General features: G+C 45.9%; 2 protein-coding genes across 2 annotated transcripts; both read right to left on the bottom strand.

The window, feature by feature from the left end:
- Nucleotides 1–2212: 2212 nt before the first annotated feature.
- ARL4A (ARF like GTPase 4A) lies at nt 2213–3969 on the bottom strand. The gene has a single exon (XM_009947822.2). The coding sequence runs from the start codon at nt 3901–3903 to the stop codon at nt 3301–3303; it is 603 nt and encodes a 200-aa protein (XP_009946124.1). The 5' UTR covers nt 3904–3969; the 3' UTR covers nt 2213–3300.
- An 18959-nt stretch (nt 3970–22928) lies between these two features.
- SCIN (scinderin) lies at nt 22929–69409 on the bottom strand. The gene is made up of 16 exons (XM_086467603.1): nt 69211–69409; nt 65008–65162; nt 63300–63461; nt 50945–51094; nt 36877–36969; nt 34257–34389; nt 32366–32454; nt 31955–32170; nt 30713–30834; nt 30436–30526; nt 27868–28038; nt 27194–27371; nt 26558–26679; nt 24758–24835; nt 23970–24030; nt 22929–23062 (listed from the first exon to the last, which is right to left on the bottom strand). The coding sequence occupies exons 1-16, from the start codon at nt 69407–69409 to the stop codon at nt 22929–22931; spliced, it is 2154 nt and encodes a 717-aa protein (XP_086323729.1).
- Between the last annotated feature and the right edge of the window lie 2011 nt (nt 69410–71420).

The raw sequence follows: 71420 nt of genomic DNA, 5'->3' as shown, positions 1-71420 counted from the left end.
GTATTTGGGGCAGAAGTGTCAATTCCTCGTACAGAAGAGAGCGATCCCAGGCTGGCAGAGCTGCGCCAGCAGAAACTCACAAACACTCTGCTGCCATCGCCACGTTGTTCCTAGTTGAAGGCTTTGTCACAGTAACACAAGACGCAGCTACGTTTGTCTATTTTCCTCAGAACGGCTACTGTAATATTCCAGCAGAACAGTTCTAGTACAGATAAAGGTGCAGCTTGAACGTTAAGACTCATCCCCCACTCAAAGTTTTCTACTTCCAAGTCAGGATTAAGGACCACACAGTAACAACCACGACATTCTGAGAACACTACTCTCCAGCTTCCTTCGCTTCATCCTCCAGGGTGCTCGAGTAACAATCAGTCACGTCTTTGTATTTAAAATCATTCACTGAAGCCTTTATACATGGCAGGGTTTAGGGAGGCTGCCACCAGGTAAACACCAGTAAGTTTGACACGCAGAACACCACACCGCTGACTGAAGCGGGATGCCTTACTCCCCATAGAAGCCTAACGGACACCCAAAACGAAGCAATTACTATTTGGTGTTTGTTTACTGGGCACAACGAGCCAGCCTGTCACCTCACCTTCCTCAGCCCAGCAGTACTATGCACCCGACAGGAAGGAAAATATTAGCCAGATTATACCAATTACACCCCAAATTCACAGGGCTCAGCATCACTACTACAGCTTTTCCCCCAAGACCAACTGTCAGTAACCTACACCGTGATGTGCCATCAGTTACATAAACAGAAATGAAAATACCAGGTTTTTGCAAGATAAGTTTGGATATCCCCGTTCAAACTTAGCAGCTCTGATTTGCAGGCTAAATAAAAGTTTGTCTTGTCCACGTTCAGGTCCTGAAACTAATTAAAACCTTCCCTATCTCTTGCCACGTCCTACTCGCTGCTGCAAAATCTGAGGAGGATATTCACCCAAGGCTTAAGCCCACGTGAATCCCTCAGCCAGCTTCAGATACCTGAGCCTGAAGATACTAAATTCAGTTCCACCTGTGAGTACATGTGATAAACGCTCGACATCGCCTATTAAACGTGGCACATGACACAAAATTGGTTCAGCTACACAGAAGATTTTTCACATGATGCAAGATCCATCACTCGAGAGCCACTGCATTGATGTTTCTCCTGTGATTACACAGACGTGCCGCTGATTTAAAGTTTTTAATGAGATCCCTGCCATTCGTGGCATTTCTGAGCCTCACCGCCTTCACCAGACTCTGGTTTCCAACAGCAAGAGTTCTGCTGGTACCGGAATCCCTACGTGCCCGGAGGTCGATGAGAACGCACCGCTGCAGTCCTAGAAGTCAGACACCTTCTCTCTGCAGGCTTGTTTTGAATTGTTTATTGAGGTTTAAGAAGTCATCCACATTTCTATAAATATAGACATTACTTGAGTAAGTGACTTACAATGTCACCAGTGCAGGTACATATATAACCAACATACAAAAGCTCCACTGGAAGCTACTTCAGTTTATTCAAAAAGGACCAAGATGTCATTAAAAAAAAACCACAGCTGTCACTTTCAGTTATTGAAGACACTAAAGTGCATTTTTGGTTACCTCCTGGACAAACAGCTGCTGGTTAAAAAGTTCAATTTTTGTTTGTTTGTTTCTTTTTTTAAACATATCTAAGTTACATTGATCGACATTCAGGTTTGTAGCTGTCATCCTCCCAGTACATGGCAGCAGGTAAGAAAAATTTATTACTTTGCCAGCTGAGTAAGAGGAGGAAATAGATTTTGCCTTTTTTTTTTTAATATTTTTTTTTTTTGCTTTAATGCGGTATTTCCAACAAAAGTTTAAAGAGAATCTACCATTCTGATGAATTTACAGCACCACTAAAGTTAGTCTTAAAAATCCAGGCTCTGGTTTAGCCCCCTAAACGGCTAGCCAAGTATCTAAAGAGTCACTTGAAGCTCTGTACCAGTAAGAAAAACGACCCTCCCTTTTCCGTCCAGCACTATCCTGCCCAGTTAACACTGTTTGCACACTCTGTAAACAAGAACAGCTTAAAGCATAATTAAAGCAGAACACAGGCCCATCTTGAAAACCTTCTTCTCTCACTCGGCCCCCCCCTCCCCGCCCGCCCGCCCCCATAGTGTCAAATGTTTGAGTGTATAAAGCATTTTTACATTCCTAACCACAACATACTTGAAGAGCCACGATAAAAAAAAGCATACGTTGAAAGTGACATAGCAATACCACTTTAATAAAACGGGGTGTTTTGGGGAGATACAAGATGTGCTCTGCTCATTTTAACTCCATCTTTACTTCATTATCATTTTGTTTTATTGCCAGAAGAGTCACCAGTAGAGCAAATGCTGCTGCGCTGGTTAGAACCACGACAGCCAGAGTTGTTCGTTACAGCTCCTTTACTGCAGTTAATTTACTTTTAACTTGATAGGAGGAGGACATAATACTCATCATCCAGAAATAAATTACTAATTTTGAGTAACAGTTTAAACCTGATTAGCACTGCATAATGATGAATGGCTACTCCTAAAAAATAAAAACCTTACATACCAAAAACATGCTATATGTTGGGAAACCACTTTTTCATGCTCCAGCTTGTTGTTTACATTTGTTACTTATCAAAAAGTCTTTCTTTGATCAGTTGAAGAATCCACAGCACTTAAATTTCAAGTATCTGAACGGAACATCATTCAATTTCAAAAAGTGCCAAATTAAAAAGAAAAAAAAAAACAAAACCCCTACACATGTAGCCAAGCTTTCATAGAAATCCCCAAACAAGGTAAAAAACAGCCTCTGGAAATAATGGGTTACTAGCTTCATACATGTTTTTAAAGCTCTATAATGTTCACCTAAACACTCCACTTACGAGCATCAGAAGTTTAAAAACACAGAACACCTTCAATGCAAGTCGCTTGCAGAGGGCACCCTCCAACATACGAATACGACACTAAGCAGAAAACCCTCGCTTCATTTGGCTATTGAGACATCCATGTCACATATACCCACCCATCCATTTCCTGATAGTATTACATCATCTATTCGGGCTTCTGAAATAATGCAGAGCCATAAAACTCAGAAGAGACTCGTTAAAAAACAAAAACAAAAACAAAAACAAAACAAACCAAAAAAACCCAAAAAAGTTCCACAACTGCACAGCCTTCCACGCGGTGAGGTTGTGCAACTGATTGTTCAACGTTACTAAGCTTTAACAGCATCCAAACAAGCAGGCCTGGGTTTGGAAGCTGTCTCGTGTCAAATTTTGACCATGTTAACTACTCTAAAAGAGAAAGGTCAAGATAGAACTCATCTCTTCTTTTTCTGCTGCCTCAACATTTTCCTTCGCTTAATTATCATATCATGTAGTTTCTCCAGTCCCTCTTTGAGTCCGTCTCCAATGATTGCACAGGTAGGCTGCAAATGCCAGGGAGTCGAAGAACTCAGCTCGCTCATTGCCAACATCTTCTCGATTTCAGAAAGGGAGAGAGAGTTCCTCAAGTCCTGCTTGTTAGCGATGATAAGGACAGGCACTCCTTGATTTTCAGATATCCTAGTAATCTTATGAAGTTCTGTTTTGGCCTCCTCCATTCTCTCGACGTCGACGGAGTCCACCACAAACACAATGCCATCGGTGCACCTCGTGTACGACTTCCACAGCGGCCTCAGCTTCTCCTGGCCGCCCACATCCCAGAAGTGGAAAGTGACCGTTTTCGAGTTGCCCAACGTCACTTTGATTTTCTCCGTATTAAATCCTTTCGTGGGGACGGTGTTGACGAACTCATTGAACTGCAGTCTGTACAGCACGGTGGTCTTGCCGGCGCAGTCCAGCCCCAAGATGACAATGTGGAAGCTCTGGAAGGACGGCAGGCTGGAGAGGATCGGCGTCTGGTCCGAGAGTCCATTCCCCATTGCCGGAGGGAAGGGGACAGCAGGCTGCCACGACCAGAGGCCGGTTCCCGCGGCTACGCTGGGCTCGGATCCTGCCAACGACACCGCCGCCGTTAGCCCACGGCTCACCCCCGCCTCAACGCGCCGCCGCCCCGCTTGCGGAGGCGGCCGCAAGGCAGAGCGCGACGCGGAACGCCACACGGTGTGATCCCCCCCTCACCGCCACCGCCGCCCCGCCGGGCCCAGCGGGCTCTGCCGCCCCGCGTCGCGACACTGCGGCTCGCCGGGCACCGCCGCCCCCTCACCCGCCGCCCCTCGCCTACCGCTGGGCCCCGCCGGCGGGCACGTCCCTCAGCGCGGGGAGGCGAGCGCAGCCCGTGACCCCATGGCGCACTCGCTGCTGCTGCTGCTACCGCCGCCGCCGCCGCTGCTGCTGCCGCTGCTGCTGCCGCCGTCGCCGCCGCGACTCCCCCGCATCTGGCAGGCGGGCGCCTCCCCAGCCCGCGCCTAGCCCCGCTCGCCCCGCCCCGCGGCTCCCATTGGCTCCGCCGCTCAGCGGAGGCGGGGAGGAGGGCGCGCTCCGCCTCGCTTATTGGCCGTCAGCACCGGCCACTCATCGGAGAACTCGGGTTTTACCGTCCTCTACCGAACGAGCGCGGTCGCGGAAAGGGCCGCGGCCTCCGCAGCGGCGGGGGGCGCACCGCTCTCCGCCTCAGCGGCCCCGCTCTTCCCTCCGCGGCGCGGAGTCGCTGCCTTTACACGGCCCCCTCGGGGAAGCTGCCGCGCCCTCCGCCCACGGCGCTGGGGGGGGAGGGGGTGGGGGCCGTGCCCCAACGGGCGGGCGGTGCCAGCGGCCCCTCACCCGCTGCGGCGAGCGGGCGGGCCGCAGCGCCCCGCCCTTTCGCCGGAGGAGCGTGCGCTCATTGGATGTGGCGGTGCTGTCACTCTAGCCCCGCCCCCTACCGGCCTTGGGAAACGGCTCGGCGGCGCCTCACAGCGCCGGTGCCGCTGCCGCGCTGCCCACCCTCCTCCCCGGCGCAGCGGCGGCGGCAACGCCCTTCTCCCGCCGAAAGCCCCCGGTGAAAGCTCCCGGCGCGGGGCCGAAGCCGCGGGCCCGCGGCGGCAACGGGCAGACGCGGCTGAAGCCGCTCCGTCTCGCCCGGCCCTTGCGTCATCCCTCCCCTCCCACCGGCCGCTCCCGCCGGCGCCGCGCGCCCTCCCCGTCGCCTAGCAACGGGCTTCAAAGCCCTGCCCACGTGACCCGCCCCGCGGCGCTGAGGCGGTGCCGCCATGTCGGGGCGGTTGGTCCCTTTGGCGGTTCACCCCCCGCCGTCCCCGGAGCGGTTCTAGGGAGGGCCCGGGGGAAGAGCACAGCGCCCGGTTCTCCGGTCGGAGCCTCAAGGAATCGCCTTGCGGTTGCTGAGCCCACGGCGTGGCGCAGCGGGGGTGCCCGGCGCTAGGCCGCCGTGGTGCCTCAGCGGCGGTGGAGGAGCCCCTCGGCTTCGCTTCCACCACCGGCGTCTGGGCAGACAGGGATGTGGGCGAAGTTAGAGGCGGGGGGCAGGGGGAGGTGCTGTGCGCGGGATTTCGTGCTGTTGTTGCATACAGGTGAGTGGTCTGTAATAAAGAATGGCTAACTAGCTTTTAGAAAACTGGCTTTTAGAAAAGTGCTGCCTTTAGAGGTAGGGAGGAAGGCCGATTTGTACAAACCCTTAGGCATAGATCCATTGCTGACTAACAAACGCTTTAAAGATAAGAATGAAGCAGCATCCGCCAAGCGAAGGACACCGGGTGGGATCCTCCAGTCAGACTGTGGGGCTCAAGGAACACAAAGGACTGAGCAGGAGAGACAGGGAGGGCAGCGAGCAAGAGCTGGTCCTGTGAACTGGAAAAGCCCCGGGATGGTACAGGGCACGGCCACAGGACAAGTTCAACAGTTCAACCCTGAGGAGGACTCAGACCTTCATCCCCAACGACCACCAAGGACCCCCGACGGGGGCGTAACTTGGGCGGACTGAGGCGGGACTATGGGAGGAACTTATGTTAATGAATTCCTGGAAATAATTAGAATAACCCAACCTTTTCTTAGAAATGTAATGAATAAACAGGAAAGCTGTAAATATAAGGCAAGAATCCCAACGCTTGGGCACGCACGTGTGGAAGGAGCCATCCCCCGTGCTGCCCGGCGCCGCAATAAAGAATTCCTGCTGGATAACACTGAGTTGTATTGAGTTTTCTCAGATTCAGGTCTAAGATGCTGGGCCCGGCTGTGTGCTCTTAGCGTGCTCTTCACGCCTTTCGCTTGTCCCCACGAAATGAGAGACAAACATCCCGGGAGGAGCTGGGAATAAATGAGTGGGTGAAATCGTCCTGTTGGACACCTGGAGATGGCAGCAGTGAGGAATGAACACCGATTCTCAGCAGTACAGGAGCGGCTGAGGGAACGGGGGTTGTTCAGCCTGGGGAAGAGGAGGCTGAGGGGAGACCTTATCGCTCCCTACAGCTGCCTGAAAGGGAGGGTGTGGTGAGGTGGGGATCGGTCTCTTGTAACAAGTGATAGGATGAGAGAAAACCACCTCAGGGGGGGTTAGATTGGACGTTTGGAAAAATTTCTTCACCAAAAGGGTTGTCAAGCGTTGGAACAGGCTGCCCGGGGGAGTGGCGGAGTCACTGTCCCTGGAGGTGTTTAAAAGACGTGCAGATGTGGGGCTCAGGGCCATGGTTTAGTGCTGGGTTAACGGTTGGACTCGATCATCTTGAAGGTCTTTTCCAACCTAAACGATGCTGTGGTTCTAAACATCCCCTAGCTGAGTTACAAGAAAGGGCTCCCCCAGCACAAGGCTGTGCTCAACAATTCCTCATTTTAATATCTAAGCCTGATTTGAGCAGTGAAATCTTTCAAAGTCAGAACTAATTACTAGTGTCTAATAAGACATTTTCACACGTTAACCGCTTCCAGAGCATACAGGTTTTAGAGGAGGCCTGGAGGAGTATTTTACCTCCTATATTCTTGCTGTCTGCCCGTCGTTCTGCTCCTTCCCACAGCTCCTTCGCTTACTGCGCGTGCCGCGCTAGTTTTTAGACAGCTGTGGCAACGCGGACAGTTACTTCTGCCTGTGTTGGATGGACACCAGCTCAGTGTGAAATACCAGCAGCACGCAGAAGGATCAGATATGCTGACTCCAGAGCAGAGCAGACTAGAAAAGTCTTCATCTATAACCCTCAGGTAGATAAAAATTAAGTCAATCTTTTCGATAAAAGCATATGTTGAACTGCTAACTAAAGCTATTGTGCTGCTGAAGCCTTGCTGTTCCAAGTGTACATCTTCTTTTATTTGGTACCACAGTCATCCCAGTCTTTGACCAGCTGGGCTCTAGTAAAGGAGAAAAGGTGGCGTTTTCAATATTAACCCTGTATTCTTTCTACAGGACTTTCCAATTTCTTGATGTGACTGCTGAAAAGCGATGAATTTTTAAGAATATTCTGGCAATATTTTTTTTTTTTTCCCTCTGAAAGCACTGTACTTTATATTTACATCCCAAAGAATTGTGATGTATAAAAGAGAAGTAAATTAATAGTAAAAGGACATTGTATAGCAACAAAAATTCCACAGTGTGCTGTAGGCAAGGTTTCATGTTATTAAAGTGTGAAGATACGCATTATAATCCTACGAAAAATAGCAAAATTCTCATTTTCTTACATCTGAGAGTGCTGTTTCAGTGCTTTTATCTTTGTTAGCTATTTACCTAGTCCTGACCTTGTGCAGGTGACTGCCTTTGCAGGAAGCGGCCTGTTTGTATAGGAAAGTGATTTTATATCTACGGAAAAGTAGGGGTAAGTTCCTGCCCCCGAGGCCAACTTTGGCAGTATTTTACACTACTTTTGCATAGCATAAAGAACTGCACAGCATACGATGAAGTAGAAACCATTTATAGTGGCAGTAAAAGTGGGCCTTAAGTATTTCATAGATGGTTTTCAGTATTTGGAAATTGGTGGAAACCAGAGAGAAATCCCTTGTTAAGGAATATTACTAGAGATAATAGATTTACTCATAAAACTTGACAAGCTGAAATAAATCAAACTGACCTTTATCTCCACCTACAAAATTACGTACTCCCGCTTTTTAACGGGAAAATAAGCCTATTAGATATTAGAGTCTTCTAAACCTTGACGTCTGATTGTTAGCCAGATCCGTTCACAGTTTAACACGGCTTTGTAATAACATACTTGAGACGTAATTCCACAAGGAGGGATGTGGGCCAGCTCCTACTTTTATTGGAGGTATTTTCATTTTAAACCTAAAACGTGGAAGGATTGCCTTTACCTCTTGCTCTGCTGAAAAGCCGTCAATGCCTAGTAACGGATTTCAGTGCCCTTGAAAAGGGAGGGATACAGAATTGATTTTCTGGAGTGCAGCATATCCAGCATTCTAGGTGGGGAAGGGACTTCATAGACCGTGTGTTTCTTTGGAAGAAGAGTTTTATGACATCAGGGAGATCATTTTAAGATTAGAGAGGAATGAACAGCAAAATGAGCATACCTGTATTTGTAAATATAGACAGGAAAATGATCCGCTCTGTCCAGAAAGTGCTCGGAGCAGTGGGTTGTTCTACTTCTCTTTCCCTCCCTGCAGTTAATTTATCTCATCCACCCGCTGTGACTTGCTGTAAAGCGAATGATGAACTCTCTGGGGCAGGGACTATTTTTCATGGTAAGTCCTCTTAGTGTTTAGCACCTTGATCTTAATTAACGCCTGTAGGCGCTTCTGCAAAACAGCTATTAAATAACAATCCAAGTTGATGGCGCGCTACTTCAGCAGTCCAACGTGCAGGCTGGGCAGGTGTTCCAGGCGCTGGGGAGGGAGTCACGGCATCTAAATGAGCGGGAGGGTGAGCGCTGACACGTTCAGCCCCTGGTCATTGAAGGTAAGGGTGAAGCAAGGCTTTGATGACCCTGTGGGCGTCTTGAATGAAGGAGGCGTGCAGCAAGGAGCGCACTTAGTTTCCTTTCCAGTGTGTAGCTGGGTTGTTAGTCGACAGTAGGTGAAAATAACTGCAAGATGCGGAAACAATGGGAAAAGGCCGGAGCCACGTGCAGGCTTTGTCAGGTGAGGTCGGGAGGTGTCTGGGTTTTGCGTTGGGGTCATTCCACATACCCATACTTTTCCTATCTGAGCCCTTCCCGGCTCGGCATTCCTTAGCTGGTAAAAACAACTGCAACTTCGGCTTCTCTGGGCTAAAAACCTTCTCCCCTTTCTTTGGTACCAGTTTACCGGGGTAAATGGCAGTATGTTATTTTCTGCGTGCAGTCCACGTACGTTTTCCACGCAGAAAAGGGAGCCTGGGACAAACCTTTGTGTTTCAAGAAAAGGCAGCAGCACCTGCATAATGTGCAGCTTCTTCACTGTGGTAAAATGGGGTTATTTTTGTAATTCCTAAATGGTCCGGGGATAATTTTGATTCAGGGCGGGTTCAGGAGGGCCAGGCCTCCGTTGCTGCAGCTGTTAACTGCCTCTGTGAAACTCAGGGAGTCCTTCCGAGGGACATGGACCACGACAGCGGTTGAAACGTTGCCAAGAAAGAATTGGCACCGAGTGGAAAGAGAAGACTCTTGGGAATACTATTACCCAGCAGAGACTTAGGTTGCCTTTTAATCCACGTCACCTCTTGCGCTGCAGGAGCTTCTCAGCGCCCAGGTAACAACAAAACTGCACAGGATGGTCAGACGTCCACTTGACAAGGCTGCACGTGGACTTCATGAGAAACCGTCTTTCATACGGAAATAGCAATTAATGGAAATTAAAAACGAGCAGTTCCTGAGGGGTTCGCTGTAGCAAGACATTAAATCAGAGCTTTCACTTGGTGCCGCTCATTTGAAAGGTGGATCCCATTCGAGTAGCCATGGCTGTTATTAGGTGGCCACAGCTAGTGACACAGCAGGTGAGAAATTCCTTCCCAAGCGAAGCCAGTGGGTTTGAATTTCTTTTGGTTTGGCTAAATATTCCTTTTGTTTTGGCTAAGTACCATCATTCTGTAGAGCAGGCCGATGACATTTACTACCCAGTTCAATAGCTGATCACCTTAGTGGTTATTTTTTAATAACACCATGTGTTGTGAGTGGCAAGTGAAAAGTGAAGCAGGAGACAAATGACTCAAACCCCATCTACGGCAGAGGCAAAGGGATACGCCGGAGCTATGGAACAGTAAAGGCCAGAAGCAAATATGAGCAAATGCAGAAGGAGGGAGAGGAAGAAACCAGCTGCATCATGGAGCTGAATGAGTTGTAAACCACAACGGAATGAAGTCATAAGGAGAAGAGAATTATTGCAAGGACAACGCACTGCCAGCTACACGTAGCTGCCATACGGTGATGGGATCCCGACGCCGCTGTCTTCGTGAAAGAGACTTGTTAGCAACCTCACACCGCCAATTCTTGCTGCTCCGGGCGGAAACCGAGCAGGTTTCTCAATATCTATGAAAGAGAAAACCAGCTGCATTTCAGCACAGTGACACGGCAGACCTAAGGCTAGGGTGACGTCTGTTAATATACGTGTAATAACAGTGTTCGGTATTATTACAGTAACCAACTGTAGCTTGGTTGTACGTTCAAAAATTGAAGTTAATCCTCTTCAACTATACCCTAGATCTAAGATTAGAGCTAAACAAGTGTGGCTTTTAGATGACTATTGAGTTCCTACGCAACATACTACAGCCATTTCGCCACGGGTTTTGAGAACCCCCTTGAAAACAAGCAGTAACAATGAAATCGCTGCCAAATCGTAACACGTGAAGTTTTGGTCTTAAGACCGTCTCTTCAATTGACATCCGGAGTGTTTTCCACCAAGAAGCCTTTTATCGCCTTCTGCTGAATTCTTTTATGATTAACTTACATCTTGCATGAATTATTTTGCTTTGATTAATAAACAGTCCTCAGTGGTAGAAAATCTAATTTATTTCCTCGCAGTAAATAACAAAGCTTGGAGCAGTAGGAGACGGAGTCGCTGTGTGTTACGATTTAAGTTACCACCCTGATGAGACCAGTTAATTAAACCTGTTCTCATTTCGTACGTACCTTCGCGTGAAGTCTAATGTTTACAAGTCACTGCTTTCATTTTCATGAATAAACGGCCGCCACGTAGCAGGCTCACAGACAGCGAGCTGTGTTCTTGGGCGCTGACAGTCACGCCGAGCTGCGGCTTCAGTGCTGCTTAGGTGAGCTGCTGAAGCAAAGTGGTACCAGCTCATAAACGTTCTGGGTTGTACCGAGCAAGTGGTGTCTGGGGGTGACTAAAATGATCATCTCCTCCCTCCAAGTGCTGTGAATTTCGGTTGCTTCGTCCGCTGACGGGGTGGCTTGTAACGGCAGCGACTCGAGGTTTGCAGCGGCTCTCTGCCCTACTGGTTGGTCATTTAACAGCAGCACGTCATTAAGGTTAAGCATAGATCACTCTTCATATCATACAAAGTTTATAGTCACAAAATCCAAACCCAGACGTACAAGTAGTTATAGGGCAGTTTTAAAGAGCAGAAAAAAGCATTACTGCGGCAGCTACCCCTGGTTTCCAGTCTCCTTACCCCTACTGCACGAAGAAGTTAAAAAAAAACACTAAAAGATGTTTCTAAAAACCACAGCAAAGATGTTTCTTTAGCAAATGGAAAAATACCTCCTGCCTTAATCCCTCAGCAGTGAGGTAAGACTGCTGCACCATGAGAAATTCAAGTGTTCAATGTCTGGTACTACACAGGGGCTTTACAGCCTTGGTGTGCGTATTTCCTCCAATGGTTTTATACTGATCAAAGACATCCCTACTTATAGTCACCACAGCAACAGTTCCCCCCCCCCCCCGCCCCGAGTTTGTGACATCATTTTTCATTATTTTTTAGAACTACTGACTTGAGGAAAACACTCTTTTTGCTGAGAATGCTGGGCTACTCGGTGCTGTTATGCAAAGCTGTTGCCAGTTACAGGACTGGTTCCAAGAGCTTCAGTTTTTCCTCCAGAAAAGCCACGGCCACTTCAGAGCTTTTTTTTTTTTTTTTTTTTTTTTTTGTATGCCAGAGTTATTCTAAATAGTTTTAAAATCCTGTCAAGCTGAGATTTCAGTATCAGCTACCATTTCCTCACAAGGCTGCCTTTGAAGAGGGTTGCACAATTTTTAAGTCTATCACTTTAACGCAATGGAAGCGGTTTGCAAGCAGATTAAAGGTACTACGATTTCAAATACAAGAGCAGCCTCTGGTTTACTTTGTCCCTGCGTAGCTAGATTTAATATCTGAAGGTCTTTTCCCCCACTACAGAATAATAATAATGGAAATGGTATGTCAGATACCGCTGTTTGCTTTGCCATATTGCTAGCATGGAGTAACAACAGAAAAAGAGAAACCCACAAATTTTTGCTTTTCTAAAAGAACTTTCTAAATATTGTATAAAAGTATTCAACGTGTATAAGGGTGCTGAGATTTGCTGGAATTACAAAAGGTCAGATGAACAAGCGGATGGTGAACTTCGGAACTAAGCGGCCTTATTTTTTGATGAATTGGTATCTCAGTTGATTGTAGTGGAAAAAAAAGATGCGAGTTCTGATGCCGAGACTTCTGGCTGAGCGTTTGTGGGATGAAATGTTCATTTAAGCCAGTTATTTCCTAATAAATCCATCCGCCTCCAGGAGTGACTTACTTAAAAGCTACGCCTTGTCCATCAGGCGCCGCCTAAGGAGGTGGGAGGCCAGGCAGAAGCGCAGGGCACTTAGTTCGCCGAGTGGGACTTAGCACAGGGTTAATGAAATGCTTAAATGACAAGCGCAGTGGAGCGAAACCTGCTGTGAGAGTGTAGCAGAAATCACCAGGTTTAGGATTTTAGGATACTGCTTAGAAACCCCCTTACGTTTCCCACCTTGATTTGAATATCAAGAATTCTAATCAGTGGATATTAGTAGGAGAGACTAATGATTATATTGGGAAAATAAGTCTCAAATGGAATAAGTGATCAAATATAAAGTAAGATCTGTATTGCCAATGCTGCTAAGACACCCCTGTAAAATTCCAGACCCAAGGTATTCATTCACCAATGATCTGTTAGAGGTTAGAAACAGGGACAGTCTGTTGTAGTCCAGGATGTCTGCAAGGCAGGATTTATTGTGGTGCCCATTGTGTACAATCTTTGAACCATGACCGAAGCAGGTACGAGCCAAGAGCCTACGAGCCCAGGACATGTTCCTTGACCAAACATGGTCAATCGAGGAGCGGTCGAGACCTCCGACTCACGGACCACCTACCCAAATTATACCCCCTACTCACAAGGGAACAATAGAAAACTATGACAGAGGCTGCGCGTTAATTTGCATCAGAAGGGAGAGAAGAAGAACCAATCATCGAGAGGATGATAATGAATATGCATTGTATAGACTGAATATGTACGAATTTAATCTATAAATATTTGTTGATTGCAACGTGCAGGCAGACATCTTTGGGAAGGATCCCACGTCCCCGGGGCGCATCGTTAATGAAGGACGTCTCTACTGATCTAACTGTGTGTAGATGAGTTTTCCTTACCGCTGCAGGTTTGCAACAAGAGCATTCTGAAGACGGTGACAAAAGACAAAGCGCTGAAGCTCCCCTAATTTGTGTGGGCCGGCCTGTCCCCGCGGCCGGCAGGGAGCATGTGCCCGGTGCTTGGACGTGTCCTGACCCCTTTGGCCACGGCTGAGCGAAGGTGCCCGGCTGATACGCAGGCTCCGCTGTAAAAACGAGCTCGTTGGTCCAGAATAGCGTTGTGTAAATCAAGTGAAGCGCACACTTTGAAGAGGAGATTCAGGGGCTCCTCAAAAAGGCACGGCAGCAATAGAAAAAGATTTCACAGAGATTACAGCGTACGGAAATAAAATCTTATGGGAGATAGGCCTGAGCTCCCAGGAGGGCTGTGAGAAATCAACAGCCTCTGCTTCGGGGTTGGATGTTGTAGGCGGTACAGTGATCACGTCCCAGCGCCTTGGGCTTGGCGTTCAGGGGCAACGACCAGCATAGAACCCTACTGAGACAACGACATAGAGCACAAACAGCGTGTCTGGTCTTCTCCAACCCCTGGTCTGGGATTTACCAGTGCTCCTAATAATAGGAGTTACGAGTGCTCCGTGTAACTCCTGGTCACCTACGGGACAAGTAAGTCTGGAATACAGCTACTCGCTGGCTCTCTGAAAGTGTCTCTTTCTTAGGCGAGTAAAAAGTCTTTATTTTTTAAAGAAGGCCACACTTTATTATGAATTTTAGCCAGATAACTGAGTTCAAGTGTAGTTGTAATTAATGAGGTAATTAATCAGTTAACAATGTTGCTGAAGATAATCAGCACAATCTGTGCTTTAACAGATATATTAACTCAGTGTTTCGTAAGCCTTAGAAAACCAATAAAGTCCACTGAGCATCTGTGCAGTCCACGACTCTCACCCTCTGTGGGGCTTCCTTCCCTTCCTACCAGGAGTCTTTCCCAGACTCTTCCTTTTAGCACTCCAGTTGTGAGGCATTTGTGAGGAGTTTTCAAACCCTCTGTCACTGGACAGACCCTTCAGTCCATCGTTTAGTCAGCAGGCGTCTGAAGCGCCCAGAGGAAAACACTTAATCTGGCCCAGCAAAATAAAAACATAAATTTGCACTCAAAATGACGTGTGGCCCAATTAATTGCTTGCAAGGAAGGACAGACTTCTGACTGGCTTTTCATTTTGCGGATTTACTGGGGACTAGGAGTTCTGAGCGAAGGCTTACTGGCATTTTCCCCTTTTCCAAGCCAACCGCGCTCCAAGGTGTAGCGCGCACACGCTATGCTGTGGCAGTAGCTTTTCCAGCAGTAATTTTAGGCTCATTGCTCAGCTACAGTCTGGAATTTGTAAGTCTTATCAGCTCACCGTGTCTTCTTCTTAAGTTAACAGTAAATCTCAAAATTGCTTCAATGAACGCAAGATTGGGCCTACTGTTTCCTAACGTTTAAATGCTAAGTCAATTGAAAATTGATTTGAAAGCCGATGACGAGCGCGCTAGGCAGAAAGCTTGCTCTCACACTCCTGGGTTTCAATTCTTGGGTGGAAAGAAGGGTAAACTCGCTTTGAAGACCTTATAAAAGCTGCCTCTGCAAAATCATTTTTGCTTTCATCTCACAGAGAGTAGGACTCAAACAGACCACGTTATACGTTCCCGTTCCATAATACTGAAAAAGAGTAGAAGTCTTTCAGAGAATCTGGCACCTAACAGCTGGTGCCACTAGAGTTGTAAACTCTACTTATGTAAAAACCTGGCAAAATATTAATTTTTAAATGTGCACATTTTTAAGCCTTATGTTAACATCACAGCTTTTTATCAGGATATAGGTTTCCCCTGTTCTGGCTCTCATGGCCACGCCACGCTACTTAGCAGGCTTTAAACAAAGTAAGGAAGGCAGATAAACAACTCGGGGAGGAAGGGATTGTTTATCTGAGATTTTAATCACGTCACTTAACTCCAGCGAATGGAGACAATGCTGCAAGAGCCAGTAGTTCCCAGTTCCGCCTGGGTAAGCTCTGCAGTTTTTGTCTCTGAAGGCCTTCCTCTACACCTCCCCCAGGACAGGACCCAGAAAGAAGATTAAGGGAGAGTCCAGGCAGGACTCTAGGAAGCAGAAGCAGCAGCGGGATACTATAAACATAACCGTTTTATTTTTTTCCAATTTACTTATTCCATTCAAGGCCTCTCTACTGCTGGGGTGTAAAAGGAAAATAAAACAAATAATACCTCTTTATGTAAGGAAAAAATAAGCATGGACATACTGTAAGCAGAAAGGGACTATTTAGGGAAATCTTCATGCTTTGAAGCCTTTGGATTTCAGAGAGCAAGTGCTACGATACGAGGCATACAGCTCATGAGGACATGCAACCCCAGCCTGAACCCTCAAAGGAGGCATCAGAAAGCTTGAAAGAGGACAAACGGTTGCATCCCTTCCTCTTAGGGACAGAAGGACTCCGACACCGCAGGCTGTTCTGCAGAAGCCTGTTCTTAAGTGACAGAGATCCCGCCTGCCGAGTCTCCCTTCAGAGCCCAGCCCTTGCGTTTGGGGACACCGACATCTGCGCGGTCTGTCGGCTCCGCACGTCCCCAGGCGGAGGGGTTGTTTAGCTGAGCGCTGCTGCGCTCCCTGCAGCTCAGCGGTCTGTGAGCCCTTGCTGAGGACTGACCGGAGGCCCAGCAGCCTGGCACATAGGGCGCGTGCCTCTTTCCGTGCTTTTCAGCCCTGTGATGATTCCGAGTTGAGGTGAAACGGTAGCCATTAGCAGTCGCCACGCAGTCCCCAACGCCAGGCTTTCACTGTTACAGAGCTATGACGTTCTCCCTTTTACGTGAAGCCCAACAGCAGCAGCCAGCAGATGTTTCAAGAGTGGAGATACCGTTAAAATGCAAAACCAAAGCCTCAAAATGCAGAAGATATTTGGCAGTTACCTTCACCCTTCCATCTGAGGTCAGCAGGCGCTTGTTGGTCCTCTCGGTTCACGGACTTCACCGTGGACAGGATGCCTTCACGCTCAGCCTCTGGACTGAAGCCGTGCCAGCGAATGCCTGTTCCTCGGTGTGATTCAGTAGTGAGAGAAGAAAGATCCAATAAATTATCCACAGCCCAAGTCCTTGAGTCCCCCAGAAAACACCCCTTGCCAGAAGCAGAACGAGCTGTACTGCAGAGAGGCTTTGAGTCTTTCACAACAGCAGCGGAGTGACTCAAGGACACGGGAGGTCAGGCAGGTTGACATACCTTTAAAAGCAAATGTTCTCACTCTCCAGGTCAAAGGAAAGAGACACCTGAGGATTTTGCTCTTCCTTTGTAAACCCAGCGGAGCCTTGTCTGCCCCTCACAGTTACCATCCCCAGAGCAGCTGCTCCTGATCTGGAGAGGAATTTGTGTGGACTTGAAGTGATGCACCTGGAGTGCTCCGACAAAGCAACCCCGCTCGGCACCGCTGCGAGAGGGTTATTTCTGCTCATATCGTGTTAATTTGTGAAAGCTTTACTTCTCAGCTTGTGGCAAACCTGCAGCGGTAAGGAAAACTTCTCTACACCAAGTTAGATCAGTAGAGACGTCCTTCATTAACGATGCGCCCCGGGGACGTGGGATCCTTCCCAAAGATGTCCGCCTGCACGTTGCAATCAACAAATATTTATAGATTAAATTCATACATATTCAGTCTATACAATGCATATTCATTATCATTCTCTCGATGATTGGTTCTTCTCCCTTCTGATGCAAATTAGCGCGCAGCCTCTGTCGTAGTCTTCTATTGTTATCTTTTGAGTAGGGGGTATAATTTGGGTAGGTGGTCCGTGAGTCGGAGGTCTCGACCACTCCTCGAATTGACCATGTTTGGTCAAGGAACATGTCCTGGGCTCGTAGGCTCTTGGCTCGTACCTGCTTCGGTCATGATTCAAAGATTGTACACAATGGGCACCATAATAAATCCCGTCTTGCAGACATCTTGGACTATAACATATTATCCTTGTTTCTAACGACTAACGGGTTATTGATTAATGAACACCTTGGGTCTGGAATTTTACAGGGGTACGCCAGCAGCATTGGCAATACAGATTTTACTTTATATTTGATCACTTATTCCATTTGAGACTTATTTTCCCAATATAATCATTAGTCTTTCCTACTAATATCCACTGATTAGAATTCTTGATATTCAAATCAAGATGGGAAAAGTAAGAGGATTTCTAAGCAGTATCCTAAAATCCTAAATCTGGTGATTTCTGCAACAAGCTGAGCTGGCTCCAGCCCCTTCCCTGCCGCCCCAATGCCACCGTTGGTGGAGCTGCACCCATGCTGCAGCGAGACATCGCCCTTGTCGTCCGATCTTGCTCGGAGCGAGTCCGTGCAGCTTGGCACTCGTAGCCCTGGCAGCTGTCGGGATCATGAGCATTCCTGCAAGATGACAGTTTGCTGCTTTAAATACGGGACAAATTCCCATCCCCTTTCCTCGCTCAATCTTAAAACGATCACTTGGAGCTTCGGGAATTCCCACGTGGGACACGCAGCGGGTGCTGGAGCGCATCTGCCAAGGCTAGGATGGGGCAGAGGCTGGCAACAGCAAGTGTGCGAGATACCTACTGTTGTCTGGGACTACCTAGCAAGAGAGTAGAGGATTGTTAGAGTGGGCTTCTTACCTGTCGTCCTGCTGTTAAGACATTCCCTGCCACTCCTGTCTCTTCTCCCTGCTAAAACAGCCCACTCCTCGCCCAAGTCCAGTAGGAGAGCAGCTGGTTAGTGGTGGGAAGGACAGCAATCGTTGGCATCAACCTACAGCCCCGCTCAGCTGGTGAAATGGGGACTCGGCTGGGCTTCCGTGCCTGTTACAGGAAACCTGTGACCTTTCTGAGCCACCTCGGTAAAAATCTAAGCCCGGAGGGAAATTTATTTGAGGTTCCTCCTAGCAATGGTCTGTTTTAATGAGGATGGTTGCTGCAGCTGGTTCTTCTGTAGGAAGGGCATCAGACAAGGCACAGCACGGTGAACCGTCAGGTAGATGATGTTAAAATCACCTGACTGCATTCAGCCTTGATGTTAATGTTGCCGACCGCCGTCCAGTCGCCCCGAGTCACCTCTGTGACATCTGTTAAAGAGCAGCTGGGAGAGCTCTGCTCTTCTAGCGCTGGCCAAGAGGCTTTGTTAGAATAATCAAAGCATTGTTGCTGTCTAGAGACGTGCCCGTCTCTAGGCCTAGGACACCGCGCAGGTGGCCCCAGCCTCGCTGCTTGCTTTGCTGACACGTTCCCAGAGAGCCGTTGCATGTCCCTTCGCTGGCCCTACTTGCCCCTGTCCAGGTGGTTCTCTGAGCGAACGGTCTGTAGTCTACCGAACAATGAAAATTGATGTTTTCACTGGATGCTTTGATTTCATGTGCGTGGAGGTGTGCGTTTCACTGCTGACTCACGAGACGTGGTGGTACAAGGTCCAGTCTTGTGGAGCTCAGTACGCTCCTAGCATCCTTTTGGGGAGAGAGCACTTGCAGGATGGAAGTGTGGATGTGTTTAGGAAGGAGCTTGGTAGAGGCTGATTCCCCTTCTATCTGCTCCCCTGGAATACCTCAGTTTGCTATTATTTAGAAGAAAAATGAAAATCAGCTTATGTGCTCTGTAGGGACAGATTCTGTTGTTTTGGTTTTTTTTCTCCTGTACTGCAAACATGCTTTACTGTCAAGAGGAAAATGACAGGGAGAAGGGCCAGAGCAGTTACGGACTGATGGCATGGTGGGCCTCCCAGTTCCCGTTGGTCTGCCCTTCTGCCTCTTCCACTGTGGGAAGTTTAATTGAAGTGAGTGTTGTTTATTGATTTTTAGCATAAGGTAACGTGTTAATAGTCAGAGAAGGTCAAAGTAACTTTAGGCCAGTCTAGGGAGGACGTCATGAGGCATTAAGGATGTGCAGTGGATTAAAGATCTGATTTTTCAATGAAATCAGAACTTCCTTTGATTTTAGCAGCAACAGTCCCAGCCGTAAGAAGGGAAAAGTGTACTTTACAGACAAAATTAGTGCCTTTAAAAAGGAAAAAGCAAGGATTTGGAAAGTCAGCACTATATTAAAGTATTACCTAACTCTGGTTTTAGGAGATAATAGTGTTTTCATCTTAAATACTTCCATTTGGCTCCATCAAGACATAAAGGCACAACTTCAGCGGGATGCTGAGCAAACAACTGCATTCTAAAGGCAAGTTTGAAGGTTTCTTTCAAACTTTCCTGTAGAGAAGTGGACTCTGACGAGCAACTTCAGTCCAGGGAAAATAATAGGCTTGTTTGAGCTTTTTTTTTTTTTAGCCTTTTTAGATCCACTGAAAATGAAGCCCACAAGAAGATCAGAAAGGTTATAACAAGAAGTGTTCCTGTAGCCTGTAGAGATGTCTGAGAGCACCTTGTGCTCTAGTCCAGTGAGCAAAGTGTTTTCTGCATGATTCCATAGTTCTCCCGTGAGGGACAGGACCACAATCTCATTTTCTGGTCGTTGCAGGTGAAGCCCGTGTGAGGCTGAACTGGCAAGAGACCAAACTGCTCAGCTGGATTTAGCTACATTTAAGGTCGTTTACGGCAGACCTGGTGCAGCGCTACGTGCTCCGGTCAGAGTGGACGTTTAGAGCGGGGATTCCAGAGGCTGGCTCAGCTCCTCTCCTAGTTACACTTGAAGGTTATGCTGTTTTACACGAACTACCAATGCTCTGCAGCAGTGTGATGTCCTGTGGCTGTAAGGATTCCTAACAGCTTTCTGCTGCAATGAAATTCTGTAAAACAGAGGTGAAAAACGACGCTGTGTTTGCAACCAGTAGAACACAGGACAGCTTGCCCTTTGGTAGCACGATGAAACTGCCAACTCAGGGTCTCGTTTTGCCGCTACAGAGTGAACATCCTACTACTGTGTGCTGATAATGCAAGATATAGATTCTTCGTGACTGAACTGGCTTCTATGTATCTGCCCGATTTTTCTATTTATTCTGAAAACAAGGCAGACAGGTTTCCTATGTGATGTCATAAAGTGCTGAAGTATTTTCTTGAAAACTGCTTAACTGTTAATATTTCCAAGCGCTCGCAGTCCATCCTGTCTGTCCTCCCTCCCTCTCTCTTCTTCAGAGAGAGAAAGAAATGCATCTTTGTGCACGTATATGCATGAAAGACAAACTTCCTCGCTGGCGAGTAAACCCCGGCGCAATGTTGCCGGCAGCTGTTGTCCTTAGAGCCCAGCTGAGAACACTGCTCTGTTATGAGCTCTCAGTGCTCTTCCCAACATCAGTCATCAATGTGCCAGGACAATGGATTGTAAAACCCGGGCCACAAAAGCTCCTCTGTCTTGGTCAAGGGAACTGAAAAGAAGCTTTCACAGCGAGCAGAACACGCTGGCAGACTGTGCCAGTTCAGAGCCCCCAGTGTTCCCGAAGTTGTTTCTGTACAAGGAGGGCAAATCTTGTGCAATCCTTGGTTCAGAAGCTACTATAACTGTTATTTTTTAAAAAAATGAGAAGAATCTTATGTATGTGTTGAAGACAACCATCAGGGAACTACAGGCATCTCCGTGGCTGCCTGAAGCGCAGTAGCTGAGGCGCTGAGAAGGCCTTTGCGCTCCTTCCAGCCGGAGCAGGACAGCTCCTCACCGACTCTCACAAATAAAAGGCAAGGCCTAGCCTTTCAAAACAAACATACACCTCTTTTTTTAGACAACAGCCATTCCTACAGGCAATCCTTTTTGCCAGCAGAAAGTTACGAAGCCAAAGAGTTTGACAACAACAATGGTGGTTTTTCTTAAAGATGGAATCGGAAGCTCATGAGCAACCAGGTCATTGGATTCCGCTGGGGTTTGCAACTTGTTGACCCTCCATGGGGTAAAATGGCACCAAAGGAGAAACAACTTCTCACTGCATCGTCCCTCTACAAAGGAAGGGTTTTTAGGGAGTTTTGCTGGACGTCAGTGGAAGCACTGAGCAACAACACGTCAGAGAGAGGAAGATCAGCTTGGCACAGAGAACACTGGTTTTTTTGGTAATTTTATTTTAAATGGAATTGCATTCAGATACAGCCCAGTTACATTAGCAGAGACTTAAACAAGTGTTTCAAGCTAACAGCCTCCTACAGTCAATCTCTTAGCGTCACAGGTCTTTTGTCAGTGATACTGATTACGAGCTCAGACTAAATTCATTCTGTGGCATCACCCAGATCCAAAATCACAATCATGTTAAAAAAAAAAAAGTACAAAAATGCCTAAAATCTCACTTTCCAACCTAACTGATAAGAATAATAAACCCGTTGAAATGCCGTCATTAAAAAGCCACCTCGACATGATTTACAGCTGTACAAGCTGTTGTTTAAAACAGGCACCGTAGGGTAAGGGATCAAAGCAGTGCTAAACATTTGAAGCAGAATTTTTCCCACTGCCCTTACCTAGATTTTTCTGGCTAAATGACAAGTAAAAAACACTTTGAAAATGTACGCTTAAATTCACCAGAATAAAAAAAGCCCAAATAACGGTGAGAAAAGAGGAGGCCATACTCTATGGTGCGTACTCACACGCCAAATTCCCAGGATGTGACATGCTGCTGAAACAAGGGCTTTCCTTGAGCTTGATGTACTTGATATTTGGCTAAGACTTGCATAGAAAAGGAGTAGAAACACGTCCTGCACCTGACAAGGGGAGCAGTCTGCCCGCTGGAAAAGAAACGAGTAGTGCTGAGTAAGGCAACCGAGACAAAGTATGGCTTAAGTGCAATCTGGTTAAGGCAGAGTGCGTGTTTTTGAAGCCGTTACTTCTTCTGCTTCCACTTAAAAGCACTAGTGCGCTGGAATGCGCGCGAGAGCTTTGGTTAAAAAGACCTGGTGGAGCTGGAGGTGGTTCACAGAGATAAATCTGAAGAAATTCATCACCGTGAGCTAGACAGTCCTGCAAAAAAAAACTTTGTCGACTTCTTATTCTGACAGCCGTTCTGTCGGAAGCTCCAGGGATCCGTACTAACAAGGCAAACAAAGATGTTAGGCACAGAGCTTTCAAAATACCTGCCCCTTATTTGCCCATTCTGGATCAGGCAAAGATCTGAAATTTTACATGAGTGAGTGTGAGAATATTTTGGCCTAGTAACTAAATCACGTCCAGTCCTACTGTAGTATCAGTCTTTTATCAGGCCAGATTCTCCACAAGACTGTGCTGCCCTGAATCTAAAGGAATTTCTGTGGCATTAGTTTGGATTTTTAAGCGAAGGCAGAATTTGGCCCGTTTTAGCACGTTCAAATAAACCGATCCACAGCTTCTGGTTGATTAAATAAAGTATTGGTAGCACTTTCCATATTCTTGACCTGAAAAGCCCCACTCACCCCATTTGACCAGTTTACAATTATCATTCATCCTTTCCATCGCTAAGAATCTCTAGGTTATTCACAGAAATCTGTCAAAGCTCAGGAAAGTGTAACAGAAGATGCATCACATTGTTGCACAAGCTTATCCTTAACAATACTAGCCAGTAGCTGGGCTCTGATCATTCTTTGGCTTGAAGCTGGAGCTGCCTTGGATAGATCAGTTCTTCCATTTGTTGGGGTCCCAAGCCAGGAACCAGCCTGTGAACGTTGGGGGTTCGTGCCCCTGCTTCACGATGACGATGGGGGTCCCCTTGTCTCTGCCAGAAGGATCCGTTTCAATATAGCGTTTGGCTGAAAACAGAGAGGAAATCAAACATGGCATGTGTTAGTTCATTCCTTTGTTATAAAAAATACATGAAAAGCCCTAACAGAAGAAGCCAGGGCTGCTCTAATACCGTGTGCAATTACATTATTTCAAAGGCAATGAAATGATCAGGTAATTGCCGGCTTCTCCCGGCTGCCAGCGAAGGAATTTTCCCTCAAACAGAGCGATCCTTGCTCTGCTCAGTTCCTGGCCACACAGCTGGGGTTTGGCTCAGGAGGAGGAGGAGGAATTTGCTGGTGCTGTGCAGATGCACAAGCTTCATTCCCGTTTTTCCTCTGTAAAAGCCAGCGTGCTTTCCCCTGACATCACAGCGCCTGTCGCAAACACGGCCAGGGGAGCCTCGCCGCTCCCGGGAAACGGCTGCGAGCGTATCGAGCGGCTCAGCTACGTGAAGTCACACCAAAGATGACACGGGACTCTTTCAGGGAGGTGCAGTCCACGTGAGTTGTCTTGATTTGTTTCCTCCTCCAGATTGAACTCGGTGAAGGGCGGCGGTGTGAGGACTTGCGGGTTTGTGGGCGTTCCTTTGACTACATAGATGAGCGGAGGGTGCAGCTCAGTAGGTGTCTCCTTTTAAATTCCTTCCCTTTCCAGTGCAATGTCTGTTCATGGAGCTCTCTTTGAAAAGCTCTGCAGCCCAGAAATGCTGTCTTGGTTAATTTTACCCTTCATAAACTCACAGACAAGAAAGATACAACGAGTTTTTAAAGCACATTTAAAGGAGAAAATAATCTTCTCCAGGATTAAATCCTAATAAGCTCAGTAGCCCTTTTAAACACTGTAAACTAGATTTCTTCTACATCGTCTTTTTCACTTCTTTAAGTAATACCGATGCTTCTTCACCCAGAATTCTGCCAAATGGATTTGACGTACCAGATTTAACGGATTCCTGTCGCTCAGTTTCATTCGCATCCTTCCCAATCCAGACAAAAACCTGCGAACAGAGGAGAGACAGAGATAGCTCCCGTGTCGGTAGAAGGATGTTCTGTACAGCAGGTAACGTACAAACCAGCTGATTCCACCAGGAGAAATTATATCTGCTCTGAGAGGACTGCCGAGATACGCAGCTCCCACACACCACAACTGACGTTTTTTTCCCCTTGCGAGAGGCTGTAGCTCCATCCCCCAAAATCTCATCGCCCTGTTGACACTGGGAGGCCGGACCTTTACATACTCAAGGAAAGGAACTCTAATTACCTTTTCCATGGATCTCTTTTACGATCTGCCAAGGAAACGGCTCTTTAGGTGCAGGTGAAAACACTGAACAGGAGCCGTCCCTGGTTCGAGCAGGGTCTCGTGTTTGTCCGCTTCTCTAGAAAGACTTGGTGTAGGTGCTGCCTGCTGCTACATGGACTTGGTGGCTTTTGAATACCCTTTAAGCAATAACTTTCTTTTGTAAAATTAACAAATTTTAGTGATAAAAGTCAAGAGCAATTACTGAGGGTTTTAATGGGAATTGCCTGCCGTGGTCTCACATTAGGCTTGGAAATTGAACTGTGTATGTTCACACTAGCACATCATATAGCTCAAAAAATATAGCTCCCTCTGGTATACTGTAAAGGAACCAAAACCTCTTCCATTCCTCCCATCTTACGATCTAAGTGGTTAAGAATAAATTGTCCTTGTTACCACAAAACGCAGTGGTCAAGTGCCCAGCTTACCTGCTCCCAAGCATCCAGCAACATGACATCATCTTCAGCCAAATCCTCCTGAGTGAATTCTCCTGGGACCTCCTCAATCTAAAAAGGACATTATGTTTATTGTTTTTTTTTTTTTTTAACGATTTATCAAGGTATTTTGATTTTGCACAGACCAAAGATCATTTTTACAGGAGAAGTCCAGAAGCTGGTGTGCAGTTCCTTTTGCTCCTAAAGGGTCAAGCCCTAAACTGATCTGAGGAACGTGTCAAGGGAGTTTCACTGCAAGGAAACAGATCACCTAATTGCAGGTCCTATTAAATCAGCTCTCGGTTTGTCAGCAGTGCCAGGAGATCCTCAGGAGAGGCAGAGGTTTACACTGCGATTGTGACTAGTGTTAAGTCGGGACCGAGGTCTGCCAGGAGAAGACGGGGAAGTTTCTACAGAGCACCTTGTACCACGTCAGCTGATGCCAGCTGAGCTATTCCTGTCACTCACATTCAGTCCTAAGGAAAAGCAACTGCTTTGGCTTGCAGTGGGTGAGCTCGGTGATGAGGTACACACCCAAGCCAGCTTCCCAGTCCCTTGACAGGGGGGACATTACAGCTTGACTAGAGGATCAGTCCCCGAAGGAAAGGCAGAGTGCTTGCTTCTTCCAAGGGTGTGCAGGCAGACAGGAAGGCAGGTCAGTGTTATTCTCTATGAAGGAGAGAGAATTACGCAGCTCGTGGTCAGCCCTCTGCTTTGCAACGCCAAGGGTTTGGCTGCGCTTGGTCAGGCAGGAGCGCTAAAGGGACGGTAAGCAGATGGGGGGAAAGACATTCCTTTTCCCTGCCCTGTGTTCTGGTGGCCAGAAGGTCAGAGTGGTCTGACCTACCTCTGCTGGTGAGCTCTAACGGGGGGGGGGGGGACACGCTGTTCGTAGCGAAATGCTGGAGAAAGAGGGGATCTCACAGAATTTGGAGGGAATTTAAAATGAAAACCAAACAAGTGCATAGCTCCCAGCAGACTACGATAGAGGCTGGTTCCCATTACGGTATTTCACAGGAGTGTTTTAGAAGCTTGCTAGAGGAATAATACACTTTACTACTCTCATAAGGTTTTAAAGCCCTTATTAAAGGATCTGATTTGTTTTATCCCTCTCCAGATGAACGGGCCGTGCCTTAAGGAGGCTGCAGAGATAGCAGCCAGCTACGTCCCCTGCCTAAAACTCAGGGCACCCCTGCCAGACAGTGACACAGCGTTGCCCTCCCAGAACACGGTAAGTAATGAAGCCTGAATCACAGGCTTCATTACCGAGCGCACCGCTCTGGCTATTTCTGCCAAGGAAGTCAGTTTTCCTGCCTCCTTGAGCCCAGCCCAATACCTTAGAGGCATAATTACATGTCTTAAATCTCTGTGGAAAATTTCAGGCTGCTAGGGATTCTTGGCAAGGGCTCGGGACATTTCTTTTCCTCACCACCACCATCAAACACGTCAGGGGCAAGGCACTGACCTGCACTTTCTCGGCGAAATGAGAACAGTCTGGCCATGCTCTGCAAGAACACAATTGCTTTGGACTGGGCAAACGCCTTATCTTTTTGCAGCTGCAAGCCTCTAGTCCCAGGCTGGAGCAGGCTCTGCGTGCAAACCTCTGCACTATTCATTTTTCTGTCCGTCCTTTGCGTTTGGATTGATTTAAACCACCAAGCCTTAGGTCTCCAGTTCTTGCCAAGTACGACTAACTAAGCCAAATCTCCAAATTCACGTCATGTCTGCTGATTCCCAAGGCAAAATATACCAGAAAATATGTAATTAAACAGAAAGTATCCCTCATATACTCACAATAAATCTGCCAGTCTTATTAGAACAACCATACAGGCGAGGGGGATGATCTTCAGCCTTTGTCAAGAGTTGTGATGAAGTCTGATATTTTTTTTTACCTCCAAGTGCCTTCCAGAACTCCTCTGAAATACACAATACATAATTCATTCAGCAGCGGATTTAACATTTGAAGTTTTAGCTTGTTAGATACTGTTTCGAGAATCCCCAAACAATATCTTCTTTTCTGTCTCAAAGATGGGTGCATTTTCTGACAGCTCTTCCTGCGGTTTGTCAAAATACCAACAAAGAAATCACTGGCAGACCTAGAAGGAGCAATGCACCGTGTCTTCCTCCCCTCCTACATACTCTGGGTGAGAAAGGACCGCATTCCTCTGCAGCCCCTGCTACTGTCCTACAGACTTCCAGGGCATCGCACTGCTTGTGCATCAGCCAGTCCTCGACAGATCTCCACGGTAAAATGTCAGGTTGGATTTTCAAAGGGAGAGAGTGAGGAGACTCCTCTGCCTCTAAAATACTCATGATCACAATCATGTGATCACAAAACGTGACCACAACACCCAGTTAAGGCTGTGTTTCCCCCCAGTTAGGCTTTGTATTCTCAGTTGCCTGTCAGCTGCCACGTGGCCTGATGCTAACCAGGTTCGTGGCCTTCATCAACCTTAGCAGCCTGGCACTGGAGAACGCTGGCAAGGTATTGAGCCCCTTGTTCCTCTTCTTTGTTTGCTCCTTTTCCTACCCAGGTGTAGCCAGAGTTGTTTGGCAGTTTCAGAACAAAGACATCGTTGGAGTTCAGTGACGTCGCGTCAACGTCAACCTAGAACGAGAAAGAAGTTGGTTTAGTCTTGGTGTTTTCAAATAAGGTGGTCGCTATTTTGCACGTTTATATAAAAGGTGTAGGTAGAGACTGATCAGCTATGCTTTTCAGTTCTTCAATTTTCCCCTAGATTTATTCTGATATAAATTAAAGAAGAACTTGAGACAGGGAACTGACTTGAAGGGCAAAACTTAGGACTGTTTGGCAGTAGGAAAGACTGCCTCCTACGGGGTGCTGATTTCTTGTCTATTCCTTGTCAGCTGACTGTTTGCTACGCTTTTTCTTACAGTTTCCACTGAAAGATGCAGACTGGTTGCATCTTTCAGATGGAAAGTTCTTTTTGATGGATTAGATGGGCTGCTCACAGAGAGCAGTGGAGTTGGAGTTCGGCCTTCCTACCAGACGTGACTACCCAACAAGATCAGTCGGGGGAGGCTCGTGGCAGCTGCACCGTTGTCCGCGGGGAACAGTTGCTTTACTTCGCAGGGGACCTCACCTCCGCAATCCTGGTAATGGCTGCCAGGTTCCTGCGGATTTGGAAGAGCCGCGTGGGTGGAGCAGGTTTCTGACCTTCCCTCTTGGATGTCCCATCCTTGTAGACAATCAGGGGTTTGTTTTTGAAGAGGCTCAGTAAATGTGCAGGCTCTTTGCCTTGGCTAACTCGGATCTGGATGTACGTAAAGAAAGGCAGTAAAAGAAACAAAAGGAAACAGGTAGTTATTTTTGGTCTTTGTTGTACAGCACAGGGGACGTTAGCCAAGAATGAGAAGTGGCAAGCTGAGAAGATCGAAAAATATAGTTCCAGACACATTGAAGTGAGAGCATTTGTGAGGTTTTTTTTGTCAATCATGCTGACACAAAGACAAGATTCAAACTTCTAACATAATGTGTAGCTGATTAAAATGGCTGCTATCTACTGTAATAAGAAAATGACTCTTTTTCAAAAGAACTGTCATTTTATAGTTTTATAGGTGACTAAATTCCCCTGAAAACCTCTCTTGGAAGTTTAGGTGCCCTGTATTTAAGCAGAAGAGAATGATTACTCATCCTGTTCGTTATTTCTATGTGTATTTTACCTGCAAGAGGATGAAAAAGATGAGCATAAATCTATCTTGCAGAGGGTGACATGGATGACAAAGATGAACTTCCGTTACAGATGCAAAAGACGTTATTGCAGCCTCAAGAAAGCACTGAGCTACGAAGAACAACTATTTTTAGGCTAATGCGTGATAAAAGTTACTTGTATACACCCGCTTGTTCCTCCTTTATAACAGCACCACCCGCCAAGGTGGAGGGCTGCGACTCCCCGCCTTTCACTCCCCGGAAAGAAAGGGGGGAAAAGGGAACGAGGCAGGTGCGAAGCCAGCGGAGGAGGAGGAGGAGCGGAGTGCCCCAGCCCTTCAGCCCTGCCCGGGGAGGCTCGGGGCAGCTGGGGCAGCGGTGGTGGTGCTGGGCAGCAGGGGCTTTTGCTTATCTCACCGCTGGATACACTGGTACAGCTCCCTGACAAGGATGCCCTGGGACACGTGTACTTGTTGTGCCAAACCGCGGCAGGATTTTACAAATGCTAAAAAAAAAAACCCCTAAACACAGAAAAAAAACCCCAAACAACTGCTGAGGGAAACCTAGTCCTGCAAAACAAATAGGGGAACGGCTTTTGAATAGTCATTTGTACTGCGGTGCCATCTAGTGACCACAAAATAGTACAGTTAAACCTTTCAAACCATGCTAGCACAGACGGTAAGCACGGGTAATACGTTCTAGGTAGCCATGTGCATCCATATATGCATATATGCGTATGGGTGTGTATATATACACACGCACATACACACACATGCATGTATTCCTAAATTCATTGCAGGCTAAAAGCACTTTTAAGTGTCATGTCCGTTGCAGTGAGATGGATCTGCTTCAGCTTTAATAAAAAGGCTTTTTTAAGCACATTATTCTTGCAGCTGTTAGTAGCGATATTATTATTGCTTAGTGTTAGTGTGGGCCTTAGGTATGAGGCAGGACCATACTGTGCTGAGCTCTGTCCAAATATAGAACATGTGTTAGAAATATTTCAAGGAGAAATTACCCAGAAGCATTCTAATCCTTCCTTAATATAATTTCAATCATAACTCATGACTGATTAACACCTAAAAGTATGGTCTTGCCATCTAAATTAACGGTGGGTGGGGGAAGCCCTCTACTTTAGTAATTAAGAAATGGGAAGCACAGAATTATCTCCTGCTGCTTAGAAAACCTCTGCCTGTCCCTAGTCACCTTCCAGCTCTGGCCTTTCTGTGAAAAGTGGAGACCTCTCACCTCTCCCCCACCCACCCACCACCCCTCACTAGTGATGAAAGGAGAGCACACGCCCTAGTCACGCCAGGACTAGCTTATCTCCTCACGGCTTTTGGCTGCCAGGGCCCTGCGCCTCGCCTTGCACACCCCGTTCCTGCAAGTGAGGGTGTGTATCCTGCCTCCACGGAAGCGCTACGGGTCGGGAAGACCCAAGCTCTGCTCCTCACTAAGGGCAGGGACGAGCCAGACGCCGTGGCACAGTTCTGGCAGGCTCTTCTCTTCTGCCTGTCGCGTGGCTTTCAGGTCTCCCAGTTCTGGCCCTCTAGAAGGCAGGTGTCTTGTCTGGGCTAAACATTGCGGCTTCCTACACAATCGAAAGGAGACGGGGGAGGTCACACAGGGCTGTCGCCCTGTCACACGCCTGCTTCGGAGGGAGCTGCCCTGGGAGGATCTTCCCATCGGGTCTCTGCTGACCACGGACAGTCTGTAAGGCTAGGCAGGGCTGAAACCTGATTTTGAGGCGGTGAAAGTCAAAGGAAAGAAAAGGCCGTCTGAGGTTGTGTTACACCCGTGTTGTTTCGGACATCCACATTCAGAAGGGATGATTCAGGTGGGAAACCTCCAGTGACTGTAAAAGGAGCCCATGGTGCTTGGGTCGATACAGACCACGAGCAGCTGATATTCCCAGGCTTCAAACGCTACCTCTGCCTTCCAGTTCTCATTGAAACTTGCGTATGTTGCATTCTCTGTTGAATTTTAGCTGAAAGACACCAACCTGCACAGCCTGACCGTTCAATAACTGATCCAGCTGAACAGTCAGAAACGCAGACGCAGTCAGTTCATCTTTTGTCGTACGGGCTCCTTGCCTGAACGAAAAACAAGGAGAAAGCCAATAGTAAAGTCCAGTCTCAAAACAACCCAGAGTTTACATCGCACAACAAAGGCAGAGTAAACAACCTGGCATTTACACGTGGTTCTACTCAAAAGGACGTAAAGTCAGCACAAAATAATATCCACATGCTGGAGGTCTGGGCAAAGCCGACCAGACGTACCACGTGTAGATGATCTGCCCTTTAGGGTAAGTGTAGAGGATAATGTAGCAGTCACCACCGTAGAACTGTCCGTACGTCTCGGGTCCCACAGGAACTCTGCCACTGCTTTCCACACGCCAGATCTGGGGAAACAGAGAAATCACTGGAGAGTGCTGAACTCCATCCTGAGACTCTTCAAGCAGCAGTTTATTGTGTCATCCCTTGAGTGACGTTTGCTTCTGTTCCCAAGTGTTACGGAACAGAACCAGGAAGGATTCTTCATCAAAGTAGACAGACATGCCCACTGAACGAGTGAATAATGACCATCGACAAGCCACTGCACTGCACTTTTCTTTGTCTTGATGCTCGCCTCATAGCCCTACGTTGACCTTACTTGCTTAACATCTGAAGACGATGGTATGACACGAATGGCACAACGTTATGATTCATCACAGAACTATCGTTTCATTTGGGCGAGGCACGCCGTGGTTAGATAACAGCCAGGCAGATGTTTTCCTATTGGATTCACTACAGCCCCGTTCAGTTAACAACTGCTCTCCAAAACCAAACTGCTCCAATTATACAGCAAAAAATGCTTCCGATCTGAGCTGCTTCGGCTCGAGCCTACGGACCGTGCCGAGCATGAGGTTAGAAACCTAGAAAATCTACCGATGAGACTGGAGGTATTTATCTCTTCTTTTTCTTCCAGAATGCCAACGTGCAGACCTGCATTCAACAGGCTGTGTTGGTACAATCCCACACCAGCCCTGTGTGTCCAAAGATATTCCTGCAGTGGGATGTGGATCTAGAAAGGCTGTACAGTCGTCTTTTTTCTCTCCAAATCCAGGCTGAGAGACACACTAGGGACAAAGAAGGTTCCTCTAGAAAGCAGACTGGATACCTACCTTGAAGGAATTTCTGACTCCAAGGGCAAGTTTTTCCTATTCCAGATTTCAAGCTGATGTGAGCTAAAAGCTTTTTCTTTAGGCTAAGAATCATCTTTAAAAGGGATTGTGTAGAAGGGGAAATTATTCCTGCCGTTTGATTTCTATGGATGACTGGTACAGCATCTTTCATAAGCACCAAAGAAACAGGACCCAGCTGACGAAGAGGTTCACTCTCTACTGCAAAGTACCTTCTCTGATGGTAGAAGTTAACACCGCCACTACTGTAGTTACTCTACACAACAGTTTAAACGGCAAAACACAAGTAACAGAGTACAGCAGGTCGCTGGGATGCAATTGAATACACCACAAAAATTACCTCTACTTTTCCTGAACCGTCATCTACCATGTTATGCTGGGCAGCCATTTGTGGAGACTCGTGTAACTTGGTAGCATCAAATTCAATCTGCTCAATTTTAGCCACTCTCTCGGTGACATACACTTTGCCAAAGCCATCACTTTGGTCTTTATCTTTCCAGTCTTTGAAAAACTGTTTGAAAATTGGCGTTTCACCTCCTTCGGGAAGGACTTGAATCTGAAATGAAGCAAGACACATGAAATGGAAGGAAACCAAAACTGACACAGTTACTTGAACAGAAGCTTTTCTGAATTATCTGTTAGCGAAATATTGCCCTTATTGACTTGTAAGTCCTTAAAAATATTTTTTTTGCTGATTTAAACCCAGTCTTTAACAGAGCTCTCGTGGTGTCATCTCAGAAACAGATCGCACCTGTGTGTTGGCAGGATAATTCATCTGCTGGACGAACTGCTCAGCATTCTTCATGGCAGCCTTTCTCTCTTGCGGGTTAGCATCTTTGCCTGGTTAAAACAGAAGGATAACGATGCATGGGCAAGGGCAATGAGCTCACAGGTCCTGCAAAAACAAGACATCCTTGAGCCACGTTCTCTTTGACGTCGCTCTTGCCTCCGCCTCGAACAAACAGAAATGCTGAACGTAACAGGAGCAATTCACACAAAATTGAATGGGCAAAACAGCACCTCAGTGGCTTTGAAAACTGTTAAAATAAAAAAAAAAAAAGAAGAAGGGAGGGGGGGCATTTTGTTTTTTGCTTAGTGTGTGTGTTTCTTTCAAAAAAAATGCTCTTCGTAATACCTGCTTGGTTCAAGGTACGAGAACACTGTGGCTCTTTTCTCTGAATCCCCCCCTTGCTGCAACGTGGTAAACAAAGCTGCTGTCCAGAACTGCCCTCCCTTCCTTCAGGCACCACCACGGTCCCAGTAAAAGAAGCTCCCGTTCCATCTGTGCGGTTCACCACCACCCTTCCCCACCCACCGCTCCTTGTTCAGCCCTGCTCAGTGTCAGACACCTCTGAAAGCGGGAGGACACCGTGTGCCAGGCGCGGGTCCCAGCTGGCTGTCACTGACTATACTCCAAAGACCTCTTAGTCTAATAAGATGCTCTGATAAGCAATTTTATTGTATTCCATTTCGAATGAGGCTCTTAGCATTCACACTCCTCAGCTTGGTGGCTTGATTTCCAGCGGAGATGGTAACTGCAGCCTCCCAGTGCAGGGGTGAGACTCACAGACTAACGGGGGTTTTCCACACATTATTGTGACCCACAGCAGCAAAGGGAGGACACGGAGAGGAGCACGTAGGGCCACATTCACAGCACTTAAATTATATATTAATGCCTGATCCTATTGGCTCAGTTCTTCTAGGAGCGGGCAAGTGGAGAGGGAAAATGAGGAATCAGGGGGCAGGTAGAGCTCAGGCCACCTGAGCGCAGCGCTCCCCAAACGCCCTCTTTGAAGGGACGCTTCCCTAACTGCAAATGAAATATTCCAGCAAACAGTTTACAGTGACTGACTTCAGCAGTCTGGCTACTGCATCAATTCATTATTTGGTACTGCTCACGGTGGGGAAAAAAAAATGCAAATGCCACAGAATAGGTAACACGCTGCCTCGGGCAAAAAAAAAAAAAAGGAGATACTCAGCACTGGATGGGATGGCAGCACCACGACAATCCAGCGACAGGGTGCCCAGCCCGAATTCCCCAGTAGCAGTATTCTCCTGGGAAATGTTCAGCCAAAGCAACTGCAGACACTCTTACAAGCACTGATGATGCTATGGAGAAATATTCACAAGAAAAAAAAAGAAGCATCAAAGTATTTGCAAGCTCATGTTTTTAGTTGGTGCCTGGGACACTCATCTCTCAGTTTCACACCTCTGTGGAGTAATGTATGGAAATACTGTATGGATTATATCATGGATATTGTATCTACTCATTATCAAACCATCAGCATCCAGATTTTGTCCCAGAAGACAGGGATTTGATGGCAATATGCAAAACCTGTAGGATTCTTTATGTTTGCTCCATAATTGCAATTAATTTAAAAAATTTAAATTTTGCTTAAATTGCATTTAAGCACCCAAAGCTGACAGATGCCTCAAAACCAGCCAGGATCCATACACAGGACTTGGTCTTGAGGCCCTTACTCACGTGAGCAATTCTTGTCCTTTGCCCGCCCCAAGAAGAACAGTGTGCAGGGCACCGTGCCCAGCCAGTATGAAATTCTTGCTGGTGCCCCAAGGGTGTGCGTCGACTCCTTCGACGTGTCTGGGCAGCTTCTGCATTCGCGACAGAAGCGACCTCTTACCTTTCCACACAAAAATCTTCCTTGCGGCACCGTTGTCCAAAATGAAGCACTCCTCAGAGAGAAGCATAGCCATGGAGAAGGGGTTTTCCTCTGCTACCACGGACACCTTCATGGATCCACTCGCATCTGACACCTAAGAAAGCAATCGCTTCAAATTTAGCTCGACTCTGGCTTTTATAACCAAATCTATTTGTGCTCCCAAAATTACTGTAACAATCAGTCGCCATTCCTATGTCAATGGCTGTATGGAATTTGTGTGCTGCTGGAAAGCGAGGCAGGCTAATGATTCGTGTTGTTTAATTTTACATCCTGTGCTGGTTTTGGCTGGGGTAGAGTTAATTTTCTTCGTAGTCGCTAGTATGGGGCTGTGTTTTGGCTTAAACCACGGCAAACCAACAGAGGGAGATGTAGTGTTAATTTTAGTGAGTCTGTTGGATCCCTGCCTCACAAGTTCTTAAAATAAATCCGTTCCTCTTCCGCTTTCAATTCAACTGCTCATCCAGTGAACACCTCACAGTTAAAAATCCCTATTTTCTTCAGCCCAGCAGCTGGACTGGTGCAGTCCCTAGATGTCACCTTCTGCCACCAAACGACCCGCACTGAAGCCAAAGGTACGCGTACGTGCTGAACAAGAGCATTTGAAATCGTAACACAATAGTCCTACACTGATATTAGCAAGTGAAATACCTACATTTATCACCTTCAATTGGGAACTGCCATGTAAAACACGTTGCAGAATCTGCTTTGTAATCTCTACCACCACTGCAAGTTCATTTAGACCTTTGCAACCGTTTCAAATTCACTCCTGCATGGCTGAGAAGACCAAAGAAGTTATTACTGTTGTGGCTTCCAATTTTCTAGCAGTCTTTATTTCCTTTTATAATTAGAAATTAATTATAAATACTGTTATATTGTATATTATGGAAGCACAAGATGGAAATTGCCACTGCAAACAACAAGTAAAAATCAGCTCTTAGACCTACTGTGAGGGCTCACTGTGGACCCATCTCCTGCCTTTGACACTCACTGCTATATTGCAGCACGTTCAAATGTAGCTAACAGACCTCCACTAGCAGGACCCGGGTACTCAGAGGAATTTATTAGATATCCACAGAGTTTTCTGAGCGTTCTTAGCATTCCAAAATTCACTGCAAGCCCTTTTCTCTTCTCTACAGCAATGGTCCTGATCATACACGCAGGCCTTTTTTTTCTTCTTTTTTTTTTTTTTTCCTAAAACCCTGCTATAAAGTTAAGTACGTGCCAGAATTTTTGGCAAGGACGGAGTGATGGATGGGAACCAAGCACAGCACATAGACAACAAGGAGTGCAAGTGGCCTTGTAACCACCGATCACCCCATACAGGCTCCTCGTAAGCCCCAGCCACGCCTGGGGCAGGGGAAGGATCCTGTCAGGGGGAGAGGTGGCTCCATCCTGCTGTGGTCTGTGGGATGGAGGAGCTGCAGAGGGAGAGGCTCATCCTCTCTCACACTTCACAGCAGCTTGAAAGCCACTGTAGATGGCACCGAAAAGGTCACACACGCGGGGACCCAGCAGCACTTAGTGCTGCCGGAGCGTTGCCGCTCGTTGAGCAAACCCTGCTTGTCAGTGACTACGGGGAAGGGAAGGGAGTGCCTGGTGTGCCCGTGAAAGAAGCTTTTCTGTCGCAGGAGGCCACCTCATTGCATGAGCCAGAGCACAAAGTGCTGAAGAGAAAGGTCCAGCTCACCATGCTAGTGAGAGCTTGTGAATAAAAACACTCTTTTAAATAATCTTTTTTTTTTATTGGGAGGGGGGAGGATGCAGTCTTTTCTAGATTTCATTAAAAACATCCCCCTTTTCCAAATACTTTCTCACTTCTTTTCTCAAGTGGGAGAAGACAAAAGAAAGAGGAGCTGGAGGGAGGAAAGGAAGAGAGAAAATACTTTGGTTTGTTACAGAAGAAGGAATAGTTGTGTAGCCTTGTAAACAGGCAAGGTGCTCTTAGTGTGAAGGGTGAGTTCCCTGCCTAGTCTAAGAAAGAGCGGTTTGCCCAGCACTACGTGAGGAAAAACCATAAGTTCACCGAAGGTAATCATAAAACTCCTGCTGATAAAAATGGAGTAAATATTTATTCCATTTTGTTATAGGTAATTCTTCTGGCAGCGGCACTGTCCCAGTCAGCATTAAGCCATTGCAGGTGAGGAAGGAGGAAAAGGGCATTGCAAAAGAAAGGAGTTTTGCCTTCAGATTCCTTGGATTTATCTACAAAATATAACTGTGCACCTCTCAAACTCTGCTAAGAATAACGAAATCCTCTATGACTACTAAAACTCTGACTGTTATAATCAAAAAGACAGAAAATACAGTTTGATTTAAGACCAGTTAAATCTTCTTTGACCTGCACTGAGTGGTTCATAGGCCATGCTCACCTTGTTCCCTCAGCAAACAGGACTGTAATCCGTTTTTTCCCTCAAATTACCTGGGCTGCCTTGATTCACATCCTTCAAGAAACTTGTCCATGGGCTGCAAACCAACTAACACAACTGCAGTTCTGTAACTGAAGCCAGAACTCCATGTATGAGGGCAGTACGTGCATGAACACCGTGCAGCGTACCCAACTAACAAAAATAACCCAACTCACCATATAGAGTTTAGCGCTTCTCCTGTTCGTAATATCGGCCAGTTCGTCATCATCAGCACCGCACTCGGGAAGCGCTGGCTTGCTCCCTAAAACCTGCACCGCAAGAGAAGAGCAAAGTCAATGCAGAGAGAGCAGGTTCTGCAGCACAAACCCCTGAACGTTGTAATGTGTTGTCCCAGCAAGCGCTTGATCGGGATCATCTTTACCCGTAACCCAGCCTGAACCCAAACTCCTGGGTGACTCGTGCACAAACGTACGGGTAGGTTTAAATAACTGTGTGACATCTCCAGCAGCTTGAGATCCACACGGCTGTCTTCCCTGGAAGCCAACTGGCTGGTCATCTATAGACTAGGGTAGGAAATGGTATGGAGGAAAAAGGATACGTACACACACACAGGACGGAGAGGTTTACGTGCTCCTGCTCCGTGTGTGTGTTTCTACGTCTGTCTGCCTTTCTTCCTCCCAGTAACTCCCAAACTGTCGGCAAAAAAGTCTTACACTTAAGACTTTAAGACTTACAGTCTTAAAATGTCTGACAATACTAAAATTAAAGCAAGTTATCTTTGAAAATATTTCAACTGACAATATAAAAATAGCAGATTACGGGTTCAAAAATCTCCAAAGTCGCAGATCCTTAATCTCATTTTAAGAACGAAAAATTAGCTAAGGTCTGGAAAAAAACAGTTTCTGGGGTGAGAAAAACATTTTCTTGCTCTACCATCAGAATGTCAGTTTTAACACTGTGGTAGTTTTACAGCAGAGTGCTTTCACACCATGGGTAGTCCGATAACAACTGTCACTACAAGAAAACCACGGAGGTTCACCAAGAATATGTTATGGTCAGCTAGTCATTATTAAATCCTAGTTACTCGTTCTTAATGGTCTTTCCTTATTGACTCATAGATGACCAGGTCTAAATGTTACATACAGAATTTTAGGGATTTCTATGAATTTATGTCCCAGAGTGAAGGCAGTAGTGATTGATACATCTGAGTGACGAAATATTAACACCAAGTACAAGGGCAGTGCCTTCCTATTGACACAGTGTATTTGCATATAACATGGAGTCACGGGTGAAAACACGGTAAATATTTGATAACAGGGAAGCCTGACAAAGCATACAGCTGCGATTTGGAAAAAACCACAATATATCCTAAATATTTCATATAAATCTGCCATCTGGGGAGTTTCCTGACCTGGTAAAGCCAGTAAAATGCTTGGCCCTTGGTAAGTGTGATCGCTCCAGTTTAATCTCAAATATTTTACTTGTTGAAGAAGAAAAAGTAATGTCCTGATGTTTACGGAAGGAGTTACCGATCGCTTTTCAGCAGCTAGCAGGCAGCGTTTCCTCAGTTTACACGACGTGACTGCAGATTTACTGATGTAAAGGCCAAGCAGGGCTATATTTTCACATTTCCGGCAAAAATTACCCAAAAAAATACACACAAATTGTAGTTCCTGACACAGTTAAAGCCAGCGTTTTCCCTCGCTGTGCATATAGAAGACCTGTGGCACCACAATTATTTTGCAGCTCTGTTGCAAGTCATGTAAAGGGCTATAAAATAAACTGCTCTTAAAATTTTCTGCTTGCTCAGGGATCTTTGAAAACTATGTAAGTGCCACTCTGAATATTTTAAAATGAGGCTAAATAGTTCCTGATGGTGTTTGTGAAAGCATCTTGACAGAAGCAGCCTCTATTCACAGCACAGTCTAGGTGCTGCGCTCTGTAGCAAGTAAACTAAGCAGCCTCTATAATTTAAAAATTGGGCTTTAAAATTAGTCCCAGCTCAGTTCAGATCGCTGGCCTGACCTGTTGGTGTCTTAAAACTGCATTTAGAAATGTTTGTCTGAACTAGACAGGGAATTATTGTCAGACTCCCTAAGTCTTATCTGAGGAAATCTCAGTTCATCGGCGCTGGCACAGCGAGGGGGGTCAAAACCCGCCTCGTGCAGGTGCAGTTTCAGGTGTGAGGAGCTGCCCTGGAAAGGGTGGAGACGTTCTGGTTTTGGGGAAATCCCTCCCCAATCCACTAAACAGCAGCTTGCACCGTAGCTTCTCCGGCCCAAGCTAGCTCTGTGCTTCAGCATCAGCGAGGAGAAAAGGACCATTACTCATTTTTCTAATTCTTCTGCGGTTTCTCAGAGGAGCCCAGAAATAAATGGAGAAGGGCCCTGAGGGTGCCCCCTTCTGCTGCATTTGAAGTCACAGTTGCTTGTAGATCCTGGCGTTTCGGTGACCCTTGTTAAGAAGGGACAAGGCGTGCTTCTCCCCCACCAGGTAAGAAAAGCCAGGACTCGAGCTCAGTCTCTAACGGGTATACGTACCTCTGTGTGTTGGTATCAAAACCAAAAGATGACACAAGGCCAAAATGACTTAAGGCAAGTGAAGGCACCGTCCATGGTGTGAAGCAATGCAGGGTGCACTGTGTATACTCTACTCAGTATGAAATACATAGAGTCACTACACTTTGGTATGGCTAGGAACAACTTATATCATTCCCAGCATGCATAAATTTCAGCCAGACAGTTTGTCTTATACGCCGGAGGATGAGACCAATTACAGAAGGAAAAATTCCATGCTTAAACAGAAAGCCATTGATGCTGAAAAAAATCTTCTGTCCCGAAGTCACTTCTTCCCAGAGAAAACTGTCTTTCCTCTTTCTAAGGCAAAGTCCCGTGCTACGGCTGAGTCCCCACGTACGCCGGGATGTTATGGGAACTGATAATTTCATCGATAAGATTACAAAGTGTGCATTGAACCACAGCGTTGTATCATTACATTAAACCTTCGTGTTGATGCTCTTTGGTTAGTGTGAGAATATCGTAGTGGAAACCAGCAGAACATCAGCTCCCCTACAAAACCAGCCCAAGTTCACTCTTATCTTGTGGTGAATGCAGCGTAGCTTATCCTGCCTGCAAAACCGAAACCCCCTTTCATTTTCGCACGTGCACGAGCTCTTCTCTATAAATATCTGAACCCCCTTAGAGAAGTGCAAAATACAGAGCCAAAGCTTTTACTGACAAGTGAAATTCCACACCGCTGCCCTTAAAAAGAACAGAAGAAATCCCAGCCAAAAGGTTTCTCATCTGTAGGAAAGCGACAAGGTAAGTCATTTAAAATAAACCCATCAAAGGAAGACATTTAGCAAACATTGTCTTCATAACTGGAGAAGCCAGCTCTGCCTCATAAACCAGCTGATATTGACTCAATGGGAGCGAGAAGTTTAAGGAGTTCAGTGAGGCTGAAAATCCAACTAGGAAAACAATGCTTGAAGAACGTCAGGTGAAGGTTAATTAAGAGAGAAAACCAGTTTCATACAGTTTAACTTGTGTACACTAGCACTGTGTTTGTGTTTCTTCTTACTATACACAGTTTGGGTTAGGTTTCTGGCTCTGAAACTGAACTAGTTGTTGTGGCTGTGACCCCACGTGTCAGATCTCAAAACCCCCTCAAATTCCCCTCTTCACATGCTAAGAGCAACGGAAAGAAAAGCAAGAGATTGACATAGCTTAAAGCTGGCTTGGGGGCCTTACATTTTATTACTTAATACTTTTGGAAGACAATCAGGATTAGTAGCTCATCATTTACTTTCTTGCACGCTCTGACATAAGCAAGTATATCCTGCTCCCCCAAGCTGAAGGTACACGTGTAGGCTGTGACAGAGAGTAAATCCTCTGTGCAGGACAATAGGTCTGAGTTACAGGCACAGCATGAACTCACTGGCAGATAAAGGCTTAGATTTTTATTAACCTTCAAAGCAGAGAAGAGTATTACAAGGAATGTCTCTCTGAAACAAATACTGCCTCAAATACCTACTCCAGCAGCCTGTAAAAGGAAAAAAAAAAAAAATCAGCAGAAGGAGGAAAGGATGAACAGGCCAGTAACCACCTGGCTGACCCTGGGTACCAGCGCTGACAGACACCCTGAGGCTCTTCGGGCAAAGGTGGCTTTAGGGCTTCGCTCCTTCAATCTCTGGCTGCAGTTTCATTTCTAACCATTTGGGCTGACTGGTTCTCCTGCCAGAACACAGCCACTGCAGAGGATATTCTGGTCCAGACAAAAAAGAAGAGCTGAATATGCTGTTTCACTGGTTATTGTAACTTGGAGCTCTTCCCAGCCATCTGAGCGAACAGTCCTAGTCTTACAAACAATTGCACTCCCATCAGGGAAAAAAAAAAAAAACCACCTTTCACTGAACTGCTCCTTGGGAGCTAGCAGGATTCCTGCCTGAAGTTGCCTCTCACTAGCAATTCCAGCAACAGCAGATGTCATCACATGCTCACCCTGAGCAGAAGACCTCCCTCCTGCCTGAACAGAGACTGAAAATAAGATGGAAACAGCCATAATGGACTGAGAAGCAGACACGAGGATGTTTTATGCTAACAAGCAGTTCTGGTACATTGTTTTATTATATTTTTTTCTTGGTTTTACCATGGAATTTATCAAAAGGACTTGCTGGTCTAAACCAGATCTGTACGCATTTGGCTTGCTATAAAATAGCAAACCATCAGTTGCTCGTGGCACTTTTGATACCTAAATTGTGGCCTACATTTTCAGCCAGTTTCTGTTGTCTCAGTAATTTCAAGTGCAAATCATGATTTTATTCATAGCTCTGTGCTTAACTTCCTAAAAATAGGGCGTTAGGCTTTGGCAGCTTTTCATACAGTATTTGCAACTTCGCATATCTCTCCGGGATAATTTGAATATAAAGCCTTTACTGGCAGGATAACGATATTCTAACATTAATTTTCCACCCTGTGAAACAGGCCACAGAGAACACGTTCACAACAGAACTATCTAGATCAGTCTCGAGAGTACAAATTCAACGTTTTCCAATAGTTTGCCTCCAAGGTAAACCAAGTTACCTTCTGTCCTGCTGGGACTGCACAGCTGGCAGGATCTGAGCTAGATATTTACGCTGAGATTGGAACGAGCTGAGGAAATCCCCAGCCCATCTTATCTTCAAACATCTGTCTTTTAAGATGCCTCCAAGACGAACAGCGATCCCCCACTAAAGAAACGGGGAGGGTGAATGGCAGTAACTATGCAAACACAGCAGCCTGTGACCATTACTGCTGCTGAACACGGAGAATTAGGCTGTTGAGCCACCAGCCTACCTGCTATGTAATTAAAAATGCAGTAAGTAATCACTCCTACATCTTTTTTACATTTATACTAATGGTTTCTACCTCATTTTTTTAATCTCGGTCCTCCCTCTGACACCAGCAGAAGTATTAGAAATGAGACCCAAATCCTGCAGAGGCTTGCACATGTGCTTGAGGTGCCTGGTTTTATTGGGACATAAAGTTAGGCACGCACCACAGTCTCTGTAGACCACAGTTTGAAAGCCTTGTGGATAAAAAAAACCCAAACCACTTATGTGCTTCATGACAGTGCATGCTTAAGTGTTGGAAAATAACAGAAATAAACCAGTAACTAACGCCAACAGAATATTTATCTGGTAAAATCCATAAAACTCCCAGCTTTTTGTTCCTTAAGTGCCTCCACTTTTGCAGCAGGGCATTTGCAGTGCCACCACGCAGGCTGGACCATATCAATATTGGGGTCAAAAGAGGAATATGGCAAATACTCTGCGGAGTCTGAAGGAGCAGGGAGCGAGCTGGAGGCAGCAGCAGGCGATCAGCAATCACAACCCTGCCAGAAAAACCAGCATTCCCAGGAGACGTGTGGAGGCTGGAGGGAGAAGCAGGCAGCCAAAATACATAGCAGCAGCAGGGTGAGCAGAGGGAGCTGTAGCGAGGTGTTTTCCACGAGATGGGAAGGGGGAAAAAAACTACCCAGAGCACTGAAATATCGTCCCAGTGCACCACTGGCTGTATGCACAAGCTCAGCACTTCCAGTCCCCTACAGCCCAATAGATCAGCTACGCCAGGGGATCCTCTCTGGTACAACACCCAAGCTCTTGCATCCAAGACAGAGCCCAGATTTGGCCCTTCATGTTTAAAAAAGTAAACCAGAGAGTATGTTGATAGATTTTCTCTAACGCCTCCCGATGAAGCTTGAAATAAATTAAGTATTTATTAGGACAGAAAAAGAGAAAGCAAGAATGTTTCTTCCACGTGGTTGCACAGGAGATATATCCTGCTTAGCTCTTTGAAAATCATTTCCCCCTGCTAGTTTAGGTGCCCTCCACTAACTGATTTCTGTTTTTAAACTCCTACACCTCCTCAAAACGTGTTTGAAGGAGACAATATGTTCAGATGCACAGCTCTTCAAAGGTGCACCACTGATCACTCCAATATTTCAGTCTATCTTACACAACTTTATCTACCTCTTATTTTTACAGGCAAAGCCACGTCGTATCGAGGTCATAGGCAGTTATGTAAGCAAAATACCTGCTTTGCAGTAAATACAACAATTATATTTACATATTTCTTCAGCATTACACGCTTGGTGGAGGTGGAAATACTGAACTGATCCCACGGCACATGGAATACTTTCTTCTATACAGCTGTTCTCCACCCGTGCCCAGATGGGAGAGGACTTTTGCTCCAGTGTTACATGGCCTGGATAGAGAACAGCAATCGGTGCAAACGGAGGCTCCTCTGAAAAAATAACATACAGAGTTTTCCTCCCTGAGCCCTTCCTGCATTGCAGAGTGTTCACTTAAAACTCAAAGGCAACCTTGAGCAGAGACCCCTTGAGAGCTGCTCTGCGCGGGGGCTGGGAAGTGGCAGACCTGCAGGAACAAAAAAGGAAAAAAAAGAAAAATCCTTTCAAGGTGCATTTGTCCCAGGGAGATGCGGGATGCCAGGGACAGCACGTCTCTGAGCTTTTTATACGGCAAGGAAACGCTGCCCTTCCAGTTGTTCTCCATGAAATCCTCCCATTGCTAGAAAGTCCATGGAAGTAACTGCCAACAACTCCACGTGGAGATTAACTGCTAACAACTCTTTTCTTTGGCCTTGTCTTCTTAATTATGCTCCTTTAATAACTGAAAATGATAGTGGTTTTTCATCAATAGATTTCTTGATAGTCTAGCCCAGAAAGGAAAAAAGCCATTACAAACTCCATTAGTATTCTAACATGTAATTATAAGATTATAATTGACTAACGTGGTAACCCTGCAAGCACTACAGCTGCTGAAGAAGGAAACGTAACGAAGCTGAGTGGTTTCCTCACCCACAAGAACGCAAACAAGGCACGTTATAATTTAATTGCAAGCACGTCCAAAAATTCATTATGATTTTAGAAATTCACTAAAATACCTAGTATGGAAGCATCTTCCCTGGCACAAGAGATCAGCTTTTCAACCATCTATTACTTGAGCATAAACCATTTTGCTCATGCCATGCAGCACGATCCGCCTGAACATGTTTTGAAGCAAAATTTCTAACGCTGGCACTGAAATTTCTGTTTGGAGACTTAATGCAAAGCCAGACTTTTGGATGTACTTGCCACCTGCAGCTCCTATTCCGTTCTCTGTCATTGTAAGTACGTGGCTTCAGGCAGCCAGGTTTGACAACCGCAGCTTGAAGAACATGATGGGTAACTGATAACGTGGATGAAGAGTCCTCCTCACCAGCCTCTGCTGTTCTTGGGCAAAACCCGTGTGGATTTTCTGCTTGGGCCTGAGGAAAACCCCAGGCCAAATGCTCAGCTGGTGCAAAGCAGCTAAGCTGTACTGAAATCCAGGCCACACGTGTTTTTTCTGAGGACAGTTTGCATAATTGAGTTCTTTAAATGGAAATTTCATCAAGAAAAAGGGCTGTCCCTAAGGAAGGGGATACGCTCAGGAAGGAGAAAGCAAGCAGGACGCCTGGTTTGGACGGCTTGATACCAGCTCCCCGCGGGGCAAGGGGTTTGTACTTTGCACCCACATTCATAGCCCATCATAAATTTTAATTAAACAGTTTAATGATTAAGACATTGCCGCTGCTCAGACTGGGCAGATGTTGCTGCGAAAAGCGCACAAGCACGTGTAGTATTTCCCCCCCTGGACTACTTGGAGTTTGTATCGTAGGAACTCTCCCTGCTCAAAAGGGCGAGACCCAAACTGTGCTCTTGCAGACACCTGCACAGACCCAAAACCATTCTGGTATTCACCTTCCATTACCTGAGGGGTAAATTTGACCCATAGTTTCAAAGCAGCCTGAGAAGAAAGTTGTCGGTTCATTTGAGCAGCCAGTGTGACTACAGCTAGTAGCTATAGCTAGTAGTTCTGCTATTTTCCGCCCTTCAGCTTTCTTAAGTCTTTGCCTTCTCATGAAAACGTAGTTAACTTCTCTGTGTGTGTCTGACTGCGTAGCTGAGTCTTTGCATTGGGGCCTGGTACCACATCCATCTCTCAATGCATTCATTTTCCTTTCTACGTGACTGTTCAATACCGCCTCTGCCCTGGGACTGACATTCATTTCTACTATTTATTTCACAAAATTCCATGGAAGCTTGTCAGTTTTTTTCCAACTGTCTCAGTTTAGATAATAGGAGAGATTACTTTGGCTTACATATTCCCAAATCCATGGATAATTTGGCCTAATCTGCCTTCATTAAGGTATTTTTCCTTGCTAGGGAACAGATCAGGCTGGACCATAAGAGTTACACGTGATTCATTGCTTATGAACTCGTTGCATTTGAGTAGATCCGTGTTACAAGCTACATGGTTAAACAATTGTTTAATCCCTAACAAATGCCTGGAGTTTGTATCCTGCAAAAGGAGATATTCTTCCTCCTCTTGCATCACCCTCACTCCCACTGTCCCTCACACCTCTGTATACAAACCAACCCAACCTCTCCTGAGCACGACTGGACCTCGTAGTACAACCGAAAGCAAAGCAATGAGCAGAAATGCCAATGTTAGAGAGCAGCAACGGCTGGTTTTGCTCTTTCAGAGTTGTGAAGGCAGATCCTCCTCCAGCTGGCTCCGGGGAAGGAGCAGGGACCCAACTGGCGGGGCACGCACTGCTCTTGGAGCCCTATGATCCCCGTGACCGCGCCGGAGACTGCAGGAACCTGCTGAGCTCCTTCCAAGGAGCTCTGTAACTTGCATTTGTGATGGGATTTTCTGTGCTCTTGAGATTTTTATCCACGTGACTGAGTTTGTGCTACCAGTCCCCTTCCAGTTACAGAGGGGGGAAGGTGTGACTGGCTGCAAGATGACCAAACCATTCCCACACCTCCGTGCGTAGTGTTTGTTCACACCGTAAGCAAAAACAATCGTCACCGAACACAATGGTGTTCAGGAACTCTCAGGACTGAGCATTGCTTCGGACCTTCAGAGAAAAAGGAGAGAGGAGAAAGGCTGCGTTACCAGTGAGGAGGAAGAGGTTCCCTCTGTTGCTCAGTATTTAAACTAGCTGAATATTTACACAAGTATTTCATGAGAAGTGAATTTGCCCTCACCGGTTGTAAGGCCACTAGAACTCTAACAAAACCAGGCACACGACAGCAGCAAATGCTGAGTAAACACAAGCCGTGGTGTTTTTGGTTTAAGGGCAGAAGACGTGTACTGACACGATCCTTCCTTTCCTTGTGGTTTCAGACCTCAGCAGTCACGTTTCTCAGGTTTCATTATTTCAGCCGTGAACATCAACCACCTTTACAAAAGTGAAACAAAAGCCTCAGCAGTAAAGGCTGCAGCAATCACACGCTGCCACGAGCCGCAGCTTTAAGGGAATAACTTGTAGGGGAACGATGAAGCAGGTCTAAGAATCAGACAGTTTTGACTACAGGGAAAACGACCATCCTGAAAAGTGTTAGCTGAACACTTCATGATTAAGTCGAAGGGACAGATGCAGGCTCAATAGTTTTAATAGTTAAAACTCCGTCTGTCCTACTTCTCCATTGGCTCTTCTGTGTCACAGACTGTCACAGCTGCCCGAGGTACTTAAAATGCACCACAGGGAGATGAGTCTATGTAGTCAGAGCAGCACTGTCAATCCAAAAAATCTTTAAGGTGTCTAATATTTCAAATGGCACAAATACAGCAAAACAAACATACTAAGACGCTCTCTTCCTCCCCTACTTCATCTCTAGAGGCACCACACCAGATCAAGGTGTTGGTGTGCTACGCATGGAGGACTGGATGCTTTGCATCTTTCCCTTGGGTGACTCAGAACCGAATCTCTGTGTTTCCTGCAACAGCTTCAGCTTGCTGACCAACTAGAAAACTTTGTGAATACGGGCATTTCCAATTCCTTGTTTCTCCAGTCTGCCATTACTCTGAAAACAGCAGCACCGCTTACATACACGTTCGCTAGCCGAACAGCGGACAACAGCTTCACCGCAGAAAGGAAACAGGGTACCTCAGTCGCTCGCTCACCCCACTCACCGGTTCCCACAACGCTAAATAATGAGATTATGGGAACTGATTTTTAACATTTAACATCCCAGCTTTGTCCTCTCTTCAGAATTAGAGCAGAGATTGCAACTGCAGTTAGAAAATCGCCCCTCCTGAGCACGGCTGCCTGTTACTGTGGCTGCACGCTCAGACCTCAGTGATCTCGGTGAACTCGGGCATACAAACGTGGTGTGGCCAGATCTTGGCTTGCCGCTGCGCAGCACCCAGAAGGACAACGACCAGCGTCACTGCAGCCAGCCCCAGAGGGTTTCTGACAGGGTTAGGCACCGACCCTCGAAGGTTTCGGTCCTAGGTTAGCTATGAAACCCTGTATTTAGTGTTCCTTTTGGTTAAAGGAAAAAAAAAGCAGCATTGTTAGCTCCAACCCTAACGTGGTCACTCTAGAGCGACCAAACTGACCCAAGCATTGCTGAGACCTATTTTTGGATTTGGCTCATGCAGATGGAAAACTTCCTGTAACACAATTTGAACATTCAGGCCTAAGATTCAGCAGAATGAGTAACTCTATTCAGCTGCAAATTTACCTGTGAAAATCAGAGCAGAGGTGGCATCTGGTGGATTTTACTACGGGCAGGTGCCGCTGCAGAGACCAGTCACAGTCACTGAGCAGGAACAGCAGCGATTTGCCCAAGGTGGTCAGTTTATTTTTTAAATTTCCAAGGCAGCAACGCTATACAGCACTGCTTCTTTAAACCTGCCAGTCAGTACCTCACCTAAAGAGCAAACATAGGTGAAACCAGGTAGATTAAATACTTTTGATGTGCTTGTGCAGAAAGTTTCTGTCTCGTCTTTGCAGTCAGAGAGTTCTAGTGATTCCTACAGTGTCTTAAGAGATGACGTGTGCACCCACTGCAGGTCTGAGCTTTGCAGACACGCTGGGTTTACTGAGTGTGAGTCCAGGATGGTCACTCTGTGCCCCCAAGTGGCCCCTGGTCACTACAGCAGATGAAAAAAAGGGCTTGCTGCTGTCAAAACGACTCCCGTACCCGGCTGCCAGCCACTCTCCCAGGGCAGGCGAGATATATCCTACTGGCTTGCCACAGCAATTCACCCAGCTCCACAGCATGCTCCAGACAGCACTCTCCCGTGGGTAAATTGTTCGAGCAGTGCCAGCCTGTTCCCAGTTCTGGCTAAAAACAGTAGTTGGGAGCAAGCAGCCGCCCTTGTCCGACGAGTTCACCTCACCCGCAGCTCCCAACAGGGAAGCACCGGCCCGGCCCGGCCCCTGCTGCCTCTGCTGATCCCGGAGGAGGACAGAAGTCTGGCAGGGTGTGTTGAACCAGCCTCTGTTTCGCCTCCGTGGTGGAGGGCAGGCACAGCAGTCTGGCTTTCCTGTGGGGAGTCACGACTCCGTGCTTAGGGAGCAGGGATAAGATCACGATGGCTCTTCACGTTGGTACCTGTGGTGGGAACGTCAGCTCCTGCCTGGTGAACCCTTCTCTAGCAGCGCTGCATGAGCAAGTTCAGCCACTGATACAGAAGCAGATTTCTAGCTCACAGGAAGGGGGAATCATTCCTGACGTTTATCAGAGGAGATAATTTTAGGAAATCTCATTCTGATTTCAGTGGCATACTAGATGACAAAATGAATACTTCAAGTACATAATCCTTTTCCCTAGAAAATAAATCAACCTTTCTCTAAGAAAGCTGGACAGGGCAAGAATCTGTCCTTACTGCTGTGGAGGGAAGAAACAAGCACGTTGCTGGTTTCAGAGCAGTCAGCCCGGGAAAGTGCTACAGCTCGTTAGAGACAATTTTGTGGGAGCAAGGAGAAATCAAAATGAAGAGCACCATCAAACCGGGGTTTGTATGTTTGTGAGGTTAACTACCCTCCTGGCTTATTAGCAGCACATTTCAGAGCTTGGGCTGGCACAGCCACAGCCGAGCTGCAAACCCCGTGACGTGAGCAGCACTTCCCGAAGCAAGGCACGGTGCAGGCTGGAAGGAAAGCCCTGGCTGCCAACAAACTCACTCGGATCAGGCTCATTACAGGGGTGGCGATAAAAGCCATGAACCTACTTGCATTAACCACCCCCTTTTTCTTCCCTCTATATTCGCAATCCAAAAGGAAAAGCAGAAACTTCTTCATCGGCTGCCGAGCCAGTGAAGGAAAGATTTATTCCCTGACACAACAACAATGCACTTGCAGGATCAAAACGCATTTTTCCGGCTCTGAATCGTGTCTGAAGGTTGCTACAAAAGAGCAGTTGCACACAGCAGAGAAAGCCTGGCAAACAGACCCAGGGGCGAGGCCAGCACGTCCCTGCCGCTCACAGCCCGTCACGGGGAGGAGGCAGCCGGCTCCTGACGGCCACCCCCGCGTCCTCGCTGCGGTGCCACCGGGCTCTGACTTTGCATCCATAGCCAGGTAAGAGGTGCAAAGTGCAGCTGTTCTGTTCAAGGCTCCCAGCTCACACGTGAGCTTATCAGCAACCCCGTGCCGAGCCTCGAGCGGGAACCCCGGGATGGGCTGGGATGGGATGGGCAGGAGGTGGCTGCTGCCAGCGGGTTCCCATGGTGCCACCCGGGCGTGGCCTGCGGCAGGCTCCAACCTAACGCCGTGATTCAAGTGAGGAGCAGGAGGTTGGGCTCTAACGGTCATCCTGTGCTCTTTTCATACAAGTTACAGGTACAGAGCTGCCGTGAGAAGCCTGTACAAGGAAGTAAAAAGCCAAATAGCGGATTGTTTTGGCTTTTTTTTTTTCCCCTTCAAAAATCCCCAGTGCCCTACGTGCCACCTCCGTGCTCACACCCACAGGCAAAAGGTCTTTGCAGGCAGATGGACAGGTCACCCAGAGGCGCCACCGCAGCTAGCGTGGCCGAGGGCTGGTGGCTCAGCACCTGGCACGTTTTGCTGCTCAGGCAGTAACTTGTTCTACTCCATGTGACAAAAGCACCGTCTGAAATAATGGCACAACCTGCATGCCCCATTAGCGTTGCCTCCTAACGTCAATCTGAAGTACAAGCTAACATTCTAATTGTACATTTTCAATTTTATCGAAGCAATGCTTCATAACCCTGCTTCCTTCTTCCTTCTTTTTAGAGAACGAACAGAAAAAGCTTAATTTAGCACACAAATGCCAAGTGACAATGCTATTATTAGTACGTGGCCCTCAACAACTCAGTGCTCAATAATTTTTTCAAGATCTGAAAACTCCATAAATTGGGAATTTAATTTTTTTTTTTTGCACTCTACTTTGACCTGCACAGTTCTGAAATCTGAATTCTGCTTTTTGAATAAACGGTTAAACTTTCTACACATCGAGGAAGGGGCTCACTAGGGTTGCTAGAAGGTAGGTGCATGAGTTGGTAGTAGAAGCGGTGATGCAAAGCAGCGTGCTTGGCCCCACGCACCTCCATGCAATTTTTTACATTTATTGACATCCTAGACGTGGTAATTTTATGTACTTTTGTTTGGTGCTTTCCCACCTTGATGCTGCTTTTTCCTCATACAAAGCAGCAGATAGCGTGGTTCAGGTATGAGCTCTGCTGGCAATTCACTCACCCTACGGCTAATTCAAAAAAGCAAACAGTTCTTGAAAAAGTGTTCTCAGATAATTAATTATCCCAGACTCTATTGCCCAATAAACTTAACACTGTTTGGACAAGGAGGGAAAAGAAGTATTAACTGGCCTACCATAACATCTTGGCTTCCTGGAGTCCTTGAACATACAGTTTGAGCCCAAACCTATTTAGTTCTGGAGATATAAAGACGTTTTATTCACAGCTATGTCAGATTACAGTACCTCTATCAGCTGGTCTGGTTCACTCCCTTCTTCCACAGTAATTAATTTCGACCTTCCATTTCGTTCGTTGTCCCGAATGCCAACAGCAACTTGAGTAGCCTTCAGCCGCTCGTACTTGTTGCATGATGAGCCACACCACTGATAGATTTCCTAAAATAATTAAAAGCACACACATTTCAGCGATAATATTCAACACTGAGCAAAATTATGAAATTAATATTTTTATTAATAGTTATCTTACTGGATCTAAACCACCAGGACATCACTGAAGCTTCATCTTTCAGAAATACTTCCTAGAAGAGATCTGCTAAGTCACCTAGTTGTTTGTAATATGCAAGACATTTACATAATGTAATTTAGCACCTCCATATTAGGCGACCACTTGATCTCAGAATAGTCAAGAGTTTTGGTCTGACTGAGTTTTATCGCAAATACAGATATATCTTCGGCTGTCTAAAGAACCCAAATCTCCTAAATTTGCAACCGCAAATTGTTTTTTATTTTAAATCTAGCAGTTCCTCTCCTATGCTGTTTCAGCAGTGCTGGTTCTCATCTGTGGCAAGAAACAAAGCAATTTCAAAATCTCAAGGAAAACCTTGGTTGTATGTGCTACTCAAAAGTAAAGTTAGATCTTTCAATCCAGTTTTTATTTTTGGTGACTCTTTGCTGCAGAATGACATTTGTTGCACACTCTGCTGCATCAAACCACATCAAACAGATGACACAAGCGTTTTCAATAGCCTCCTTCACTGGAAGGTTTTTCCTCAGTGTGCAGCTGATCCAATGCTCATAAAATTTTATTAACCTCAGACTAATGCAAACCCTTCCAACTGCTGTTATCACAAATGTCTTTATAAATGACTTCTAAAGACCAGGAATACACAGTTTTTCTGGCCAGTTAAATCAACAAGCTCCTCCCCAGCAGAAGACAGACATATACCCAGTCCCCTTCTTGCTTCAGGAACCAGTTAAAATGAAAAGACCCATCTGTAAAAGCCACCTCTGTTCAGGAAACGCAGCAGCTAGGAGTAGGCTGCTGACAGAGGGGCGATCCATGGTTGCCACCCCTACAAGGAGCTCCTCAGACACCAGCAGCAGCAGTTCTTCACACTGCTGAAGCAGCGCTCTGGTAGCAATAGCCCCCTCCTAGCCATCATCTCACGGGCCTTCAAGGCCTTCTCGTCATCTGGCTGAGCACACAGTGAACGGGTGTGCGCTGCACACGATGGGGAAAGCACAATTTGGCCAGAAGGGCGCATGTTCCCAAGGCACCTCTCAGGAAGGAGTGCCACCAGAACCAGCCTGAGACAGGTCACCTAACCCAGTCACACCACAGACCAAGGATCCCCAGCTTTGGCAAGTCCCATGATTCATCCTGAATGCAAAGCACTTCAGAGTAAAAAAATTTAGATCTCAATCATGATGAGAATCACTGAGAAGAGGCAGAGCATAAGCTGCAGAGCTGCTAGAGGCTGAGCTGGAAGGAGCTAGTCAAAGGAAGTTAATCAGCTTGGCTAGTTGCTTTTTCCCTCCTTCTGGAAGAAAGTCATCCAATTCTTCTTCACAGGAGTCTCTCAGGTAGTACAGCAATAAAGGGGCACAGTCATTTTCAGCTTTAAAAAAAAAGGTTGAACTGGTTTGTGTTCATCTACAAAGCAACTAATGAGGATTTAATCACAGACTTCACCTAATTTATTGGGGTCTTAGTTTTACGATGTATATACAACAGCATAAAACAGATTTTGGATGAAAACCTGTTTCATTCAAACACAAAAAGCACTTTTTAAGCTGTTTCTGCTGACCACTATTATTATTTAATAGTACTTGAAATGGTGGGTTGAGAGAAGTGAGAGATGAAGTACAGCTTCTCAGTACTAGCAGATGCAAACCGTTAGAAGACCACTAACATTGATGCTGTCTGCAGGCAAAATGGCTCTAGTAATTTCTTATATTTACTTTTTATCAGATTGGACACAAAAATAACCCCAAACGGAGTGATCTCGCAGCCAAGTTCCCTTCCCTTCAGAAGCATCCTTCAAAGGTGATGTTTTAAGCTTACGTCAGGGTTACACAGATTCCCAGAACAGGATCCCTTTCAACTTGCAAATGTTATGCAGGGAAAGCTGTGAGGTTTTCAGCTTGCCTTTACCAACTTGACTGTAGGCTTAAGGAAATGAAAAAAAAAATAAAAAGGAAATCTGCTTCCAAGTTCTGGTTTAAATACTGTCATCTTACTAAGTGTCCACAGTCTGGAGACGTACTTGGCTTCAGGTCTGAACCTTATCTTAAATCTGACTTTTGACATTTCCACAGGAAAAGAAAACATGCGTGCATCCTCAGGGAAACAGAGCTTTCTAAAGAACTAATGAAAGATTGCCTTGAGTGTGTAGGAAGTCAAAAAGTTTCAGCTTGAGGAGATTTTTTAAAATCTAGTTATTATAGCCATGCACTGCTTCAGCCATCTTCTCCCCAATTTTGGGCGACTTCCCAAAAACACAGACTCCTTTGGTTGCTGAGAGTTTCAACACTCAAACATCCTCATTCTCATCTTGGCCTACCTCCTACTAATTGAGCTTATCTGAAATGGGAAAAAACAGGACTCACTAGAGATATAGCAGCAATAAATAGGAATTCTTTATTTCCCACCACCTATAGAAGCAATAAGGAAGGGGAAGAAGAGAGAGAATTAGCTGAAGAGGTTAGGCAGCTGTTGCCTTATCTGTGTGCACGCTACAAGTCATGGAGATGACTCATTTGGAAAGGTTAAAAGTTCATTTCCAGCAGTATGTCTCAGCCTTCCTCTGGTAACTGGCCAGGCAACCTCAAACAAGTATTCTCATCTATAAAATTAATAGCATTTACTGTATTGGCCACAAAGGATATTGTGAGACTTAAACTGTCCCTGCAAATTACGAAGACCTTTACTTCTCAGACAAAAAATTCACATTTTCTTTTTTTAGCATCTCCTCGAGGTCCCACTGCCCAGTGCACCCTGGCCACCCCGCATTCACAGCTATTCTCCCAGTTTGCCTTCAGTCAGCAAGTGACTACACTGAGCTCTTCCAACCAGCCTGAGGAAGGAGAAAGACCTTTCAAAAATCTACAGTAAGGAATCTCAGTTTTTTTGACGTGCAGACTTCGTTATTTTCCTTATTTTCCACATTCCTAAACTACAGAAACATTCCAACAATGCAGCTTAAATACTTTTGTCCTAAACTAAAATAAATACGAAATTTTATTAGCTGTAACCTTGAGAAACCTTGTGCGGTGAGGTTTTCTCTTGCCACTTAAAAAACCAAACCTTGAATCAACAAGCAGTGTCTAAAAAACATCCCTGATCTGGAGTTCACATGGATAAGCCATATCATTCCTATAAGTTCCACCTTCCCTGGTTATTTTAAAAAAATAGTGATTTTTAAAAGCTGGAGAAACAAGGATCTGGCTCTTTTCAGCCCTAAAGAAAAAAGACAGTATTCTTTATTAAAACCCTGAAAGCTAAACTCACATGCTGTATAATCTAATAGAAGGAAGTAAGCAGCCACAAGTCATGAAAGTTTCCCAAAGTATGTAATATTTTACTGTATTTACTATGAGCACTAAAATACCTTAAGGATTCAGAGCTACAAGCTTTCAGGAGCTTAAATTTAGTTAATTTTCTCTTCTGAAGTAAAATCATCTTCTCTGTTTTTAGATATGTCTGATTTTGAGGCCTCACAGTAGAAGTTCCCCTGGATTCTTACAAGTTTGTCTTCCTGATACAACTTACCCATTTCAGTCTCTAGGCAGATTGGGTTTTTAACAATTTAAAGCCAGAAAGAGAGATTTTTAGCAGTTAAAACCACTTCTTGACAAGGCTAATATTCAGATCTGGGTTTACCTGAAATACAGTCAGCTAGTTACCTAACTATGTCCAACAGACCACTGAGCTTTTGGCTTCTATTTTATTATTCATGTATTTATTTTTAGAGATAGATATATATAAAGTGCTCAACTAGCGCCATAATACAGTATTTAGCTTGAGCTCAAGCAGTGCTTTCACAATTTCTTAGCTGCACTACACCTTCACTATTTTTAGGCTTGTTTTGCTACCCTTGTTTTTGATTTGGTGGGCTGACAAAAATGTTTCCATTCAGATGAAAACAGACTTCAACTGTTCACTTCCCTAAAAAAAAAAAAAAGGGAACTTCATTCATCAGTAATTCCTGTGCCAAGCCCCGTTTATTTTCAGAAGTTTGTACTAGCAGGATTTTTTTTTTTTTTAAATCTCTTTAACAGAGCTTGAGAGAGATGCTATGGAAGGGAGCTACTCTGCCCCCTGACAGGAATGGTTGTGGGTATCGATACACTTGTCAGATCACAGTGAGCAACCTGGCCTAGTGGAAGGTGTCCCTGCCCCTGGCAGGGCGGTTGAAAACAGATGATCTTTAAGGTCCCTTCCAACCCAAACCAGTCTACAATTCTAATTAGCAGCTGAGGGTGAGAAAATGTTACCATGAATAATCACAATGACCACCCTAGAGCTCCTGAGGGAGGTCAGGAAAGCAAACGGGGTCTGTGCCATGCGCCTGCGGTCATAGCAAGGTCTCTTCTTGTCTGCATATTTTGGGGACACAGTTTGGTCTTCTAGTTAGAGCAGCTTTTATTCCTGACAGCTTCTGGCCTGCTGAGTGACCTTGAGCAAGTCACATGAGATTGCTAGAGCACATGAAAAGTGACCCAACATTTAATTTCTACAGAAATGGGTGGTGGGATGATTATGCGTGGCTCGTGTGTAACTCTTGGCACTTTTCCCTGTGTGGAGGGGGACTGTGAAAGTACACCTCCTGCCTTCCCGCTCCAGCCTCAAGTGGCTTGTAGGGCAAGAGAAGGAAAAGCAAACAAAAACATTCCTTATTTCAGAAGGGACATAAAAACAAAGTTCCCCTTCTAACACATAGCCACCTCTGTATTCAACTGGCAGCCTGCTCAGTTTGGAGACAAAAATATACTCCGCATCCTGGTGTCTTTTCTATGAATCTGAGCCAGGGTAATGAAAGCAAAAGCCAAGAAGCTTTAATCTGTGAAGAACTCACAGTTGTGCTCTACTTACAAACATGTCCTGGACTTACAAGTGTTTTAAACCTCTGTCTTTGTTGGAATACCTAGTAATTCCCAGGCCCATACTGTGATTTGCATTCTCTTACAGGAGGAGATATTAAAAAGCGTAAATTAAGTAAGTTTCAAAACTAATGTGAAGCAATTTTGTTGCAAAACATAAGTTTTGGAAGAAAATATCAGCAAAATGTTTGCCTCATCTTAAAATATTAAAATAAAAATTTAAGCTTTCATTAAGGAGAGACTTTAGGCCAAGTATCACAAGCTGGTGTGCTTCCATTCTTTGTTGGCAGGCCCTGAGGCACCCTAAACCTGTCCACCAGAACATGCTCCCAGAATGTAATTGCACCTTAATTACAAAAAAAAAATTACCACTCTCAGTTGAGAGTCAGCTAAAGGTCTAGTGCAGATCCTGTCGTGTCGACATGGTGTAACTTACACTGACTTACTGTACGTCAGTCAGGGTGTTGTATTCTGTTCCTCTAAACCACACTAGGGACAGAGGCACAGCTATGAAGAACAGGGGCTTAGTGCAAAAAAAAAAAAAAGGCCTTCAGCTAAATCTGCCCAGTCATGTGAAACACCTTACTACGTTCTCTTTAACCCACAACTCGTACAGAAGGGCTAAAAGCAAGAAAAGGTTTGTAAAGTTATTACTGCCTTAACTCCTGTCTTCTCTCAGGCTTAGCTGCTTCTGTTTATTAGAAGCAGATTAGAGCCTGGGCAAATAACCACCTCACAGCAAGCCACCGTGGTGGTTTCACAGCAGGCAGCAGAAGAAAGGCTGACGAGGCTTGTCAAAAAGGCGGGTCAGGAGGAGAGGAGCTGTGACACAGGAGCGCCCAAGGGAGCCTGGACTCTGAATGCTCACGTGTGAGTGAACCCAAGATACCATTTCTTGAGGGAAGTAGAAGAAAACCCAGCAAAGCTAGAGGCAGATTAAACATGCACGAGTATTGGCACAGCTTTTACAGATATCTTATCATGCTACTATCAAAATAATTGGCATGCACTCAGCTGAGACTCCCTTCTCTTCATGGTCATTAGTAAACAGCTCTTCTGATAAGGCAAGAGTCCATTTTAGTTGAAACTGTTCTTTGTTACAGTCTAGTCTCTTAAATTTAAGAGCTTTAAAGGAAAAAGGCCAATACAGTTTTTACATGAACTGCAAACAACAGAAATGCTTCCAATGCCTTTAGTTCTCAGCAAAGTTATTTGTAAAACAAATGCCCATTACCTTGGTGCTTGCAATTCAAACATCAAGTTTTTGGAAATAAAACAGAGAGCCCTAAAGCAAGAGTGTGGAGCTTTTTTGTTTTTAAAAGTAAAAAAAGTGCTAAATCAAGAAAACAAAGTCCAAATGGTGGGGAAAAAACCCTGAGCAGTAGCACTGAATAGAAGTGATTAGGATACAGCACTTTGTCAGTTCACTAACATTTGGGGTTTTTTTAGGAACTCACATGTATATCAAGAAGAATGTTCAGATTGAACCAGGTTAATATAGGCTTCTGGAGACATTTTTCTCCTTAAATTATTCAATGTTTCTTCCTGTCTTGACTGTTGACTTCTTGATACAGGCAGGGAGAAAAAAAAAGAATCATATATTCATCAAATCTGCCTTTTACATTTGTTCAAACTGTAATACAGCGAACCATTGAAAGTTGTGGAGTTTTGATAAGCCAAAACAAACTGCAAATTCATTCAGCCAGAATGCTGCTGAGCCCACCGAGAGCCTGGCCCTGGTATAATTACAACAGCGGCTTTGTAACCAGTCTTGCGGTCTCTTATTTGATTAAACTGGAACAAATTGTCGGAATACAACCAAGTCAGATGTACCACCGTCAGACACTTACTACATTCATTTTCCCTCTCACACCTGTTTCACTAGTACAGTCTAGGAATAGCTGTTGCTATACCACAGCGCATTAAAGGCTGAGTCCCAGGGGATATTAATTCCAAATAACAGCAGCTCCAGCAGCAAAACATCTGGATTTCCTGCAGCATCAGGAAGAAAACTAACCTGACTGAATCCTTGTGCATACATGTATGTCCTGAACACCCGAAGCTTTAATGTTGCCTCCATTTCAGCCACTTCTCTGCGTACAACTGGAGGCGAGGGGAAGCTTTCCAGGCCATGAAGGAAAACTACATACCCCAAATACTCTAACCAAAGTGAGGGGGGGAAAAAAAAAAGGCTTAATATTTATTTTCCTCCATCTGATGACTTTGGGACTATAACAATTTCCAGAATGCTGGAGTTTATACTACTGGAGCTGTAAAAATAATTGGTTCATGGATTTACAGAAAAATGAGCTGCTTGCTTCCTAAGGTGCACTGTGCCTAGACATAACCGCGCCGTACAGCTGTTACTAAGCCCATAAAGTTAATGAAGAACAAAAGCAGTTTAGTTCTGCAGGCTCTGCTACTTGTTTGGCAACTCCCTGCTCCAGCATGAGTGATAGTTTAACTCTCAGCTGGGGGAAACCAGGGAAGAGGTTAGTTGTAGCGGGAACATGTGAATGAAAAACAGGAAGAAAAGAACACGACTAGTCGGTTGTTAGTGCCAGGGGAAAAAAAGCAACTAGAAAAAAAACTTAACAGTGATGAACCCCAACATGCAGGAGTGCTCTTCCAGCCCTGTTGATATGCAAACAGTGACTTTAAAAAGTGATGAATATGCTAACTGGGAACCGGTTTCTCTAAAGGAAGAACAAAGCCACCTCAAAGAAATAGTGCAGGCAAGGCAGCAGGGAAATTACAGAAGCAAGCAAAACTACAACTGTGCTGAAGGTTACAGTGTGATGCTGAATCATACCTCCATCATAAAACAAGTATCTGTCCTCCTGCTCTTTTACTGTTAAAAAGCAGAACTTAATTTCCTTGATGTAAACGTAATTTCATCTACAGCAAGTTAAGTTTTTATGAAAAGCAGCTGCCACAAAAAAGCCAGCCTTTTCGCCTAATTTTTTTTTTTCTTTCTAGTGTCTTTGTGCAAGACAGCAATCTTTTTCCTTTTAACATACTCATTATGTCAGGAGTTCAAACAGGAGCATACTGACAGACACATGATCACAACAGCCTTATTCAGTCTCATACTTCAGAGTTCTAACACCTTAATTTTCACTTGTGATTTATGGGGCCCTTAAGTACACCCCTTGATTGCTGGATGGCACAACCAGTTGTTTTTAAACACACAGCAGGCTCTTAAGTTTCAAACCAACAATCTCTTGGCAGTTTATAAATCAGTTCATAAGCACCACTATAGGAACAGGAAGGCTGAACAGTTTACCTTTAGCCCTCACTTGAGATATAGTTATCCCCTCCCCATCTTTATTCTTCCTTTGGCAAGAAGGGTAACGTTTCGTTAGCAGAACTTTGGTTGTACTGACAACACTTTCCAGCCTCAAGCAGGCCCAAGTTCAGGAGTGCTTGGTACTCCTCACACATCCTCCCTCCCCCTTATTTTAACAACTGTCTCCTAATTTCTTCCAGGAGGCTGAGCGGTACACAGCCCCCTCCCTGTCCCCTGCAGTCACTTGGCTCGTAGCACTGCTGCTGCCTCCCATCCAGAAGTCAGCCAGCCAGAGAGAATCAAGCCTTATATTTTACAAAGCTCTATCAGAACAAATGCATAGAGAAAGTTTTTGCTGGTCACTAAAGATACTTTAGACAGCCTTCACATAGCAGAGCTTCCCAAACTGAGCTGAGCAGCTTTTGATAAGATCAGCTGATGACTTCATGCTGGTTTATGGTATTGCTACTCCCATTCCTTCTGCTCCATGTTTCGATAACTACTCAAATTATCAACACATCAACATTCACATTTTGCACATCAGCAGCATGCACCCATGTACACAGGGTGAACTTCACACCTATGTGTGAACCAATCACTAAGAACACTGACAAAAAGGAGTAAAGTCTTTTGCACATCTTATCAGAACAGATAATACTAAAATAGCCTGGGAAACAGTGTGTATTTTATTCACTGAATGGCACAATGATTAATCTTTTTCCTTCCCTTCCATGGTCATTTTCCATGCCCACTCATGCTCCTTGCCGTTTTGAGAATCTGCCTTGGTGATGGAGGAAGCAAGAGGGATGTGGCTAAGGGAAGGTGGCTGGAGGATGGGGGATGCAGGGGGATCCGCATCTGGAGGCAAACAGGACAGCACAGAGCAAGGCCAGGCAGTTCCTGGCCGTGAAGAATTGCCAGACCCATCCTGGTGGCTCTCAGGTGGGACACCAAGAAGAGCTCAGCACTCTCCAGCCAGAAGGACGGGATGGGAAGTGGGGCTGAAGCCCATGGTTGAAGCCCATGGCTTCTGGGAGGCCTTGTGCACCGCTGCGTCAGGACCTGATAAGGTAAAGTGCACTTTACTCCAGGCCTGCACAAAGCCTTCTCAGCACCGGCCTTGCACTTGTCTTGCCTGCACTGTCCCAAAGGCTCCCTTACAGGGAGCTCCCCAGGTTCATCAGAGGTGGCATGGAAATCCCCTGTAGAGAAGAAAATAAAATACCGGGGTCTGGCACCCCAGGATCACTCGCTGCACTGGAGCATAAGTGTGGTGGTCACAACGCTCGTGTCAAGGTCTTACAGAAGATTGAACAAAAAGGTCTTTACTCATTACCCTCAGCTAATGACTCCCCTCCTACCAAAGACAGTGTTTTCTCTGCCTCCTGCACCTACATTCTGCTCCAGCCTAGAGAGTTCAAAGGAAGCAAGGTGAGACCTGGGCAGGATATTTGATGTGCTGCAAATGTGGCTTAGTAACATATCCAGGTATGAGGTCACCATCAGAACCTGAACTGTAACTACGTGAAGCTAGCGGGAAACACACACAAACACTTTCTACTTCAGGCATTATCACCAGGAGGGAGACCTCAGTGACCAGCAATGGTTTTATTCCTGATCATTATTACCTTTCTCTATTTTCCCTTATCTGCTCAAACCACAGGTTTAAAATACTGCAGTAATTAGGCTCGATGGGAAAACTGAAATGATTTTTCATTATGTAAGTGGCTTGATAAAACATAACAGGAACTGGGCTGCACAAGCAGTTTTGCAGTGCCACGGAGACCATCCTGCTGGTTAGCTAAGAGAGTGGGGAAAGCAAGTCTTGGAAATGCATCTTATCTGACACGCTACAATAATTTGATATTAAAAGCACTGACCATAGGCTCATTCTATGCAATTACTACCCACTCTTCTCAGACAATGATTCAGCAGTGCCCTGTGATGAATCCCAAGGCTCAAGAGCAACCCCATTTAAGATTCATTTTATTTCAATTATTAAGTAAGGAATCTACCTGAGCCAAAGTCTTTTTTTTTTCTTTTAAAAGGCCCCTAAATTCAATTAAGGGCCCCTGTAAAGACACACCCATTTACAATGGACCTCTAGTCACAGAAAATTTAAATCTGAAATACAATTACTTCAGCTTGAAATATAGTTCTTATAAAACTTGCTCAAGATTTCCACAGTGACAGTGTATTTTCTACCACTCCTGTTTCTCTATAGGCACTTCACTAGACTTGTGTATCTTCATCTTGAAGCATGTCACACATTATCTTTTCATCTCCCACAAGAAAGGTCCCGTTTACACGTTTACCTATGACCAAATTACTACTGATGCTGAAACACTTTTTTTTCTTAACTTAATACATTCCACAAAACCCATCCCCCATATGCCACTGACACGGCAAGATCAAGAACTGCTCTCAGAGATGCGATTTGACTGACACTTCCCATAGCGTGGTAAAGAGGAGATCTAGAAGATGTTCACATCCAATCTCGCTTCCTACAAAGGCACAGGGTTGCATTGCTGCTTGACTTCGGTCTTGTCAAAGAGGAAGCCAGAGGCCAGAGCGATGTTATACCACAAAAGAGAAAGGCTCACAATGCACGTTCAGTACTAGCAATCAGGACTAAAGCCATATGACATCGGCACTGCCTAGTGACAGCGCTGTCCTCAACGAATCTCATCAAGAGGGATGAACCCCAAGCTGTACACACACCACCACTATATACCCATAGTGAGGGTTAACTCTGAAGGGGAACAGAGGATTTGAGTCTTCTACACATCCTTAACACAAAGTGACATTAAGAGATAGCTGTTTGGGTACTGATCACTTGGCTGTCTCAGGTGATTAGGCCACAATGCCGTAAGAGGAATGGGATGATGTTAGGAAAACACAGGTTGTTGTTCCACCTGAAGGCTGCAAAGCATGATAAAACTCGGACAGGCATAATCAATATAGCACAGGCATAATCAATATAGCACAGGCATAATCAATATAGCTACTTGATACCAAGAGCTTCAATTGTCATGCCAGGGGACGCTCGTCAGAAGAAACAGCCAAACTCATAACGTGAGTTCAGAAGAGCTCCTTTTTCAACAGGTCAGGTAACTCTTCCCTGAAATCTTGCTGCAGTAGCTGACCACTTCCTTGTGAAACACTACAGCAAAGACCAACCACAGATGCTGCCTTGCAGATAAACTGTTTTCTTTCATATGCTCTTAATTTCATACATGTCAGCATATCAGTCATGGGAACAATTCCAAACCGATAACTAGCATCTAACTAGTCTGGACTACATCCCAGCTGCTACTTTTAAAATGAATTCTAAGACTTTTTGATACTAAGGTGACAGCACTGTAAGTCATCTGAAGCAAGCAAAATTATCTTCTCTTAACTGCCCATATGCTACTGTGCTAAGTCTCTCTACTTGGTTTCAGCAGAAAACCTTGAAATATGGGATTGCTTCTCAAGTGATCTCTTGAAATACACACATAGTTTTAGAACATACTGTATGACAAGTTTATTATGACAACTGCAGTTATTTCTTTAGCATGAATTGTCACAATCAAAGTTTCATGAATATGAAGAAATGCTCTTAAGAAAGGTCCAATCAGTGTTCTGCTCTCAACCCTAGGACTGATCCCATTCAGCTGGTAGATAGTGTCAAAGTTAGACAGGACTTACTGGGAACAGCTTAAGGCTCAGCAGTAAAAATCCCAGTGCCTGGAGTGGGAAAGAGAACTGTTTCCTGAAGGATAATCTGTGCATACTTCAGAAAACATTTAGGGCAGTTTCGAACCTTCAAAGTGCTGTGCCACTAAAACTAATTTTCTAAAGCAGAATCTTTCTGTCAGTTGGAGTGAGTGACAAAAATTAGTTGTGCATTTCAGGGGATGATTCAGCCCTTAGAAGGGATGCTGCATCTCTTGCTTTTCAGTGTGTTTTGCTCTAGGAAAGACTTACAGTTCCGAGGTCAATAATGAAACAATCTCCTTTGTTGAAGCTGGTCCAAGCCAGGGGGACTTCTGTGGCTCTTACAACTCTCCGGCCCTTGATATGCAGAAGCCTCTGGGCACTCAGATCATTAGTAATGACATGATTAAATCCAGAAGCAACACCACCTGCCTGAATAAAACAAAACAAAGCAGCAGGCTTTATTTCAGAAAGCTTGATTTCTGCAAAATTACCTTTTTGCTACAGATAAGGAGCTAGCAGGGGGAAAAAAAATAACCTCTATGCAGTGAGAGGTGAGCCAAAATAATACACCGTTTAGCAGTGCTGACCACAGACAAGATAGACACAGGGAACACTGCTGCTGCTGAACTCTCAGGTGTGAACCTTAATCTGAGGGAACTGCTTCAAAGTTTTCAGATAAATGGGCAAAGCACAGGATTTACAGCACTCTCCTGCATCACCCAGAGGATGAGGTAATAGCGAACCACGCTGTTAGGACAGAAGTCAGTAGGTTGTCAAATAAGGACTGAGGAAAAGCAGAGGGATATGCAGCTCCTGTGTAGGTTTTCCAAACTTCCTTAAAACTCAGGTCTGGGTGTTTTTAGTACCTGGTTATGTGCAGAGGGAAGGGTAATTCCACAGCAGCTCCGTAATTTTCTGAAAGGAATATTTGCAACTTAGGAGACAACCTAGTAAGGAGCACCAAACTGGGGGAAGTGAGACCAAAATGTTGATTTACAATCTATAAAGTGTAAGTTTAAGCATAACTTATTCCTGTAAACTGGCTTGGCTGTCTGCCTCTGTGAGGCAGTATTCACTACTCCGCCAGGAGACCCAGACCTCAGGAACAGAAACTGGCTCTTGGAATTACAAACGGGGGGAAAAAAATACGCAAAAGAGTGGGCAGGTCACTGCCAAGCTCTCTTATGCAGAGTTAAAAGCTTCCAGCTGGTTGTGTAGACTGTGACAAGTTCCAAACCTCCATAATGGGCAAAAAGGCTGACTGAGCCATGGCTCCCAGAGCTCCTGCTATGGGGACATTCTCAGAAGATACATTTCTTTATTCTTAAAAAAACCCCACAACATCACTGATGTCACAAAAAAATTTCCTTCCAAAGATTTAGCTTCTGGAAGTGACACAACAAGGAGGCTGATACTACAACATTTTAAAACATAAAATTTTCATGGAAGTTATCTGGGAGGTTTTTTTTATCGACCTCAAAGAAAAAAAAACAAACCTGCAGTAGGACTGCAAAAGCACTATTTTTAGACTAAAGTGAGGTTTTGGTCTTTTCCACTCTGTTGATGTCTTTAACCCCTCAAGCACATGGGGTTCTGCATTTGAACAGAGTGATTCATTCTGCAACACAGAAATGGTTTCTGTGAGATTTACTGCCTCCCAAACACAAGAGAGTCCCTACTGTGAGCTCCCTTAGGCACACAAGTATGAAACCTCAGGATAGCTTGATCTGGGGGGAAAAAAAAAAATCGTTGGGAAAGGTTTGCACGTATCAGAAGAGGCACTGGTAAACAAGCTGCTGCTTTCTGTACAAGTACCAGGACTCTTATAGTTTCAGATAGGTAGTTCAGATCTAAACCCACTAAGCATTAAGAAGCAATTTTTGAACTTTCCATTTACAAAGCAAAATGTTTGCTTTTTCTTGGGAAACAATGTTACATATATTTTTAGAGCACATTTTGACTGCTGGCTCTTTACCTTGTATTTAATTCCTCCTTTGAAGTAGCCCACAAACTCGGTAGACTCATATCCTTGAATTTCTCTACTCTGCACGGGCTTTCCTCCTAAATAGTCATCCATCTGAACAGCAAAGATAGCTGCAGCTGTGCTTTCATCCTGGGTGCATTCTCTCCCTGAAATAAGATGAAATATTACGTCTGTAAAGCATTAATATAACTTTGTCACAGAAACAATTTCTCCAACAGAATTCAATCAGGCACCGTCTTCAGCATTCATATATATCACATATATATGTGCCCAAGTATACGTTGCAATAAAGCATAACCTTGTTCCCCACCAAATGCATGACCATCTAGACCATTTCTTAATTACTGGTAGAACTGCCTTCAAAAAGTGATAAAAAAAGTGAGAAACAGCCAAGTTTGTCTTCTCTCAGCCTCTCTGAGCAACAGAAGGTTTTAATTGAGTGAGCATGGCATGATTTTTGGACTTTGAGCTGAAGTGCAAAGACAAAGGAAGGTCCTGTCACAGCACCACTAGATGGGAAACCACGGATTCATGCTAAGAACAACTCGCCAAGCTGTAAAGTTAAAATAATCCAAAAGCATCCCTCTTGACACTGTAACGCAAGGGTATTTTGCTTAGATACCTTTTATTAGATCGCCTGGTACAGCAGGGAGAATGAAAAGCAGCTTTGGGGCTCAGATATTTGCTTCATGAGGTCACACTTTGTTTTGTACCTTTCAGAGATTGGCCTTTTCCCAGGGCTGTAGCAAAACGGCCTCCCTACCTCATGTGTTGATGACCTAATCATGCTGCAGAGCAGGCTGTATATTAAAACAAAACTTTTAATGTGGGCCCCTACATTTTTGATGAACACTTTCAGCAGTTTTGACTGTTTCAAGAGCAGCACAGGTAGGATCGAGTCTCAAAAATAGGTTTCTCAAGAACTTTTGCAGAGTAAGGAAAAACGAGGTTCTCCACTTAGTTTTTATTTTTTCTTTCTCAATAAGAGGAAGACGCTGCTATACAAGCAACAGTTCTCAAGAGCAGCTTCTCACTGACATTACCCATTTCCTTGCTTCTAGGTGACTGAGTGGGAAACCAGCATTGAGCCCCAGGCAGTCTGGGCAGAGATACCTCTCTCAGGCTGTGGGAGAAGGGGAAGGGCCTGGCGAGGTGCTGGCATCACCTCCTGGCGTAGCGAGTCAGTGGCGTCGCCAGAAGCCTGTTGGGAAGGTATGAGGAAAGAACAAAGCGTGGGAGAGGGAGGACAGGGATGCCAAAGGGGATCACCGACCAAATAAGTGCCCTATTCATGGCCCAGCAGCGCAAATACAAGACAACTCCCCTCTGCCCACCAAGAACTGTGCTGCTCCCAGCAGCAGTGTCACCACTGCCACCACCACGGCTTTTGTGGGGATACAGGCACAACGGAAGCCTCCAGAAAGCAGCAAGGCTGAAATAGGGAAGGGATCCAAAGAATAACAGAGGCATAGGAAGAGAAGAGCATGAGGCCTGCCAAAAAAAGGTAAAATAAATTACTGAAAGCAGGGTGTAACACAGGAACCTCTAAAAAAATCCCCATCACTCAGTGATAGAACAACTTGCTCTGTGGCACCATGCCTACTCCAGCCTGGGTACCGCCTTAAAGTTGGTGGCAAAGTTTTCAGGTTTGTTCGGGTTTTTTTGCTTTTAAATAGGGTTATTCATGTCCATTAGGACTAGATCCTTCATATTTATTGCTTGCAATTACACAACAGGGTTCAGGGTTGAAGAAAACTGGGTTTGGAACAGTGTTAGAGATAAGAACCACTACCAGGCTCGGTCTCACAGCTGCTACGCAATAAAATAGTGAAACTCTGTTTAAAAAAAAACAAGTGAGCATCAATCCAGGTGTAAGTTATTCAAGCTTGTATGAAAAACAGACTTACCTTGTAGTCTGAGTCACAAACAGCTATAAATAAGCCAGAGCAAACAGAAAAAAGAACAACACTTTTACCAGGCTAGATCCTGGTTCACGTGAGTAGGTCTTATCACTTAATCTCTAGGGACAAGGGTTAAAAATAGTTAAAAACCACCTTGCATGATTTTATCGAAGATACTAAATAAGGTATAGCCAATCTTACTCCCACAAGCAGCCTCATACTGGGACAGTACATGCTGTTTCCACTGGTTTCAAGCTGAGAGAGCTCCCTCAGGATTAGTATTTTAGCACTAACACATCCCTCAAGTGCCAGTGCAGACAGCTGAGCTGGGATCCCCGAGCAAAGTTAAAAGTGGATACAGCTACCACCACACAGATCCACATGGGTTGCTTGGCCATGGCCACCTCACTGCAGCACCTGACTTAGCTTGCTCAGAGATTATCCAACCCAGACAGCACTTCCCCACATCAGAGATATTTGGTAAAACAGCAGCTTTCGCACGATAGAACAACTGTTTGGTCACTTGAACCCTAGGATGCCAGTCACAGCACAAGAGTGTCAGCACATCAAGGTCACAGACCATCCTCCCATGGTCTAGACCTCCTTCCAACCCCTTGGGTATACCCAAGCAGGGTATGAGGAGGAAGTTTGCCACTATAGATATGTATATTCAATGCTCTGCTTTTATTCTGAATTTGTGGCCTTTTTTGGTGAAGTCAGAATCTGTTCAGACTCAAAGCCACTGCATGAGGCCCACACAATAACACACACCACAGGTGACAGGCAGGAGTAGGGCTGTGTCACCAGCTGGCGATGCCCTTGTAAGTACCTAAGCCCAAAGTCTGTAGGGTTTCCACCAATCTAATTCACAAGAGTTCCTTCCATCCCAAAGTCTGATGGATAATGACTGCTGTAACTGTTCAGAGACAGCTTACGGGAAGCCTTCAGAGAAACCCTATTGAAGTCTTCCCAGCTCACAGGCTATACAGGTCTTTCCCATGAGGGAAAAGTCTGATGTACATAACAGTGGTGAGAATCCAACAGCAGAGAGGTCTTCATTAGTGCAAATGTTGGTCACCATTTTGACCACTTCCAGTTGCAAGAAGTCCTTGTGTCTTTCCCTGGGAAGTGTCTCCTCTACCTTAACTACCACATAAATAGTTGCCTCCGCTAACAAAGGTCTCAATAGCCAACGCTGCTATTCACTAGCAGTGCTGTTGACATAGGAACATCTGCCAGAAATTCATTTACGCTGCCACCTATGATTATACTCATGTCAGAGACAGACACTACCCGCATGCCAGCTGGATCACTCCTAACACACACACAACTAAACAAGCTCCAAACATTTATGCAGAAACAATCCCAGCTTTATCTGCTTTTCCTTTTCAGTGCATCCAAAAGTACAACGAGAATGAGGGCAACTCAAACACATTAATGTTAATACACACTGACCTGTCTTTATGTGCGTTCACTGAGATAATTGCCTACAAACACAAACCTAGTGATGGTGAAACAAGAACAAAGTAATAGATCTCAGGCAGCTACACAACAACCACCGGGGTCAGATGACTTGGACTAGACAGGGAAGTCTCAAGAAGCATCCAAAAAGATGAGGAAATCACCTAAACTGCATCCTTATGTCAGGCTTCTATTTTGCTGTAAACACTGTGCTAGCCAAGGTTGAAGGCAAAAGACATCAGCCCGGCTCCAGTGTTCCCAGTTGCTTCAGGAGGGGCTTTACGGGGCTGCCAGACTGATATTAAAGAGGTTTTACAGAAAACCTGGTTGACTTTGCCTCCGAGCCCTGTATCCTCAGAAAGCAAAGCCAGTCAAGCTGAAAACGGCAACATCTGGGCACAAAGCAGCGCAACGACGCCACGGGCTGAGAGGAAATCTTGGTCCTAGGGGAGATAAAAAGCAAGAAAACTCTCCATCTGAACGAAGGCAACGTTTCCCTCCTGAATCTTGGCTGGATGCAGCCAAGGCTTGACTTTAACACGTTTCCAAACTAACATCACAAAGAGATCAAGCGTTCACCTCTCTGCCATACCCACCCCCTCATCCCCAGAGCCCCTCACAGCGCCGAGGCCCGCCATCCCCCCCATCCTCAGCTGTTACCAGCCCGACTTCTCTGAGAAGCGCCTCAACTCGGAGGCTTCGCACACGCAGCCCTGCTGAAAAGGGAGAGGGGGGAAAACCACCTCCCGGTCCCCAGAACCTCCACCGAGCCCCCGCAGGCCGGTGCTGCCCGCCGCCCCCCCCCCCCCCCTCCCGGCTCCCCGCTGCCTACCGAGCCAGTAGTGGAGGCGGTAGGCGGCGGCGGGGGGGCGGAGGACGGTGTGTAGCACCAGGTAGGCGTCCCCCACGAAGAAATCACCGTGACGGCTCGGGGGCACCGGCACCAGCTCCAGCCTCTCGACCCGCCACACCTGCAGCCCGCTCTGCCGCCCGGCTTCGGCGAAGGCCGGCGGGGGCCGCTCGGGGGCCATGGCGGGAAAGCGGGGAGCGGCGTGAGGGAAGAGGAGAAGGAGGAGGCGGTGGAGCCGGCGGTTCTCCCTCACCGCCTTTATAGGGCTCGGCCCGGCCCCCTCGGGCGGAGCGGGGCTGGCGGAGCGGGGCAGGCCCCGCCCGGGGAGGGGAGCCCGGGGAGGGGAGCGGCGGAGCCCCGCGGGGCGGCGGGACGGGCCGTGTGTCGTGTGTGTGTGTCCCCCCCCCCGGCTACCGGCGGCGGCTGCCCGGGTTGTTGGTCATTGATGAGTTTATAACAAAACTCCCCCGGCCCGCCTGTTCTCTCTGTGCCCCAAAGCCGTGGCAGGGGGGTTATAAAAAAAATCAACCTCCCTTGCTGGAAATGGAAAAATTTTCACTATTCTAAAATGAGGGGAAAAAAAGAGAAACCAAAGCAGAACCAGCCGAACTCGCGGGTGCTGGAGTGCTTAGAACGATTCCCACGTCTGCCTTGATTTTGTAAGCGGCTCCTGTCAGAGTACGGAGTCTCTATAGCTTGTGCTTGCTGCTGGGCTCTTTGATCACCCCAGGCTGGAAGGGCAGAGCACAGTAGTTTCACTCTGTTTCTTTGTCCAATATTGCCAGGAATCTTGTTGGAGGAAAAAAAATCTCGTCGTTTTTTCGAAGATTCCAGATGAAGCCCAGAATTTATATAGATTTCCCTTTTCCAGAAAACGGAAAGCGGTGTGCTGGTGTTTCTTCAAAACCACGAAACAACATCCCAAAGGGTTAAACCCAGTTCCTACTTGTCCTTTATAAATGGTAGGTAGCTCATCCTGGCAGGTCGTTACAACATGAAAATGCTAGGAAATCACTGCTTTCATCTGATTCCAGTAGGAAGTAGATTAATCTGGATAGGACACAGATAGGCACAGCTTGAGCCATCAGTATACATTTCAGAGAGGGTTTAGGTCCATTGCCTTTTCCACCTGGACTAATTTGGAGGCTCGTGGTTTCCCCACTAGTTCGTTTGAGCAAGTTAATACAAGCAGAGTGCTCGTATCCACCTGCGGGTGGGTCGGGGCTGCCTCAATATGGAGGGAGAGGCACAGCTGCGTGCCACAGAGCAGCTGGAGAGCATCTTCTCTGGCAAATAGGTGAAAAAACCCACCACATCTAAGAAATCCTTTTAACTACCTTCCCTGCCTTCTTTTCACACTGTCTGGGGTACAGTTCAGCTACTGAGGGAAAAGATGCTGTTACACCATGTGTACCTACTACCATCTCCCATTTTGGTGAGCATCCTAGCATCAGCTTGCCAGAGGTGTACAGGCACCCTGAGCTCTGTCCCCGCTGTTCAGAAAAGGAACGAAGCTGTGGGTGCTTGGCTTCGTTCAAGGTGCAACTGAACATGTTCCAGCTCACTACCACCAGTTCACAGCCCAGCATTTTATCCCTCCCTCTGCCAGGGCTGGGGACTTGGTGAGGCTGAGCCTGCTTGATAAAGCACTGTGCCTCCCAAATGAAATACTTTTCTCCAGACCATGTGAAGAGGAAAAAAAATACTTTAGGAAGAAGAGCCAAAAAATTCCAGCAGTTCCAGTTTCAATATGGTATCAGATGTTTCGAAATACGCTGAAGTGATTTCTTGCATTTACCCTTCTATGCCAATTGTTCTTCTTTTCACTTTTACTCTCTTAATTACAGCAAGCAGTTTTTCTTCTTCTCATTGCACGCTTTTTACATTCTTGTGCATTAGTCAGCTTTAGTCAGTGGGGGCAGAACTTACTATATACTCTGTAATTGTATGGATTTACGTTTCTTCTGAAGTTGGCATGTTGCACTCACTTTGGAAGTGTGCTGGGTTTTGCCCGTACACGAGCTCAAACCAGCCCAGTGTTCCGCAGCCTCATGTCTCCTACCTGTTCTCCCTGTCTTCCCAAGACTGTTTGTGCACGGATGGCACGGGCCAGTTGAGTCAAATTTACATCTCCTTATTCTAGCTTTAAATTTTCAATCAACAGACCAAATACTACTCTCAGCTGTCACCCC

This window comes from Leptosomus discolor, chromosome 7 (genome assembly GCF_034619465.1).
Source record: "Leptosomus discolor isolate bLepDis1 chromosome 7, bLepDis1.hap2, whole genome shotgun sequence".
Taxonomy (NCBI): Eukaryota; Metazoa; Chordata; class Aves; order Leptosomiformes; family Leptosomidae; genus Leptosomus; species Leptosomus discolor.
This window is presented reverse-complemented; position numbering and strand designations above follow the sequence as displayed.

Excerpts from the sequence above, each read along its gene's own strand:
- ARL4A (XM_009947822.2), bottom strand. The coding sequence starts at position 3,903 with ATGGGGAATGGACTCTCGGACCAGACGCCGATCCTCTCCAGCCTGCCG.
- SCIN (XM_086467603.1), bottom strand. The coding sequence starts at position 69,409 with ATGGCCCCCGAGCGGCCCCCGCCGGCCTTCGCCGAAGCCGGGCGGCAG. Across the intron at positions 27,372-27,867 it reads CCATTACCAGGATTGCGGAG|GTTGACGTTGACGCGACGTC; the intron begins GTGAGGTCCCCT and ends TTCTCGTTCTAG. Across the intron at positions 24,836-26,557 it reads ATAAGACTGGCAGATTTATT|ATTGAGGAGGTCCCAGGAGA; the intron begins GTGAGTATATGA and ends TGTCCTTTTTAG.